The 70,071-nt window shown below is 50.3% G+C and overlaps 3 protein-coding genes across 7 annotated transcripts; all 3 read right to left on the bottom strand.

The window, feature by feature from the left end:
- Positions 1-15,971: 15,971 nt before the first annotated feature.
- LOC123348673 (BLCAP apoptosis inducing factor) lies at positions 15,972-32,264 on the bottom strand. Of its 4 annotated transcripts, XM_044986271.1 has the most exons (4): positions 32,139-32,206; positions 20,073-20,255; positions 19,376-19,447; positions 15,972-17,770 (listed from the first exon to the last, which is right to left on the bottom strand). In XM_044986271.1, the coding sequence occupies exon 4, from the start codon at positions 17,650-17,652 to the stop codon at positions 17,389-17,391; it is 264 nt and encodes an 87-aa protein (XP_044842206.1). In that variant the 5' UTR covers positions 17,653-17,770; positions 19,376-19,447; positions 20,073-20,255; positions 32,139-32,206; the 3' UTR covers positions 15,972-17,388. The 4 variants fall into 4 exon arrangements, with proteins under 4 accessions (XP_044842206.1, XP_044842207.1, XP_044842205.1 ...); XM_044986272.1 differs by lacking the exon at positions 19,376-19,447; XM_044986270.1 differs by lacking the exons at positions 19,376-19,447; positions 20,073-20,255 and having other exon boundaries at positions 32,139-32,264.
- A 9,856-nt stretch (positions 32,265-42,120) lies between these two features.
- On the bottom strand, positions 42,121-50,175 carry PIGT (phosphatidylinositol glycan anchor biosynthesis class T). Its single transcript, XM_044986610.1, has 12 exons — positions 49,919-50,175; positions 49,489-49,666; positions 48,422-48,549; positions 46,808-46,908; positions 46,453-46,539; positions 45,994-46,081; positions 45,798-45,895; positions 45,208-45,373; positions 44,595-44,795; positions 43,649-43,814; positions 43,355-43,438; positions 42,121-42,707 (listed from the first exon to the last, which is right to left on the bottom strand). The coding sequence occupies exons 1-12, from the start codon at positions 50,100-50,102 to the stop codon at positions 42,455-42,457; spliced, it is 1,734 nt and encodes a 577-aa protein (XP_044842545.1). The 5' UTR covers positions 50,103-50,175; the 3' UTR covers positions 42,121-42,454.
- Positions 50,176-51,199: 1,024 nt separating this feature from the next.
- DBNDD2 (dysbindin domain containing 2) lies at positions 51,200-67,130 on the bottom strand. Of its 2 annotated transcripts, none has more exons than XM_044986334.1 (4): positions 66,895-67,130; positions 57,383-57,535; positions 56,946-57,089; positions 51,200-55,596 (listed from the first exon to the last, which is right to left on the bottom strand). In XM_044986334.1, exons 1-4 carry the CDS (start codon positions 66,935-66,937, stop codon positions 55,394-55,396), a joined length of 543 nt encoding a protein of 180 aa, XP_044842269.1. In that variant the 5' UTR covers positions 66,938-67,130; the 3' UTR covers positions 51,200-55,393. The 2 variants fall into 2 exon arrangements, with proteins under 2 accessions (XP_044842269.1, XP_044842270.1); XM_044986335.1 differs by lacking the exon at positions 66,895-67,130 and adding an exon at positions 58,964-59,071.
- Positions 67,131-70,071: the final 2,941 nt, after the last annotated feature.

Here is a 70,071-nt window from a genome sequence, read left to right as displayed (position 1 = left end):
GCCAGTCTGAGCTTCGTGAGCTCCAGGCCCAGCCATCACTGAAACTGCACCAGTGTGACACCCTAGTGCCCACGGGCCAAGCTGCTCTTTGCACTGGTGCAGTTCTCCCCTGCTTCAAACTGGGCTAACCCTCAGGAGAGCCTCTAGCAACACTGAGCCTGCTTTGGCCACAGTGTGGAAGGGCTGGGATCTTATCACCACGCCACGAGGGGGGCTGCACCAGGCTGGCAAGCAAGCCCTAGTGCATGCCTGGCCCCTGACGGAAACAAAGAACCGTGGCTTCCCCTTTCCTCCTTATGCTGCGTCCCCTCTGCTCGGTGGCACCCAGCATGCAGTCAAGGCTCTGGATCATGCTGCTCTTGCCAGCAGCCCAGAGGCGCTCTCCCTCGCTTTAGCTGTTTCAGTGGCTGGGTTCTGTTCAGCCCAAGGTGGGAGATGGCTGAGAAAGGAAGCAGCATTTATGGCACTGGTTAAAGCCTCCAGCTGCCTCCCTTGGGGGGATGGGGGAGTGGGGACAGAGAGGGGTGCTTTTACTTTGGTGGTGGGGTTAGTCTTGCTTGGCCTACGCCCTGTGATTCTATCCCTAGCAAAATTCTCACCCTGGAAAGGCAGCCAGGGAGTCCCTGAATCCTCCATTGTAACATGTTAGTGGCTCACAGAACTATAATATGCAATGAGTGTAGAGGAAATAACAGCTAGCACTGGGGGCTGCTTGTTTATAGGCCTCGCTTCCCTGGGTAGTTCATGGAAAGGGAAGGCGGGGCAGCTGTACAGGACGTGGGGCTGGACAGTCCAGCCTTAGGGGAAGGCTGGGAGATGGGGAAGCTTTTAGAGGCTTCTGTCAATGGCATTTCTGGGCTAACTACCTGGAATCCTGCATCAATTGCAGCTGCTGGCTGGTGACTGGCCTAGTCAGTCAAAACCAGGAGCCATTTACAAGACAAGAAATCGCTTTTGCACCACGAAGAAGCAACTCTTGTGGCTGTAGCAAGAGACACAGCAGCTTGGATCCTGCCTCACGAACGGGGGTGTGTGAGGGGGGGCAGGAAATGTTACAGGAGAGCGCCCAAGAGCTGGCACCGAGCCACTAGGGCTGGGCGAGACAGGTGCTAGGGACAGTGGAGAGAGCAAGGGGTGGGGAGGCCTGTGGAAGGCGAGCTTTGTGGCAGGAAGAGAGATGCCAGCAGGGCTGGGAGCAGGGAGACAGGCCAATGGGGAGCAGAGGGGAGCTGCTGACATTTTCTGGCAGGAGCTGGGCTATGACCTTGGGAATTAGCCCCCTGCACTCCCACCCCACCACCCTGCCACCTTCCCTCCTACTGGTCTGCAGCCAGGGACAATGCTGAACACGGTAGAAGTGACACTAGCTGCCATTCCCTTCAGCCTATGCCCTGCTTCCTCCTTGGTTAGGGGTGGGAGATTGGGGGGCGAGGGGAGACCCTGGGTCAGTGCCCTCTCTGCTTGGTGCGAAGGGCTGTGACTAGAGGGTCTGCACGCTTTCATGTGAGTATCCAAATCACTGCCAGCAGGGGTATGCTGAGATGGGGTGTTCGTCATGGCTTATGGCAGCTGTGTCACTTTAATAAATAATTACATATTAATTGGGCCACAGAGAGTGTAAGAAGCCCTCTATAGCCCAGCGTTTTGGGTACTCACCTAGCCTATGGGAGCGGTTGGGTCAAGCCTCCTGCTCTTTGCGGAGATGGATTTAAGCAGTGTTCTCGTGGGACTGCCGGACGGTGAGGGTTTGCTGAGGTGTGGGGAGGGAGCACCCTGGGCTGAGGCTTTCCTGGTGAAGCTGCTTCACTTTAATTAACTCGCCAAAGTGAGATGTAAATGTAGAACGCACTCTGTCACCCTGTGGGGCGGGGGGGGCCTCCCCTGGGCGGTTAGTGGCCCTGGGTCAGAGCTTCCTGGTGCCTGATGAGACCGGCTTGGCAGAGTGGTTTCCTTCTGTCTGTCCTGTTGATGCTGGGCTACTTTCATTAACTAGTCACTGGTTAACCACCAGGGGCGGCTCCAGGCCCCAGCACGCCAAGGTGCTTGGGGCGGCAGGCTGCCGGGGGGCTTGGGGGGGAGGGCGCTCCGCCGGTCACCGGGAGGGTGGCAGGCAGGCAGCCAGCCTTGCTTCAGTGGAGCCTGCGGGAGGTCCACCACAGCCGGAGGTCCACCGGAGCCGCGGGACCAGCGACCGGCAGAGCGCCCCCCCCGTGGCGTGGCATGCCACCGTGCTTGGGGCGGCGAACTGTCTAGAGCCGCCCCTGGTAACCACCAACCCACTAAGCCGTCTGTAGTACCCTGTTGTGCGTGGGCTGGTGGCTGCAGTGGTTTGAGGCCGCCAGCTACTTGCTGAGGTGTCAGGATGTCACAAAGGAGCTGCCCTGTTGACGCTGTTCCACTTTATTAATTGGGCCAAAGCAAGTGTTGAGTGTGAGCCCCCCCTGCGTAGCATAGTGGTTAGGCTCCTCATGGGGCTGTTGGCTTGACCCCCCACCCCCACACACACACACTCAGTTGAGGGGGAGGGTTTTGAACAGGGCTCTGTCTTAAAGGTGAATCACTCTTTTGTCCCCTATGGTTAGACTACTCACCCGGGCTCTGGGAGCCTCCAGGTCCAATCACAGAGATCTCCCACCGCCCAGAGACCCTGCCCTCTCTCCCCCCACCCCCTCACACACCCCCTGCCCCACTCCCGTCACACCCCAGCCGCCTCTCCCCCCGGGCCAAGATTTGTGTACGAAAAGGGAGGTGTGTGCTTCACTGACCCCCTGTCTGTCAGGCCCCCTAGGACTGTGCTAGGAAGCTACACACGTAGTGCTGCAGTTAGACCATGGGGTTTGTTCCAGGGCTGCTGCACCAAAGAGTATCTGTGTCAACCAATGGGCCGGGGTTTCGAAAGTGGCTGGGTAATTTTATCAGCACTAACGACACATGGAGAGACGGGTACTCCAATGATTAGTGCAGGGGACTGGGCCTTAGGAGACCTGGCTCCGTCACTAATTCACTCTGTGACCCTGGGCAGGTTACTTAGCCTGTGACTCTGCATCACCACTTATTACATGTTGTAACATATCAGAGGGGGAGCCGTGTTGGATCTGTAAACGCAGCGAAGAGTCCTGTGGCACCTTATAGACTAACAGACGTATGGGAGCACGAGTTTTCGTGGGTGAATACCCACTTTGTCAGATGCAGGCATCTCACGAAAGCTCATGCTCCCATACGTCTGTTAGCCTATAAGGTGCCACAGGACTCTTTGCTACTTATAACATGGTGATACTAATTCTGACCCAGGTTTGTAAGAATTTTGAGACTCCCCCTCCCCCCCCATAGAAGTGGCACACAGACTCATTTTGCCTCTGATGCACATTGCGCACCTGGCCGAATGTACTATGGGTTTCAGGGCGGGTACTGTACTCAATGGCCCAGCATTCAATCTGTTCCAGCCCCTCGTAGATTCCCCTGTTACTGACCAGCCATTGCTCATTTCTGGGGTGGGGAAAAACGTGTAATCAGAAACCAGCTTATTCATAAAACCAGTAATCTTTTTTAAATGGTGTTATGAGAAAGGCAGTTTGGTTTCTGGTTGGCAGCCGCACGGTCAGCTCTACCCTGGGTGGCCAGCCTTTCCTCTCCGAGTCAGTACAAATGCACCAGGAGCCTTTGAGTTTTGAAAATGAATCAAAAAGTAGAAACTGGCAAAAGCCTTATTGCAAAAAGGCTCTAGCTGTTGGAGGGTGGGGGGTGGGGGTTAGTGGGAAGGCATGTGATCATCTAGACAGCAAAATCCACTTGATCAACAATCTGATATGTGGCAGGCCTGCTTAATTAGGTTAATTAAAAGGGAACTGATTGGCATCAAACGGATTGGACAGTTGATCTCAGGTACACCAGTAGGAAAAGGCCATTTAAGGGCAGACTGATGACAAGGCCCAGTGGTGAACTATGGAGGAATTGGTATGTTTGCTAAGAAGAATTTTCTAAGCATTGGCTGCCTGTCTCCTGCCAGCTGCTTCTCTGAACTGTTATGTTTGGTAAGTGAGACAGTCTTGTCTTTTTAAATGTTTAATGCTTTGTAGTATATTGCCTGTTAAAGCAATTCATAAAATGAAAGGGAATATTTCTCAGCAGCAACTGTCTTCTGTAAGCCTCTGACATACAGGCTGATTCCTTAACTGGCTTATTTGTTTCTACTCAAGCTAAAGAGGATTTCTGGCCTCAGTTTTCCCTCTTGGAATGGTTGTGCATGGGGCGGTGTGACTACAGGGAGAAAGTGGGGCACATATCCAGGCCAGCAGAAGCTAAGACATTTAGACGGTTAGATAGGAGGCTTTTTTGCTGTCTAATTCACTAGGTGTGGTCATCGGATTTTGCTTTGGAAGCTTTTAACTGTGCCTGTTAACAAGCACCACCAGAGCTGTTGCACGAGGGCAGAGGCCAATCTTGCTCTCACACTACGAGTCAGGCTTTCAACAGCCTTCGGCAGCTCTAATGGGCCTCAAGGGTGAGGTGGCGTCTCTAGACGCTGCTGTGCACTTCTGCAAATCTAGGCATAAGCAGAGCTGAGACTCCCTGCTCCATGGCTGTCAGTGTCTCTAGAAAGTATATATGCCTAAGCGCTAACAAACACCAACGCTACTGGTTAATTACATGAGGTAAGGAATTGATTCACCCCTGGGTAGGGGCTGGCAAAGCAACCACCAACCATTTCCATTTGCCCTCTGACTACATTAGGGAATCATAGACCGGTGGGGCTGGGAGGGAGCTTGAGAGGCCATCTAGTCCAGCTCCCTGCACTGAGGCAGGCCCAAGTAAACCTAGACCCCTCCTGATGGAGGCTTTTAAGTACATGTTGGACAAACCCAATGAGAGGGATTCCACAACCTCCCTGGATATAAACTAGGGTTTAGGCTCACTTCACTAGGTAAGGTGCAGGCTGCTGCTGTTTTTTTTAAACCTATGCCTTCTGCAGGTGCCATTAAAAAAAAAAAAAAAAAAAGGCCCCGATTGTTAATCTGCACTGGATAGCCAGCGCAAGTGCTTCACAGCATCCTCAACTGGGGCTAGATTCTTCAAGAAGGCTCAGCACCTGCTGGGCTGGGCTCCTCTGAAATGTTGGCCGCCTATTTTGGTGTCGAGGAGTGCTGAGTTCTCCTGCGAATCTGGCCTATGGGCTGATACAGTAGGCAGAGTGCAGTGCCGCTGGGCAGAAAATAATCCGGGAGCACGGAGAGTCTCTCCCCTATTTCTAGTGAATGAGGAAGTGTCCCAGCCTCATGGGGCATATGAACAATTGAGTGCTAGTTTATCATGAAGCACGGCTCTTCTTACCAGAGGGGAGCTGCCTATAATGTCCTTCTGGGCTTGAAGCTGCGCATAAGGCCTTGTCTCTGCTGGTGGTGTGTAGGGTGCACATAGCTACCCACCACACTAAAAAGCAGGCTGCATCCATGCTCACTGCAGGGTGCAGCTACCTGTGGCAGGGAAAGGCCCTGGCAGAGGGCAGGCAGTGGGACACTACACTGCTAGTTCTAGCAGTGTATCTATGGGTGGCCCTGCTGGGCAGGGGAGAGAGCCACGTAAGGTATATACTGCAACGTTCTGGAGCATCTTCACTTGCGTAAGCAGGGCCTCACCCTCTCTACGACTATTTAGCCCATGCTGGGGGGCACACAGTATATAGCCTCTACCTGCCACCATACGTGTAGACTCAGCCTAAGAAGTGTCACACAGGAGATGACGTAACCACGCTTCTCTGAGCCAAGATCTGCACTGAGGAACTAGGTTCCTCATTAGCCATCACCTGCCTCTCCTCGTTTGCCGAAGGAGCTGCGCTGCTGCCTTGCACCAGGAGGCTCGGTCAGCAGCAGAGTCATCCTGAAATTTCTCAAGATGTGAAAAAGGAAAAATTTTGCTGTCACAGCAACCTCCTCCCCACTCTGGCTGCAGCGCCTGATGCGATCTGCAGTAGCAGGGGAAATTACCAAACTGTAGCTGCCACTTGTACTAAATCACTTCCAGTTACCTCTCACCTCTAGTAGGTGTCAGCTAGTGATGCTTGTAGGGTGGGGAAAAGGAACAGGGCCTTGCTCATAATATTGAGGGAAAAGCTGTAGGCCAAAATTCAGTGATACCTCCACAAACGCTCCCCCAGAATTCCTGGGATTGCTTCAGTAAACACCCCCAGCTCTTAACAGGGCAGTGGCCATGCTACGGGGATGCCAGTCTGTGCATGTTTCCATAGCAGAAATTTCTCTCTGCTCCAACTGTTCACCAAGCGGCTATTCAAACACTCCCTGGGCACCGAGGGGGCACCGGTGGAGGACACCCTTGGCTCTTTGTTACGTCTTTCCCTTGCGAAGCGCTTTGAAAACCTAACTGATGAGCTGCTTGCTAGGTGTGAATGGAGGCCTGGGTTCCACTGTTGCAGCAGGAGGCGGGCACGGACTGAACAGACTCTCTCCAACTCTAGAGCAACAAGGGGGGTGTGGGAATATCGTTTATTGGCCCAACTCTTGTTGGTGAAAGAGCTTGTCTTTCTAATATCCTAGGACCAACACGGCTACTGCAACCTCTCTCCAGCTCTCACATTTCTAAAGGAAAATGAGTCGTGTTAGGGAGATGATGCCTTGGGATACATCCCAAACCTAACTCATCCCTAGGCCAGCCCCGTCCACTGGGACATGAGCAGGGTGGGCAGGAACTAGTGCTGTTGGGAAAGGGGAGTCCGCAAAAGACCACTTTGCAATCCACCCAAAAACATTACGGCCTCCTCTGCTCCTTGGAAGTGTCATCCCTCTGTTGGGTGCACCTGGCTGCTAGACCAAGGGTCCTCCCTTCTTGGATTGCCCCAGGGTACGTGCGTGACCTATCCCAGAATCCCCACTCCAGCAGCAGACCAGGAGGAGAGGAAATTAGACCAAACTGCAGCTGCACTGCAAAGGAGCCAAGCAGTTTATTTTACTTCCAATTCTGTGTGATACCTCGCTCTGCCCATCCCAGAGGCTGGTACTGATAGGGAGCCAGGAGTCCTGTTCTGCCCCCTCTCTCCCCTCCCCCTCAAAGAAAGGAGATCTGCTCCAACCCCACCCACTGGAAATGTACCAACATCAAGAATCAAAAGACCTGTTCTTCGCCTCACAATGCAGCCCATCTCCCAAGGGGACTGGTTCCCCAGTTGCAGGAGCCCAGAGGATTTGCCTATCTCTGCTACAAGGTAAAGGGAGATACTGAGAGGTTGGGGGAGGTCTCACTTAGGACTGCTGGATTTGGGAGGGGCAGAACCCATGGCTAAGCTGGCAGGACAGCATATGGAATTGCTGGACTCTGGGCAGTTTGGAGAAGAGAGGCTGTTGCATGTATGACCAAGTGGGATGGGATACTGTTGAAAGAAACCCTGTATGAAGCATAGGTGGGTGTAAATCAGGCACACAACATCCTTCTGCTAGCTGCAGCCAGTCACCCCACTTGCCTTACCCTTCCCCCAGCTAGAGAGATCCCAACAGAAATTCCTCTCTAGCTGCTAGACTAGCTTTGGCTAAACTTCACTTGGACTGGCAGATGCGCCTTGGGGGATTACATACGTTGGTTCCTAAAGGAATTAATCTCACTGTTTGTTTCATGCGCTTGCTTCTCCCCTAATCTCTTTGTAATCTAGGCATGGGATTTGTGTGTTACACAAATACAGGGAGAATGAGGGCAGAGGAAAGCCAAAACTATTGTCTCCATGCTCTACATTCTGAACTCCTATCCCAGGGCGGGGAGACAGCAGTGTTGAGAGGAGTGAAAGCGTACCAGACAGCAGAAGCCACATATACAGTTGACCATTTGCACTAACTACATTACAGGCTAACACATAAGCCAGCCACATACCTAGGAGATGCCTGACCACTTGAAACCTCCCTCTAAAATCTACCACTAGTGCTTGACGCCTGCAAGGATGGAATTAGAAGTGGGAAAGTGAAGTTCATAAAATCAGCAGCAGTTTGGTATTATTGAGGCTGATTTGTAGAAGGGCAAAAGTTCTAATTCCCTGATTCATTTTCCCCAAAGCTCTGCATAAATACCACACTTAGAGGTGACTGGCAGAGCGGAAAAGGAACCTGAGTTCTGCCCAGGTTTCTGCAGAGTGGTCCCACCTTTCCTAAGGCGGAATGTACAGCAGTGCTCTTCAAGTAATACTTGTGCAAGTCTCACCCCACTCACAAGATACTCAATGCTACTTGCTTGGCTGGGGATATCCAGGAAAGCATCACAGATTGCACTGAGGATTCTGGAATGCCTTGTGATTTTTGCAGCAGCAGCAGCAGGAAAGCATTTTTAAAAGACTGGTTAACACTATGGCTATGCTGCAAGCCTGGTTAGCAGGATCATGGAGCCTGCATTCCTGAGTTCAGTTCAGTTCCATTTACTAAGTTACTGCACCTCAGCTCTTTTTGAAGGTATCTTTCCAGTGCCCACTGTGCATCTCTTTTCTGCTTATTAGTAAAGGGCAAAGAGGGAGCCATGGGCATATCCTGACAAGGAATGAAACCTGCCTTTCTCAGGAGGCCAAAAGGTTGTCACTGTATCGTAGCTAGGGCCCTACCAAATTCACGGCCGTGAAAAATGCGTCATGGACCGTGAAAGCTAGTCTCCCCCGTGAAATCTGATCTATTGTGTACTTTTACCTTATACTACACACATTTCACGGGGGAGACCAATGTTTCTCAAGGTGGGGGTCCCAACCCAAAAGGGGGTTGCAAGGAGGTCGCAAGGTTATTGTAGGGAGTTTGCAGTATTGCCACCCTTCCTTCTGTGCTGCTTTCCAAGCTGGGTGGCCGGAGAGTGGTGGCTACCAGGTGGGCACCCAGCTCGGAAAGCAGCGCCACCATCACCAGCAGCACAGAAGTAAGGGTGGCAATGCCACAATGCCCCTACAATAACCGTGCAACCTCCTTTTGAGTCAGGACCCCTACAGTTACAGCACTGTGAAATTTCAGATTTAAATATCTGAAATCATGAAATTTATGACTTTTAAAATCCAATGACTGTGAAATTGACCATAATGGACTGTGAATTTGGTAGGGCCCTAGTCATAACTGCCTAACAAGAAAGTCTCTCTCTGGTGGTAGAGATGCCAGTTTTTCTGGGCAAAGCACAAGAATAGGAAATTCCTGTTTCCACAACCGCACCCCCCTCGTGGCACCTGGCGCTCTGGAATAACACGCTGGGGTTTGAGAGTCAGGGATCTTTTTTCCCCTTTCGGCACAAGTCCATTTACCTTTAAAATACTGAACCCCTCCCCCCATTTGGGGGCAGATGTCGGCTGAGCTTCTCTGAAACAGCTCAGCAGACTGGAACGAGACTGCCAGGGTGAGTGGTTCTCACTGAGGAGCTGAACATGCAAATGCTCTTAGCAGATGCAGTAAGCGGGGCTCAGCAACACTCCTACTTAAAAGGGACAGATTTCAAGGAGAAGATCTAATAGACCAGAATTAATCAGTTTGTCCTGTAAAACTCATGGGTTAATTTCATGCTCGTTGGAGTGGAGGAGATGGAGGCTGAAGCATCAACCCAGCCAGGAGCCATGCAAGCTCCTCTCACCTTGATCCTGACCCCCAAGACCACAAAAGTCACAGCAAGATACAAGTACAGGGGGCAATAGAGAGAGAATTTAACTGGCTGGAAGGGAAAGAAAAATACAATCCATGGCCCGAGTTTTGCTCTGTTACATCTTTGTCACTCCTTTGAATCAAAGGGAGGTCTGATGTCACACCAGGGCACAGTGTAAAGCAATTGCTTCAATCATGAAGTCATCTCTCCAGCGGCAACCTCCATTCCAGAACACTCCCCTTATTGGCCAACCTGCCATTAAAGCCCCATTTTACCTCAACTGTTAGCAACCCCCCTGAGAGCCTTGTCACATGAAAGCAGCTTGGATTTCCCTTTCTGGGGTGTGAGGTTTTGTTTGTTTTTCAATTTGAATTATTCCTCATCAGAATCAACCTTTCTACTTAGGGAGCTGATGCATTAATAAAGCCCCAAGACATTGTGCAGTTCAACAGTGCCGACTGGTGGGATACTTAGCCAGCCAAGACCTGGCAACGCCAAGAAGTTACTACTAGGAGAGCAGGGCAGTTAGGGGCTGTTTTGATCTGTCCGTTCAGCAGGCTCTCACCATAGGGACAGGATGAACAAAGCAGCACTACTGTGCTACACTTTCAAAACTAGCTTTCTGCATTGGAAGAACATAGAGAAAACAGACAAGTGAACGCAAGTGACCTAACAATGCTCTTACGGACTGCCCCTTCCAGAGTCTTCCCGTTTCTGTCCTCCCCTGGGACTTTGCCCCAAGTCAGTGTGGCTGCCTGCCATTCTCAATGTCCCGCACCCCCAGTCGCAACTGCAGGCAGAGCCAAAGGGCAGATTAGCTTGTCATTGTAATCCCCCAATCAAATTGAAAGCGACGTGGCAGGTGGAGATTGGGAAGAAGAGCGCAGGGAAACCTCACACCTTCTCTCTGAAGTTCACAGCAGTGTCTTTGGGGGTAAAGGGATGGTTTAAGATTCCCTGTTCACTGTATGCTTAGCAGGCTGCTGAAGCACTCGCTAATACATTGCAAGGCCTAAACCACTTGTGCTGCTCTAGCTCCTTCTATCCATGGAACTCCCGGCGGTGTCAAGGGGTGAATTAAGCCTCACAAGGCTCCTGTAAAGTAAATTATTCCTGTTGTACAGATAGTGGCAAATTGGGGCACAAAGAAGTTAGGTGACTTACACAAGGTCATACTGCAAGTTCGTGGGGGTATTATGAAAATTAACGAGTAATTTTTTGCTTACATGATACTTGTAGTCACATTTTTCTACACATGCCCTAAGCGCAGAGTGCACTGTATGCATCAATGCTAATGAGGTACTCAGAATCGCATTATAAAAAGAGGATATCCAGACTGGGAAAATTGAGTTCCCTATGGGAAAACCTCAGCAGGACCCATCTCTCTCCTGCTGATCAATTGGCAAGGCAGCCATCAGACCTTAGAACACAGTTAAGGATGTAAGTATGAGCAGATTTGTAACTTGTGCATAGGTCTTCATAGAATTTCTCTATGCTTGGGTAATCATAACGTTAACTGAAACGTTAATAAAACAGGCTAGACCTTGTACTTGTGAAATCTGTGTGGTCACTATCCTTGGTCTTTGTGATCATAGGGACTCTAAAACTGAAGCAAATAGCACTAAGGTGACTTTCATTCTGAGCTTGAAACTATAGCAACCACAGCCAAACCCACAGTGTTGTAATACGTTACTAAATTCACTTTAAATTAAAATCAAAGGCTACAAGGGTAATATTCCAAAATACAAATATTCAAGAAAAATTTTGGTGCCACAAAGTGGCACAGTTGTGTACTGCAATGTTAGAATGGTCCTACAACCATAAACGCACAATCCACGTCTCCAGGGCTAGCCTAGTGGTGTGTTTTTGGGGTTTGGGTTTTTATTGGGGGGGGGGGAGAGGCACTAAGGCAAGAGGAGAATGTGCATGCGTGTGTGTACATGGACAATATATATACAAATATGACACACACACACACACACACACTCTCTCTCTCTCTTACCTCGTCTATCATATCAGCTCTCCCTGGCATATGGCATTCACTGTCAGCTAAGCAGTTCTTAAGGGGATGTGGAAAATAGCTTGTCCATCTGAATAAAATGGTTTCATAGAGGCATCTTAAATTAGAGCAGGGCCACTGGATTCAGATGAGCCCTTACACAGACCTGGTCAGCTGTGCATGGAATGGAAAGACCCTATAGTTTACGGGTTTGAGCTGGTATCCTCCATAGCTCAAGCCCCACTGTTGTATACAGTGGTGTGGGCTGGTTGGTAGACCCTCCACCCTGAGCAGCTGCACTTCAGTGGTGTTCTACAGTGAGGAAAGAGGGTCTGACTGGTGGTTAGGGCGTGGGACTCAAGACACAGGTTTAATTCTCTGCTGTGCTATAGACTTCCTAGGTGACCCTGACTTAAGCCCAAATCCTCACATATTTAGGTATTTAAATATCTTTGAGGATCTGGGCTTTGGTGTCCCATCTGTAAAAAAGGGTAGTACTTCCCTGCACCCTCACAGGGACGGGATGAGGCTCAGTACACCACAGACTGTAAAGGACTGAGATACTATTGTAATGAGGACCCTGTATGTACCTGAGGGAGGAACAGCTTTGGGCTGGGGCTCACAGTAAAGTGTAAATTTAGCATCACCCCAACTCCTGCACACACATCTTTAGTGCAGTATGGTCAGAACCTCATTTTTAAATATTTGATCCAAGTCCGATCTAGTCTTGGAATGAAGAAATTCACAGCTCTCCCCATATGATTTTGAATACAATAGCAGAAGGAACTATTGTGAACCAGCTGTGCAGTGAGTTATGGCAAAACAATGGCCAAATCTTGTTCCCCGCAGATGTTGCATGGTCTAGTGCAAGAGGAGGCTCTAACTTTACGAATATTTAAGTCACAATCAGAGTGAAGCTGGCCCCAGTTAGCAAAGACCATCCAAATATTTTTTATTTTTAAAGAGGAGTTACATGGGCTAATGCAATCACAGCTCTAATTATTTCCAAAGCAAAAGCATTGGTTTTCATTCGCGTCACACCATAACTGCCTAATGGCAGGCATGTCACTAGTACTAAGCCTGTTTCCGGTCAAGGTTTACTCACATCTACCATAGTACACTGACAGGGTATAATTACTGTCCAGTTCCCAACCCCCGAGATAATGCTGCCTATCCTTTAATTTCTACCTTTTATACAAGTGGTGGACCTTGAATCATTGCTGAGTTGGACTTCAACTACCACAGGGTAAGGAGGCAAAGGAAACTGGTTTCAGTTTGAGCGGAACACAACTCCTGTGGCAACAGTGATGTGTCTCCATTTGGCCAGTTAGACATGAGCTAGCTAGCGTAAGATTATTGCAGAAGAATGCGATAGAGCAGAGGTCAGCAAACTACGACCAGCGGGCCACATCCAGCCCACGGGACCCTCCTGTCCGGCCCCTGAGCTCCTGCCCCGGGAGGCTCCCCCTTGGCCCCTCGCCTGCTCTTCCCCCTCCCGCACAGCCTCAGCTCACCCCGCCGCCAGCGCAATGCTCTGGGCAGTGGGGCTGCAAGTTCCTGGGGAAGTAGAGCTGCAGAGCTGCGGCCTGACCCGGTGCGCTGTGCTGCACGGTGGCGTGGCTGGCTCCAGCCGGGCGGTGTGACTGCCTGTCCTGTTGCTCTGGGCAGCACAGGTGCTCCAGGGAGCATGGTAAGGGGGCAGGGGGGTTGGATAGAGGGCAGGGGAGTTTGGGGTGGTGATCAGGGGTGTGTGTGGGGATAGGGGTCGGGACAGTCAGAGGGTGGGGAACGGCGGGGTTGAATGGGGGCAGGGGTTCCAGGGGGGCAGTCAGGAAGGAGAGAGGGGGTTGGATGGGGTGGCAGGGGACAGTCAGGGGACAGGGAGAAGGGGTGGTTGGATGGCAAGGGTTCCAGGGGGGCAGTCAGGAAGGAGAGGGGAGGTTGGATGGGGTAGCAGGGGGTCCAGGGGCTGTCAGGAAACTGGGGAGGGGGTTGGATGGAGCAGGAGTCGGGGGGGGAGGGGGCCAGAGTCCTGGGGCAAGGCTGTCGGGGGGCGAGAAGCAGTGGGGGCTCGGATGGGGGAAGGGGCCAAGCCCTAGGCCCCACCTGGCTGTTTCGGGAGGCACAGCCTCCCCTAACCGGCCCTCCATACAAATTTGGAAACTGGATGCAGCCCTCAGGCCAAAATGTTTGCCCACCCCTGCAACAGAGTCCTGCAACCAGAGGACAGACGCACTACGGCCCCTTGGAGTATCTCCATATGGAACAGGTGATGGTAGCAGGGTTCTTTTACCTTACCAATATGAGAGACCCCTGGCACCTTGTGTTAGTCATGATACTTTGAATTGGTAGTGCTGGAATAATCATGCTGCAGCCTTGCAGCTTAGCTTCATGCATGTGAAGTTATTATTACTATAAAGATGTCAGACTGGTGGTTCCAAGAACTGCAGTCCTCTGGTAACAGGACAGATGCAGGTGAGCAATTTTGCAAAATCTTTCTTGGTGCTTTGCACCTGCTTTGATTTTCCTAAAGGGTGATCCCTTCCAGCTGAAGCAAAAGTACTTCAGTCTCCCTGTCCCATCTGATGCTGAAACTGCTGCCAACAACCAATGTGAAGGGTGTGTGATATGGACACCTCTTCTTGTGCAACCTAGGTAAGAACCAACTGCTCATGTGGCACAGCTCACAGAACTTCTCTTGGCTCATAAGTCTACTGACCTGAATTGAAACAAACACATAGTTGAGAGCATCTCTGTTGTTCTACCTTATCCCGAGTCATTATGACTTCTGTCTCAAAGTCCATTACTCTCTGCTGTTTGACCAGCTTTAAGATCTCCCTTCCATGCTTGTGGACTCTTAAGTAGTTGGAAGACAACTCTCCTTACTCAGACAGGTGCTCACCTCTGCAGTGTTCTTGCTCTTGCTTTTATGACTTTTTTTTAATAAATTGGGCAAGTATAATTTCTATGGACTCTTTAAATTCATGAAAAAGGGGTCTCCGTGCTTTGCAAGTAATTAATTTCAGAATTTCTGAGGCCAGGTATCTTTCACTCATGTCATCCCCTTTACATTTTTGCATTGAAGAGAGACTTAAGCTTTGAAATGTCAGTTTCATTTCAGCTTTTGCTATGGGCTTGTCTACACTACCGCTTAAGTAGATGTAATTTACCTGGCTCCAGGTTTAAAAAAGCCACCCTCCCCCCCGGGTGCCATGTTACATAGACTTAAAGCGGTGTCTCCACTGCACTATGTCAGCAGGAGAGCATCATAGCTATGTTGTCCCACCAACATAGCTTCCGCCTCTCATTCAGGTGGAGTAATTATGTCAAGGGAAAGAGCATGTTTTCACCAGATGCGCTGCAGCGGCGCAGCTGCACCGATGTAGTGCCATAGTGGAGACTAGCCTATGACTCCAGACCTCTATAACTCAAAGCCCCACACTGTACCATTGGACAAGCCTGGTGGGGGAAATGGATCATATTTTAAAAGGATAGAGCCAACACACTCACTCACCACACTTTTGACCACTCTTGCTGGAAGCTGTGTTGCCTCCACAGTGCTGGACTGACCTTGAGTCTACATTGGCAAAATTGGCATTTATCAATTCACCCCAGCATAGCTCCAATGGTGGTAACAGCTATGGAAGCCATGATACAGGAAGTACTCGGGGGGGTTTCAGGCATTGCCTCTACTTGTCATCAAACCCTTCAAGTGAAGGCACCAGAGCCCTCTCTTCACTTCCTTGAAGTGGACCTTGAATCAGTGGTGCTGCATGTCAGCAATTTCAGGTCTCACTTTTGCTAGTGTGCCCATAACTGGATAAATTCATGGTGGCTAAGTCCATAAATGGCTATTAGCTAGGATGGGTAAGAATGGTGTCCCTAGCCTCTGTTCGTCAGAGGAGATGGATGGCAGGAGAGAGATCACTTGATCATTGCCTGTTAGGTTCACTCCCTCTGGAGCACCTGGCATTGGCCACTGTCAGTAGACAGATACTGGGCTAGATGGACCTTTGGTCTGACCTGGTATGGCCATTCTTATATCCTGAGTATTAGATTTCAAGCTCTAAGGGCAGGTCAAAGAAAACACACACACAGTTCAGGGCTGCAACTTGGATGAGGTCCCAAAGCCACGTGTAAGGCAGTTTAAACCTTACAACCTGAATCAACATTAAATAATCAGTGGAAAGAGTCAGTATTCGGGGAGCTGTGTGTCACAGGACAAACACTGGTGTACACTCCTGAACCACTTTTTTGGAGGTTTTGCTGCAGCTTGTTCTGGGAACAGAATGTGGAGTGGGGCAGAAAAGGTCAGAAAACATTACTCATCCAAATGCCTTAGTCCAGGGGTAGTGAATGCATCACAACTGGCACAAGTCCATAGACCAAAGTTTATAAAGCTTTATTGAACATTGTGAACAGCTGTGCAGTGAACAAATAATACAATGCTCTGGAAGTTTCACAGCTGGTTTTAGTTTTAATCTCCCTTGAGAGAGCAGCAACCATCTCTGCTGCTCTCCAGTAGGAGAAGCTTGTGTGGAGACAAATGGATGGCAGACAGGAACATAACCTTGAAAGTGGATAGACCCAGTGTATTTCAAGAACCGGTTAAGTTTCTCACAAGCAAACATTTGCCACAGCAAGGAACACCATTCCCTCTGGGAGCTGCTGCTATGCATTGGAACAGATGAGCAGGAAAGCAAGCTGTACAGCATGTGCCACTAGGGAAACCTCCCCTAGGCTCCCCAAAACCAGCCTGCCAGGAGAGAACAGAGATCCCAGGACTGCTCCCTCCCTCCATTGCACATTACCAGCAGCTGGTTTGCTTGGGACACAAGAAAATGCACAGACAGTCCCGGCCTGCAAACACTGTCAGTTAAATGGATACAACCGTTTGCTATTTTGAACCACCCCACATCATGCTTACTAAAAACTTTGAATCCTCCCTCCCTGCTCCCACCTCATCATTCCAGCTAGGAATGCTGACAGTTTTCAACTAACAGTGAAATTAAAACAACCCCAAACACCACAGCAGAGCATGCTTTGTATCCAAAGAGTCAAGACCTCTGTCAACTGGAAATCCCAGCAGAGAGGGAGGCAGGCTTTGATGCCTGTGAGAAGCGCTTCAAAAGCAGCATCATGACAACTCAAAATTTTTTCAGTTATGATCTGGGAGAATGCAAGTAGTTCAGAAAGCACTTGGGCAGTGCACATTTTTCAATTTGGCATGATGAGCAGGAGATGACGACTCAGCAATCTCTGGCTCCAGCAGCTTTCAGCTGAGTGTATCTGTTAACTGTTGCAAATCCCCTTGAACAGCAGTGCAATGAAGACTAGCTCCCCCGCAAACAGCAACATGGAGAATCTTCCAACCGCTTCAGCAGAACTGGTGGGCCCAAGGCTCCCACAGAGACAGCTGTGGCCTTATACAGACAACTGAGAGACAAACACAGATGACCAGCATGCAACAGCTGGACAGGTCCTTCTTCCACCACTTCTCAGAGGAGAGGGCCAGTGTCCATTCCCAGAATTAAGGGAAAGGAAAACATAACTCTTCTGCTTCTAAAAGCAGGTAGCAGTGCCAGAATTCACACAGTAAACAACTGACATCAAATTTCATAGGCAAAGTGGGAGGGCTGGTCAGGAATTTGCCGCTGTAGTCCACACACGTTATAGAAAACAGGCTGCTTGTACTTCAGTCACATGCCTAACAAGCCCTCCCTCCCCCCGCCCCCAACCTCACCCAACCCTCCCTCTTTAAAAGCAAACCCAGAGCTGTCAGCAAGCTGGAGGTACTTTTAGGTACCGACTATGCTGGGATCATGAGCAGACTCAGGCAGTTGGGAGCCACTGCAGTGATACAAGAAGCAGTTCCCCCAGCAGCTGTAGCAGATGAGGAACAAGGCTGCCAGGAAGACCAAGGCACAGATTGTGCATGGCTTCCGCTCCAGGAGGAAACTCAGCAGATAGAAGCCCATGAACATTGAGTGACTGAACCACAAAGCTGGGTTGAGGGGTTTAGGAATGAGGAGGACAGGCAATAACCACTGAAGGCAGTACATAGTGACTGGCAGGCAGGGACCCAGGGACAGCAGCAATTAGAAGCACTCCTAGAACTTTTTCCTGCAGCTCCTCAGGTGAGCAGGATTCCCAACACTGTTCTGTAACGTGAAGATAAAGCTTTAAAAGAAAAAGAAAAACAGTCAGGATTAGGGTAATGTGCTAGAGAGGCCAAAAACCAATTCTCCTCATACACCAAGTCACTTATTTGCTCCCAATTTACTGTACACTGACAATCACGGCATTGTTTTAACATGGTTTAGTATTAGGAGTTCCTCACACCGAGATCTGAGGCTGCACTATAGTCTCCTGGGGAAATGGTGAAAATACCACCAACTAGTACATAACACTAGATAAAACATTAAAAAAATGTACAATGGGGGGCAAGCCTGCATTGACAAGGAGATGGATTTGGTCTAACTTCCTGGTCAATGCTTCTCTTTCCCAAAGGCCAGCTGTTGTTTGTGTCATTGGCTCAAATTCTAACAAAGTAGTAAAAAACCCAGTCCCTTCGCGCAGTGTAGGAGGCTAGAGGGAAAGCAAAGGATTCCATGGGGCAAGACTAGAGTGGCTGGTTTCCCTACTAATGTGCAGGCTCAGCTCAAACTGTCCGAAGAGATTTGGAAGGTGATGTCAGGAAGTGCACTTTACAAAGATCACCGCTGAGTGGTTGCGTGGGAAGTAATGGAAGACAAGGAACAGAACCTAATTTTGCTTCCAAAGGGGAAATCACATCTGTCTAATAGGCACAGCTGGAAAAGTGGTTTAGCATAAGGCTGACAGCATGTGAGAGGGACTGTGATGATTTATGAGATCTTCACATCTGAACTGGAGGATGGGATCGTGGGAATCTCTCCTTTGCCAGGTTGCTTCGTGCTTTCCTGCCTGCACCTAAAGTGGGAGAATTCTACCGAGTCTGCTCTGCAGTGCTGCTTATCATTCCTTTCCTCAGCAGCTGCAAACCCAGAGTCAATTTCACACAGATGCAGGTATTGCAAAGAAAGCCCTTGGGGAGGAGGTACAAAGCAACAGTGAAACTCAGTTTCCCTCAGCAACTTCTTAAGATCTTAGAAGAGGGAAAGGTGGGGCGGAGGTCAGAGAAAGATGCCTTTATGGCATTTAGACACATTGTTGAAAAATTCATATCTTGAGCCCATCCATGTACCATCTCCTCTCCACACACATGGGCCGATTAAAAAGTCCCCTAGCCCCAAACATAGTATGCATCTTCTAATGCAGCATTCTGACACCAGAGATCCCAGTCATGCAATATGAAATTCAAGCCATGTGTAGCTAAACTCTGAATGATGACAGCACTACAATGAGAGAGACTGTCTCTGCCTGAAGGATTTACAATTTAAGCCAGACAGACACATTCAGATCAGACAAAATACACTGATGGATCAGATATAGGACAATCTCAAAATGACAGTGTTTATACATAAGGGATTTCCTTCCTTGGATTATCATAATAAAACCATGTGAAAGCAGCATGTTTTGAGAAGGCATCTGAATGGAGAGGGTGGCCAATCAGAATACTAAGTTGCACTGCTCCCTTTAACAGATCAGCAGCAGCCACAGGGAACAATCTAAGCAGCTCAAGCTAGAATACTTAGCTGTAGATAGCATTTGTCATCCAAGGATCTCGAAGTACTTTAGAAAGGAGGATATATTTTCAGTTTACAGATGGGGGAATGGATGGGGAAAGAGGATTCTGACACTTACCCAAGATCACACAGCAAGTCAATGGTAGGATTAGGGTACTAGTCCTGGTTTTGACTCCTTGTCAGTACCTTGCTGAAACAATACACACAAAGTGTGGTGGTGGTAAAGGGAAAAACGAAGGCACAGGCAGCAGCTCTCTCAACAAGGGCTAATGAGAACAGTTTACATTTATACAGCACCTTCCATCCCACAGTGCTTCAGAACTACATTTATACAGCTCAGCTAAAGGGGATGGCAGGCAGCCAAGGCACAAAAGGGCAAGGGAAACAAACATGTGCCCAAGGACAACAGGGCAAGCCCCTCCTCTTAGAGAAGTGCCAGGGGTTCTAGTGACCACGCACAGCAAACACATTCCTGGTTTATAACGGCTTGTCCTAAAGATCCTTCTTCCTTCAAACACTAAGCTGCATGGTTCTCTTTGTCTCAGAGGGCAGAAGGGCTGAGCCAAGCCAGGCAGGAACAGAAACTGTAGTTGCAGAGGGGCTAGTGGGACAAAGAAGCTGAGAAGATAACAACATATTCCCTTGGCTAAAACTAGAAGAGAAGGATGGGATTTCCTGGCGAGCGGAGCGGGGATGAGGAGGGAAGAAGGGGCTGCATGAAAAAGCCAAAACACAGCCACAAAGAAAATGGTTTCCTGTCAAAAGAGAGTGAAGTCATAACAAAGATTAAGAAGTTCCCAGGCATGTTTGAGTACCTGCTCCTCCAGCAAGAGCTGGGAACACATTCCGGCCTCATATGCAACATTCTCCCCATGCCACCAGCGAGAGGGTGTATTTTAATAGCGATGAAAGAGGAGGCAGCCCAGCATCTCCATCCCGGCAGACAGCACATCACCAGCGTTTTGGAGTATTTCTGGAGAAAGCACGGGGTGTTGGTCCTGGGAGGGTGTGGTGGAGAGGAGAGAAAGTACCATCCAGCAGAGAGTCGGGGAGGTGGGGGTTACTTTATCAGTAAAACTAATGAGCTTATTTTCAGGCCTCACAATTACTACGTTATTTGTTTTAGGTGTCAGTATTTATAGTGGTTACAGCCAAGAAACAGGAATCGGACTCCCAAGGTTTTATTCCTGCTTCAGTCTGTCCCCCCATGGGCCGTAGTTAGTTAATAAGATAATACTTCCCTATATCACAGAGGTGCAGAAGGGCTATTAACCTTTGTAAAGCATATTGAGATCCTCAGATGAACATCATTATAGAAGCTAAGTATTAGTTAGTTCCTCCCCAGGGTAAGTGTTCACAGAAGTGAGCTTAGCAGCACAGCTCTCATGGGAGTTGAGCAGCTAAGTCACTGCTCTTCTCCCTACTCAGACACTCACTTTTCATTCCTATCTATTCAAACATATGGTATGACAGCAGGCAGTAAAACAATTGTGGCAAGTCAGTGCTCTGCAGCTCTCCTTGAATCCTTCTACACTGCTCCATATCATATGCACAACATGAATCTTATTGTTACTTATATAGCAACTTTTGTCCTCGTGTTCCCCCCAAAGCACTTTACAAGCTTAACCATTATATAAAGCATGGGTGGGCAACATATGGCACGCATGCCAAAGGTGGCACGCGAGCTGATTTTCAGTGGCACTCACACTGCTTGGGTCCAGGGGGCTCTACATTTTAATTTAATTTTAAATGAAGCTTCTTAAACATTTTAAAGATCTTATTTACTTTACATACAATAGTTTAGTTATATATTATAGACTTATAGAATGAGACCTTCTAAAAATGTTAACATGCATTACTGGCATGCAAAACCTTAAATTAGAGTGAATAAATGAAGACTCGGCGCACCACTTCTGAAAGGTTGCCGACCCCTGATATAAAGTATACACAAAAATCACTATTTCCACCAATGGACTGCAGTGTACTGAATCACATGGTACAGCTGTTGGGCCCTTTAAGGATCAGCTGTTAATAGTAACAAGTACTCTTTTCCACCTCTTTTTCCCGCACCACCCAAGTCCAACAAGGCTATGAGAGTGTCCCATGGAGACTCCAGTCATCTTAGCCACATCACCTTTCTTTTACTAAATGGTGAAATATTTATTTTGTTTGTGGTCTTTGACACACAATTTCTCATCTAAGTTACAAGAGTATTTTTAAAGTATCCACTTCTGCCTAGACTCCTGAGCAATAGCCTGAGGCAGGGACACAGCAAGCACACCGAATCCCCACCTGATTTTCTCCTTTTCCTCAAGGAAACTACACTTATCTGCTCTAGTAGATTACCAGGTACTGACAGCAAGTTATTAAATGCGATACAGCAGCATTTCATTGTCTGTGCTTCCTCGTCTCACAATGGCATTCTGCTTCTTCCAAACCTAATGATCTCATTCACCTCTGACTTATCTTTCATTGATTCCTTGGCTAAGATGTGCACTGTCATCTTTACAGATTGCAGTCCTTATACTCACTCTCATCTGGTTTGTCAGCCACACAGTGGCTCCTCTGAATCCATTACACAGCTGTTAGCACCACTAAGTTTAACTTTAGACCCGTGAGTCAGAGAGCGTACAAAAAACTGACACTCTCACTGCACTCAATAATTCACTGTTCCTTTCTATGATCTCCAGGCAGCGCATTGGAGTCTCCTACTCTAGTGTTCCTGCAATACCCTCAGGGTCTGAGCCACCCACTACATCAGAGCTAAGCAAATACAAATGGTTTTCCACAGACAGTCGCTCATGCTCATTAGTGAATCCACGCCAGTCATGCTCACATCCTTTCCACTTGCTCCCATGAACAACATTTAAGCACCAAGAGGATAATAGGGTTATGGGAATAGCCAGCATGGATTTATTAAGAACAAATGATTCCCAAATTAACCTAATTGCCTTCTTTGACAAGGTTACTGGCCTGGTGGATTGGGAGAAGTAGTAGATGGGATATATCTTGATTTTTGTAAGGGTTTTGACAGTCATACATGACAGTCTCATAAGCAAACAGGGGAAATGTGGTCTAGATGAAATAACTATAAGTTGGATCACAACTAGCTGAAAACCCATACTCAAAGAGTACTTATCAATGGTTCTCTGTCAAATTTGGAAGATGTATCTAGTGGGGACCCAGGGGGTATGTCCCAGGTCCAGTATCACTCAGTACTTTCATTAATGACATGGATGATTGAGTGGAGAGTACACTTATCAAATTTGCAGATGACACCAAGATGGGAGGAGTTGCAAGCATTTTGAAGAATGACCTTTACAAATTGCAGGATTGGTCTGAAATCAACAAGATTAAATTCAATAATGACAAGTGCACAGTCCTACACTTAGGAAGAAAAAACATCAAATGCACAACTACAAAATGGGAACAACAGGCTAAATGTACTGCTGAAAAGGATCTGGGGGTTATAGTAGATCACAAACTGAATATGAATGAGATGGAGCTGAGGAAAAAGCTAATATTCTGGGATCCACTAACAGGAATGGTGTGTGGAAAACACAGGAGGTAACTGTTTCTCTCTTCTCAGCACTGGTGAGGCCTCAGCTGAGTTCTGTGTCCAATTATGGACACTACACTTTAGGAAGGAGGACAAACTGACTAAGTCCAGAGGAGAGCAACAAAAATGATGAAAGGTCCAGAAAACCTGACCTATCAGAAAACGTTTAAAAAACTGAGCATGGTTAGTCTTGAGAAAAGAAAGCTGAGAGAGCACCTGATAACCTTCAAATACATTAAGGGTTGTTATAAAAGGATGGTGATCAACTGTTCTCCATATCCACAGGAGATAGGACAAGTAGTAATGGGCTTAATTCACAACAAACAAGATTAAGGCCTGGTCTACACTACAAAGTTGGGTCAACATAAGCCACCTTGCATCAACCTAGCTGTGCATGTGTCTACACTTAAAATCTGTCTCCTACTGATGTAAGTGTCTTGTTACAGCAACATAGTATCACCAACTCCCTAAGGGGCGTTGAGCCATGGTCAGTGTACTGAGGTCCACTCAGTGCAAGTATAGACACTGCTTTACTTATATGGCCCCTAATAGTCCTTCAGCAGCCGTCTCACAAATGACTGACACTGACTGCTCTGGTCACAACTGTGAACTCCACTGCCTGCAAGACATGGAGACCAGAAGGCCACCCTTCCCCTTTAAAGCCCTGCAAATTTTGGAAGAGCCTTTTCTTGATTGTTCCAGTTGGTGAGCACACCTAGCAGCTCTCCATTGTTGCATAAAACTCCACAGCTGACCAGGCTGGCTACATGCTCCAGGTGCACTCCTGCTTGAAGTAGACAGCAGATATTGGATCTCCTGGGCTTGTGGGGAGAAGGAGCTTTGCAAGCACAGCTACAAACCAACTGTAGAAACTTGGACATCTATGTGCAGAGTGCTCAGGGGATGTAGGAGAAGGGGTACAACAGCGACCAGCAGCAGTGCTACGTGAAAGGGAAGGAACTACATCAGGCATATCAGAAGGCTAGTGAGGCCAACAGTCAATCTGGTGCTGAGCCGCAGACCTGCCATTTTTACAAAGAGCTACAAGCCATATTTGGCAGAATCCCACCATCACCCTGCACACCACCATGGATACTTCCAGGGAGCCCAAACCACGAGGCCCTGGTGCGAGCAGCAAGGACGATGAGGGACATGCAACATGGGGGTCCTGCTATGCCACAAGACAGGATCTGTTTAAGACTCCACCGCACTCTGCTCAGTTGAGAATGGGGAAGCCTGATGCAGGGGAAGGAACCTCCTGTGAGTGTGTAAATTACAGTGGTGGCACCCCCAATTTAACAGGACACAGCTATTGACACTTCATTAATTTACTCGTACTAGAAGAGGTAGTGGTAAAATGAAGAGGTAGCACTGTTATCTGTTTTTTATTCCCCTGTAAAGTTAGGTAAGGGGGGGGGGCTATACAGAGCATTTTGTTTATGTACAGAAATGTCCCTTGAATCTTCCTGAGAAATCTCAATGAAACTTCCTTGAAGGTACTGTGCAATCCTCTCCCAATCGTTTCTAGGATGGCAGCCTTATTTCTTCCTCTATTGTAGGACACTTCTCCCATACTAGTCAGTGCTAACTTCAGCAGGCACCAATGCAGCACACAACCTAGCAGCATACAGGCCTGGGCAGCTTTGGAACACCACCAGCAGCTGTTCTTTCTGTGCCTTTGTTACTTTCAGGAGTGAGATATCAGCTAAAATCATCATTGCCTGTGGAATATGGTGCTAGTATTCAGTACCAATACCCTATACTCATAGTTTCATACAACCAAGCATTTGCCTCCTCATTTTCCTCACCCCTGGAGGGCCATACTCACCATGTCTGGTCCTGAGAGCAGTGGCTTGCCCAAGCACTCCAAAGCAGAAGTGTCAATATACCTGTCTTGTTTAAAACTTTGCGGGAACAAGGAAAGAGAGTTCTGAATCTTAGCTTTCACTTTCCATTGCAACTATACTCTGTGTGTTTTATCTGCAGCTGCTGCCATTGTAGCCTTGAGGGGTTCCCCCTATACACCCACTGAACACCTAAGCCAGCTATGGAGGAAAAAGAAGACACGTTCAGTGAGATTCTCCAAGCCAGTGCTGCATCACACAATGAGCAGAGAGCCTGGAAGGTGAACACTGCTGATAGCCCAGAGAAAGAAAGAGTGGACAAGAGAAAGGCCCAGGGGTCCCAGCAGGAAAAGGAGAGGGAGATGCACTAGGACATAATGGGGCTTCACTGGCAGCAAACAGATGCTGCAGACTCTTGTGGACCTACAGGTTCAACAATCCTGGACTCCCACCTCCCCTCCCTTTGCAGACGATGGAGAATTTCATTACAGAGTGTGCGCACACCCACACACACCCCTACATACCATGTTTTTTCAGGGGCCATATCCCCACCCCTAACACTCTATCCAGGTGACATTAAAGGACAACCACAGCTTCACAAACACTGATCTGTGAATGCCACAGTTGCTGTACGTGGATGTAAAATGGACATGAATGTTCTTCCCCTTGTTAATAAATTAATGGAACAGAATGGTATTTGCTTTTAAATTGCACAGACTTTTCTTTGTACTGGTTCTATTACTGAATAAAATTCTTGGAATTATTGGAAAATAATTCATCTTTATTAGTTCACAAACATATGCTGCAGAGTGCCAAGCAGTTCTGAAATCACCTACTTGTTGCTGTATAGTGTAACAACTCTCAGGATCAGTGGCAAACAGTATAATATCAAATATACAGCAAGCACTGCAAAATTCATAGGTGCACTGACAGTGGTATAGTCATAGATGTACATCAAGCATCACACAATTCTTAACAGGCCCCAAATCAGCAGGGCCAGGTAGAGCACAGTACACCACAATACATTATTGTGGGTTGCTGTTTAAAAGCTCTTTCAAAGCCTCCCTCAGCTGTGTTCTGGCTGCTCAAACACTGCAGACAGCTACTCCACCTCTACCCTTTGCCCCAGCCGCAACTTTTCCCCCTTTGCTTCCCACATTATCCAGCACACTAGGCAGCTATAACTAGGCCCTACCAAATTCACGGTCCATTTTGGTTAATTTCATGGTCATTGGATTTTAAAAACGCGTACGTTTCATGATTTCAGCTATTTAAATCTGAAATTTCAAGGTGTTGTAATTGTAGGGGTCCTGACCCAAAAAGGAGTTGCAGACCCCCCTAAAATAACCTTGTGACCCTCCCCGCAACTCCCTTTTGGGTCAGAACTCCCAATTTGAAAAATGCTGGTCTCTCCCGTGAAATCTGTGTAGTATAGGGTAAAAGCACATATACTACCCAGATTTCACAGGGGGAGACTAGATTTCACGGTCTGTGACACATTCTTCACAGCTGTGAATTTGGTAGGGTCCTACCTATAACCACGGGGATATTTTTCTCACTGAAATCCAATCTTGAGGGTAAATACCAACATCCCTTCAATCTATCAAAGCACATTCAATTGTCATTCTGCACCTGCTAAGCCAGTAGTTAAATCTTTCCTTGATGCTGTCAAGGTGGCCGGTGTATGGCTTCATGAGCCAGGGGAACAAGAGGTAGGCTGAGTCCACTAGGATCACTACTGGCATTTCATCATTGCCTATGGTAATCTGCCAGTTGGGAAAAAAGTCCTTCCTTGCAGCTTTCTGAACAGTCCTGTGTTCTTAAAGATGTGACTGTCATGCACCTTCCCTGACCAGCCAACATTGATGTCGATGAAGCGTCCCTTGTGATCCACCAATGCTTGCATAACCATAGGAAGGCAGCACTGTTATGTACTCTGTGGAAAAGTGGTCTGGTGCCAAAATAGGGATGTGTGCGCCGTCTATCACTGCAATGCTGCAAATCCATCCAATGAGTTCTGCACATTGCCAAGAGTCACAGTCCTGTGTAGCAAGAGGTGATTAATGGCCCTGTACATCTGCAGGACAACGGCTCCCATAGTGGATTTTCCAACTCCAAAATGATTTCTCATTGATCGGTAGCAATCTAGCGGTGCAAGTTTCCACAATGCGATCGGCACTTGCTTCTTCTCTGTCAGTGCAGCTCTCACTTCAGTGTCCTATGCTGGAGAGCTGGGGCGAGCGTGGCATACAGATCCAGGAATGTGGTCTTGCACATCCGAAAGTTCTGCAGCCACTGCTCCTCTCCCAACGCCTGCATTATGATGCGATCCCATCAGTCAGTGCTTGTTTCTCAGACCCAGAAGTATCACTCCACCATCTTCAGCTGCTCTGTAAATGGCACCAACAACTCTGAATTGGTTCTTGCTATATCCCACAGCAGCCTATCCTCCAAGAAACTGTCATGTTCCCCGCTGATTCGATTATTCTTACAGCTCTGCAAATACCAGAGGATCACATGTCCTGTGCTTGCAACACTTACGACAGTGGAGAGTTGTGCACGCTCCGAGCTTCTGTCAGAGATGGCGGACAGTGAGGAGGGCTGCGCACATTATACAAACACCTATCAGGGTTGGTCTAGGTTTAGTTGGTCCTGCCACAGCGCAGGGGGATGCACTTGACTTCTTGAGGTGCCTTTCAACTCTACGTTTCTATGATTCAGTTATTGAAACCACCAAGGTCTAACTTAACAATTAGGAACAATTTTAAGATTCATATGCATAAATACTTGCACAGTCAGGGAACAAAAACAACATTATGAATTATTTAACCAGTCACAAGTAACCAGCACTACTCTAATTTTAAGTATTTGCAATGAAGTATTCAAAAAGCTACTAGAATAAATACATCTGAGGAGCTTGTGATCTGTTCCTGGATAGTTTACAAGGCGAAAAGGCTTAATTCATCATCACTTTAGTTGTAAGGTATTCATTAAGCTACAGTCCCTATATATTAGTCCATGGATACCCATTTTATATCCCCTCTCTTCTGCAGAGAGAGTGTGCCACTCCCAATTACCTTAGGGCTCTACTTACCCCTAACTAGTGAAAGTCAGCTCTGATTATCCCCACTAAACACCCAGAGAAGTGCTCAGTGGTAATCTTATTCAGCCCTCATTAGGGTTGCTGTTAAGCAGGTGTTGGTCCAGAGGGAAGGCAAAACTTAGGTGATTTATGAATCGTTCCGTCCCAGCATGCTAGTCAAGCTGCCACCCAGTTTGGCAGCTAAAAGGCTTTACAGCAAGAGCTCACTCACGTACCACCAAGAAGATGGTCAACTATTCAGCTTTTCAGAAACACAAACGTCTCCCTGGAATTTAGAGGCACTAGGTGTCTACCGCAAATTCTGTCAGTGTCTACACTACAGCCTTATTCCGGCTGATGGAAGTGCCCTAAAGAACAGGAGTATTTGTGGCACCTTAGAGACTAACAAATTTATTTGAGCATAAGCTTTTGTGGGCTACAGCCCATTTCATCAGATGCATGGAATGGAACGTATAGTAAGAAGATATATACACATACAGAGAACATGAAAAGGTGGAAGTTGCCATACTAACTCTAAGAGGCTAATTAATTAAGATGAGCTATTATCAGCAGGAGAAAAAAAACTTTGTTCGTCTCTAAGGTGCCACAAGTACTCCTGTTCTTTTTGCAGATACAGACTAACACAGCTGCTGCTCTGAAACCATTCAGACAGTTGACAAGAAGGTGTGAGGATACTTAACATGGGGAAATAGATTCACTTTGTGTAATGAACCAGCCACTCACTGTCTCTAGTCAAGTCCAAGTTAATGGTATCTAGTTTGCAAATTAATTCTAGTTCAGCAATTTCTTGTTGGGAGTCTGTTTTTTAAGCTTTTTTGTTGCAAAATTGCCACCTTTAAGTCTGTTACTGAGTGACCAGAGAGGTTGAAGTGTTCTCCTACTGGTTTTTGAATGTTATGATTCCTGATGTCAGATTTGTGTCCATTTTTTTTTCCTGTGTAGAGACTGTCCAGTTTGGCCAATGTACATGGCAGAGGGGCATTGCTGGCACATGATGGCATATATCACATTGGTAGTCACTTGAATGCTGGGATAGCTGCCCATAATCCACTGCTTCCAATGCCGCTGCAAGTGCTGCAAATGTGGCAACGCCAGTGTACAAACAGCTGTCAGTGTGGACAAATCGCAGTGCTTTCCCTACTGCGCTCTTCGAAGGCAGGTTTAACTCACAGCGCTCTACATCTGCAAGTGTGGCAATGCCCTAAGATGTCATGGAATAAGAGGGAAGGTTCTTTCATGGATCACTAGCTGGTTGAAAAAAAGGATAGTACTAAGTTGTCAGTTTTCACAAGTGGAGAAGGGTAAATAGCAGGATCCCCCAAAGATCTGTACTGGGACCTGCGTTGTTCAACATATTCATAAATAATCTGGAACAGCGGACAAACAGTGAGGTGGCGATATATGCAAATGATACAAAAGTCTCAAGACAGTTAAGTCCAAAGCTGACTGCAAAGAGTTACAAAGAGATCTTACAAAACTGGGTGACAAAATGGCAGATGAAATTCAGTGTTAATAAATACAAAGAAATGCACATTGGATAAAATAATCCCAACTATACATAAAAAATAATGGGATCTAAATTAGCTGTTACCACTCAAGAAAGATCTTAGAGTCATCATGCATAGTTCTCTGAAAATGCCCACTCAGTGCACAGTGGCAGTCAAACAAGCTAACAGAATGTTAGGAACCATTAGGAAAGGGATAGATAATAAGACAGAAAATATAATGTTGTCACTATGAAAACTCATGGTATGCCCAGTTTTGAATACTGCCTGCAGTTCTAATCCTCCCATTTCAAAAAAGATATATTAGAAGTGGGAAAGGTGCAGAGAAAGGCAACAAAAATGATCAAGGGGTATGGAACAGCTTTTATAAGAGGAGAGATTAAAAAGACTGGGACTATAAATCTTAGAAAAAAGATGACAGGGGGCGGGGGATATGATAGAAGTCTATAAAATCATGAATGGTGTGAAGAAAGTGAATAGGGAAGTATTATTTACCCCTTCACATAACGTAAGACCTAGGGATCACCTGACAAAACACATAGGCAGCAGGTTTAAAACAAACATGAAGAAGTACTTTTTCACACAATGTCAACATGTGGAGCTCATTGCCATGGGGTGTTGTGAAGCCCAAAAGCATAACTGGGTTCAAAAAAGAATTAGAGAAGTTCATGCCGAATAGGTCCATCAATGGCAATTAGCCAAGATGGTCAGGGACACAACCCCATGCTCCAGGGGTCCCTAAACCCCCAAGTGCCAGAAGCTGAGACTGGATGACAAAGGATGGATCACTTGAAATTGCCCTGTTCTGTTCATTCCCTCTGAAGCATCTGACACTAGCCACCATCAAAACACTGGACTAGATGGATCATTGGTCTGACCCAGTATGGCCATTCTTATGTTCTTAAGATTGGCACTTCATGCTATCTGCCTGACTCTGAAAGGAGAGAGAGAGAAGACTGAGATATGTAGAAGAGAATGACAGCAAAGAGCAGCAAATTTTTTTCATGGTAAATTACAGATAATCATTGCACTACTTAAAAAAAAAAAAGTATTTTGAGAGCCACTGAACTACCTTGCAAATAATTAACCCACCATTGATCTTCAGGTGACAATACTGTCTCCCTATCACAATCTTAAGAAGAAAGATCAAACCAAAGTAGTCATCAAAACAGCTACAGTTAATCATTTGTCATGTCATCCATCTATGCTTGCATCTAAGCAGCAGGATTAACACAACATCTACTAAAGTGAATTATATGCCTGTTACTATTTAAACACATTTTTCTACATATCTGTTCAGTGCAGAGGGCCATACCAGCACTGCCTTACCACCCTAAACTGCAGCCAACTTACAAGCATGGTCCAGCACCAGCAAAGGAAATGGATGCAATACATAAACAGGAAACAGAGCTAATGCTGATTGTGACTGTCAAATTTAGCCCAGATTAGTTTTTATGAGGAGAGTTGTGCACTTTTTTTTTTAAAGTTAAAAATCATAGAAAGCCAAGAACTGGAAGAAGGGAGATCTACAGACACAAGGGACATGAAGGGGATCAGAAAAGAACTAGATCGGGGCAGGCAAACTCTTTGGCCTGAGGGCCACATCCTGTTGCCAAAATTGTAAGGAGGGCCAGTTGCGGGAGGCTGTGCCTCCCCAAATAGACAGGCATGGCCCGTGCCCAGCTCCCACCCCCTATCTGACTCCCTCATCCCCTGACAGCCCCCGGATCTCCCGCCACCCCATCCAACCCCCCTCTCCTTCCTGACTGCCTCCCCAGGACCCCTGCCCCATCCATTCTCTCTGTCCTGGATGGCCCCCGGAACCCCTGCCTCTGACTGCTCCCCGCACCTCCATGCAACCCCCTCTCTTCTTCATGACTGCCCACCCCGCAGGAACCCCTGCCCCCATTCAACCCCCCTGTTCCCCGCCCTCTGACCGCCCCGACCCCTAACCACCACCCCGGACTCCCCTGCCCTCTATCCAGCCCCTTACCGCGCTGCCTGGAGCACCGGTGGCTGGCAGCGCTACAGCCGCACCACCCAGAGCAGCAGGACAGAGAGCCGCGCCGCCCGGCTGGAGCCAGCCACGCCACCGTGCGGCACAGCGCACCGGGTCAGGCCGCGGCTCTGCAGCTTCGCTGCCCCAGGAGCTCGCAGCCCCACCGCCCAGAGCATTGCGCCGGCGGCGGGGCGAGATGAGGCTGCGGGAGAGGGGCCGGGGGCGAGCCTCCCGGGCCAGGCGCTCAGGAGAGGTGGGCCGCAGCTTGCCCACCTCTGAACTAGAGGACAGATGATCCAAAGGCGGGGAAGTGTTTCTATCCAGAGAAACCAGACAAACGGATCAGCAAAGAAATGGCAACCGAGGCCTCACCCCGAGCCCCTCGCTCTGCCCTTACTTTTCTAAGGATAATCTGCCGGGGCCCGCTGTCGGGTTCTCCACGCACACCGACCCCTCGCCAAGCTGTGGGCCCCAACCGGCGCTTTACGTGTTAGTTCTGGGGAAAGCCTCTGACGGGGCCCCCCACTTGGATCTTCGCAGAAAACAGGAACCTGCCCCCGCCCCCCGTGGAGAGCCCACGGCCAGGGAGGCACCGCCGAGCCCGGGCTCCGGAACCCACCACAGCCCTCGAGCCCAGGGGGACCCGAGCGCGAGCCACGCTGCCCGTACGGCGGGGCGGGTAACGGGGGCCGCGCCTCGGGACCCCTGCCCGGCGGGCCCGCCGGCCCCACCGCGCTCAGGGAGCCCCGGAGGCCAGGCACAGGCCCCCCCGCAGCCAGGAGCGGGGACCCTGCCTCCCCCGGGCCGGGGAGGCCGCTCTCGCGCTCGGAGAGGCCCCCCTGGGGCCTTAGACCTCAGAAGCTCCCGTTACCTGCGCTCTCCGCCGCCCGGACCGTCCCGCTGTCGCTGCGCTCCACTGCGCCTGCGCCCGTCACTCCCGCAGGTCCCCAGCTAGCGGCTCTCTGCCTGAGTCGCGAAGGCTCTCCTCTTGGGCTGCCTTTCCCACTGCCTGTCTCTGTCCCGCACCGTGTCACCCCGGTAGCCCGGCCCCCCCAATAGTTAGCACCCTCCCTTACTCCTCCTCAGCGCTCCCCGGGGAAACCTGGCCCCAGGTAGATGGTCTGGGCGTATTTTGATCAGGCACCGCCACGGACAGCCCCGGCTGAGCGCCGCCTGGAGATTCCAGTCTCGTGGATACGCAGCGTGCGGTGGCGCGTGGGGCGCTGCAGAGATCGCTGGAGCCTGGTCCTGGGTGTGGTGCTGGGGGAGCTGCAGCTGGCTGGCCTCCTCCAAGGGTGGGGAGATTGCTGTGGACATTCAAGTGGCCATGTTAATTGAATAGCTCTCTGTAGTACTGCAGCATAACTCTCCTCAAGCGCCATTGCAATGGTGCATTTTTTAAAAAATAATAAACACATTTTTCTAGGGATATTAAAGCTGGAGGCCACCGGCTGCCCTCATACAAGCCCTGCGATGGAGCATGCAATTGTGTGTGCGGTGTTGGTGACTAATACTGGGTCAGCCCCACTGGATCATCATCCCCTGCCCCCAGGCATCTCCAGGCTTTGGAAAACCTCTCATATACAATCCTGCCCCATCCCTCTACCATACACACAATTCATCATACCACTCGTGCAATGCAATATAGCGAGGAAAAATCCACACAGTTTATAGCCAGAAAAATTAGCTTTGACTATCATTGCATAGCTTGCATAAGAGATATGGGGACAGATTCTCAGTTGACGCAAATTGGCATAACTTAATTTACTTTAATGAAGGCACACCAATTTACATCAACCAGATAGTGTTGCCAATTTCAAATATTCAAAAATCATGAATCAGGCCCCCCAATTAATTAAACTGGCTTAGAAGTCATTATAACTATCTTGTACCTTTATCTTCATAGCAGATAAAATGAAAACACTAGATCCAAACACCCTTGCACTTCAGTTTTAATGGCTTTGGCCCATCTCCAGAGCTAGGTAGCAACTGGAGCCATGTGGCTGGTTTGTCATTTGTCTCTGGTGGAGAAGCATCATATAATGTGGATAGCAGGGAGAGGTAGAGAACACATTGCTAATGTTTCCAAAATAATAGGCTTCCTGTGCCTTCCTACTGTACTGGACATGTCGTTTGTTCATGTAGATCTCATTCTGTGTAGCAGCCTCCATTGTAACATGACTGCAATGTATCACTCGTGTCTGATCACACTGGCAAAAACCAGTGTTGCCCCTTTTGCCCTGAATAACTAGGCAACAACCGGGGTGGGGGGGTTGTAGGTTTTTCTAATTAGGAGGAGAAATCGGTGACAGTGATGTATTTTCTTGGATGCAGTTTTGTCTATTCACAAAGAATGTACTAAGTCCTGTGTCTCTGAATGCAGAAGGAATCAAATAGAAGGAAACAGCTTATTTTGTTCACAGCACCCAGGGTACTCTTTTCAGCCTGCATCCCTGACCCAAAAACCTCTCTTCAGGTTTCTTTCAGGGTCAGCCATTGTGCTTTCAATTGCTCTTTCAGGCTCTCTGCAGCCGTGTTCCTATCCCCTACATTGCACCTTGTGTCTTCATTGACACCTGTGCAAAGTGGGGGTCAAACAGTATCAAATCAGCATGGTAGCACTTTCTGCTATGCACAGGTGTTGCATAACAACAAGAACTTCACACCTTAGACCTTAAAGTCAGCCCTAATACCACACGGAGTTCCTCTTCGACTTTGGGCAATCACTTGATCTTCCTGTTTATCAGTTCTCTATAAAATGGTGGTAATAATACTTCCTTTCCCCCACCCTTTTGTGTGTCTCAGATATTTAGAGTGTATGCGCTTTGGGGCAGGGACTATGTGTATGTGCAGTGCCTAGCACATTGGGTCCCGATCTCAATTGGGGCCTGTAGTGTAATGAAAACTGTGTTACAATTACAGGCTCTCACTTTAAGTTTTAAGGGGGTTTCTGGCCCTGCTTGCAGGCAGGGGGGCTCTGTTGTGAAGTGTGTGATCTGGAGCAAGGTGGGGTGAGTGGTGCCTCTCTGCCTTAGGGAGCAGCCTGTTTTCTCTCTGTGTTTTGTTGTTGTGGGGATGAGTTCTGGAGTCTGTTCTATTACGTTGCAACCTTCCAGGAAAGGAGCGGGGGAGTGGTTCCTAACACTTTGTGTGCATGCTGTGAATATAACAGGGCTGTTAAGAGCTTCTGTAATACAAGTCGTAATCCTAATATGATCTGACTGTAGTGCAATTTCCTGATTCCAACTCATAACTATGCTGTCTTAGTGACATTGCAAACAAACCTCCATGTTAGAGTGCTGATGTCTCTGTCAGATAACCATGTGCTGCTGATGAGGTCAGAGCTGTAGTATAGATAGGGCCCAAGTACCCCACGTAGTGAGACTCGGGGGTGAAAGGACACAGAGGACTTTGGAGCACGAAGCTCTGTTTCACTGGTAGATTGCCAATGTTCTAATGTGGTTCTCCGCTCCAAAAAGAAGCACTTGATCCAGCCTCCCCCGTCAATGTCTCTACACCTGCTGTTCAGTGTCAGTACAAAGCAAGGATGTCTGTGTTTACATACCTGAGACCTCTGCCAATCCATACGGCAGGTAGTTATCAATGTCAGTTTAATTACAGCTGTGCTACTGTAGTGCCATGCACAATGACACATTCTATTATTGTCTCGTATGCGGGTCTCTTATCCCAGTAGGAGCCATGCTGTTGTCAGCGCTAACATCACAGGCCCCACCATGAATCCTCCTTAGCTCTGTTGATGGGACTACTGGCAAAGTAGGTAGTGCCCTGCTGGTTCTGTGCAAGGCTGGGGAACTCCACAAACCTGAACTGGCTCCATCACTCCCAGCTACTGCTTCCAGAAATGAGACAGTCAGGAGAAACATGTGTTTGAAACAGTGCTGAAAAAAGGTAGGGATCAGGAATCCTCATGGCCCCCTACAAACTATTCATGCCCACCCGCAGCCTGGGGTAAGGGGCATGCTCACCAGCCCCCTGATGTGTAACCCAGGGCCTAACATACATGCTCACTAATGGGTTACAAACAATACCCTAAACTCGTGCCATGGCTCTGCTTCCACGCTGCAAAGCAATGTGACAGATAGTGAATGTGTGTGTTCACCTGTAACATCTGCCCACTTGTGCTTGCATGGATGATACGTAGGTGAGTGGGTGTGAAACCCCTGCCCTCCACCAGCCTGAATTCATTAACAACTTCACTGAGGTGGCACAAAGATGGTTGCAGCAGCGCAATAGGGCCGCCTCCTCTCTATCCCCTTCTGAACCATGGGACTTCAGCGCCCCACGCTCAAACAGTAGAAAATCAGGAAAAGTTCAGGTAAGAGCTCCCCAGAAGGGATGGTAGTGTGACAGGAAAAAGCAAGCCACGGGCTCACCAAATGCAGGAAGTGCTCCGTTAAGCTGCTGCTTTACACATAACACAACCTTAACTCTGCCCCCTAGGGATGTCAGCACCTTGTAGTCTCACTCTTGTGGGAGTGGGGTAAGACAACAACAATGGACTTGTTTAGGACACACTTTGGGATGCCACCAACATGACTTTCATGGGAAGCAATAATATGGACACCACCTAGAAAATGAGGGCAACCTAGAGAACCGTAACACAGAACCCTAGAGAAAGAACCCAAATTCATCAACATGACACTCAGAAGCCTGAACAGACCAGCACAAGTCTGAAATAAATGGCAGAAACTGGTGGATACCTAGGCACCTGAGGGTACAGGAAGACAAAGAAGATACTAATAGCAAATCAAAATAAAAATGAAGCAGTTTGAGCAATCCAAAATGAAATGGGGTTTGGGGGCAATTTTCAGGGAATTATAGAATGAAACCTGAACATTCTGAATCAGAATGAAAACAAATTTTAAAATTTCAAAATCCTTCACACAATAGTATTTCCATTCGCTGCACAGCTCTAGTTGTTAGCCATTTGAATGGCGACTGTCTGGCTGAAACAAAGAGGGGAGGCAGCTCCATGTGCCCTACATGATGTCTGCTAAGCAGCTGCAATTACTCCTGAACCCTTGGGTGCTGTACGCTGTACAAAGCCAAATAAGGAGACAGTCCCTGGCTCCAGGAGTTGACAATCCTTGTGTCAAACTGCTGCACAGAGAGTCCTGTAGGACTGCATTAATAGGGGCCCTGATCTGGAATTATGATGGGAATAAAGAAAGTGACAATATTGTTAGGGGCAGGTAAGGTAGCACGATTGTCATAAAGGACAGAATTAAGGCTGTGTGGTTGTGTTAGAATTTTAAAATCTTTCAGTTTTTCAGTTCTAATCTGGAGGGTCATGTCCCTTTACCTATCTTTTGCATTATTCTGCATCTCTGCAGGTTGGATTTAATCAACAAACTGGTCTTTGCAAATATCTGCTTCTAATAATTTCCTTGTGCCCCATTTAGCCCCTTCATCACTTTTATTGTAGATAGCTGCTAGACACTGTCATAGGTGCTGGAACTAGGGGGTGGGGGGTGCTGCAGCACCCCCTTGCTTGAAGTGGTTTCCATCCTATACAGGGTTTACAGTTTGGTTCAGCGCCTCTGAACACCCTGCTCAAATATTGTTCCATCGCCCCTGTTCACTGTCATCTGCGCATGCCATAAAAGGGGTACCCAAGGACATAGTCCTGGAAACACAACAAAATCTTACTCTCAGCTTCCTAGTTTAGTGCTTTGGGGACACCTTGTGGCTGTAAGGAGCCACTGCAGAAATTGATGTAGTTAAAACTTGGGGGGAGGGGGGGGGAGAGGAGAGAAAAGTAGAATGAAACTACGGTTGTGGGTAACTAATGATTTTTCTGCATTGAGTGGGATGATGATCCTAGACTACTGATGACACCAGCGTTTAAATGTGAAACATCTCAGCTGGGTCTTGTAAAATTCTCCTTACTCAGTAGCCTAGGGCAAGCGGGGTTTTCTTTGATGGGAAGAAAAATAGCAACAAGGTGCACTGCTGCATTTTAGTCTGGACTTGGTAGGTTTTCATGTTTATTTTGCAAGGTGCCTTAAATAAATGAGGCGGAGAAGCAGAAGCTGGGTGAATCTGCAATCTCATGAGATTCATCATAGGGGGAGTATTCCAGTGCTGAAACAGTGACACTTTCACACTATCTGGTCCTGCTGCTGGGGTTTCATTTGGATGGAAGCAGTGAAGAAATCTTGGTAATGTTCTCTCACCCATTTGCGCTGTGGTTCTGTAGAAATGGGGGAAGCCCCTGAGGCAGGAGGCTGAATTTAGGGGAAATGCACACAAGATGTTATTTAGAGTAGATGTACACAACCCAGAGAGATGCTGCCCGCAGTGTAGTGAGTTGCATTGAAGAGGCTCTGCCTGGCCTCAAACCAGCCACTATATAGCAGACAGGTTTCAAAACAAATGTACTGTTTGCTACTAATTACTCTCCCTAGGGTTAGATATTACTTTTTAAAAACAAGGAGAAAAAGAGAGGCTGAGGGGATGCTGGATATCTGGAACAAAAGGTGAGCCACATGGCTTGTGTATCTTTAATTGCACAAGAGTTTGTTCAGTACTGCCACTGCCAGAAAAAACTGTGCCTCTCCAATCTGCTATAATTATTTTAAGCATAATCACAAAATCGTAGATATAGGAGAACAGGTTAGAATAGTTTATTTGGGCATTCAAGGAGCCTTTGACAGTCCCTCACAAAAACCTATTAAGGAAATTAAGTAGTCATGGGATGACAGGCAAAGTATGGTCATAGATTAAAAACTAAGTAATAGAGAACAGAGTAGGGATAAATGGCCAGTTTTCAACATAGCAGAGGGTCAATAGCAGAGTGCCCAAGGATCTGCATTAGGACCATTATTATGATCTGGAAAAGAGAGTGAGCAAGGAGGTAGGAAGAAGTCCAGATGGCACAATTATTTGATGAGAACAATGTGAAGAATGCAGCATGACAGCAGATTAAAATTAATTGCTAACAAATGCAAAATGATGCACACGACAAGAAATAATCTGAGCCACTCATACACTTTGCTGGGATCTAAAATTAAGGGTCACTCAGAAAACAGAGTTGGATTTCATTCAGTGAAGACCTCTGCTCAATGAGCAACTAAAAAAAAAAGCAAACTGTTAAGGGATAAAAGGATGGGATAGAGAATCATACCACAATTAGGTTAGTAGTGGTTCACCCTCAGCTGGGATACTGGGTTCAGTTCTGGTCACCCTATTTCTAGAAATCAGAAGTAATAGAAATAAAGGGAATTCTGAGACAGGTACTGTAGACGAGCGGACTCACCCCTGTGGCGCCTCCTGGGAATTAGCTCGTTCCAGCTCTGGAGCGCCCCCTGCAGGCCAGTGATCCACCTGTTCTCTGGCCCCCATGTCTCTCCCTGGACCCAGTGCCCTTTTACATGGGGTGCTGCCCCCTGGCAGTAACCCCCTCAGTCTTAGGGTCTTCCCTCCCAGGGGAACCCCCACCCACTATCCCCACCTTGCCTCAGTATATGGCTACTGCCAGTCATTGTCTAGCCCCACACCCTGGGGCAGACTGAAGTATCAGCCTACTCATCACTGCAAGGTTGGGTTTGGACCTGCTGCCTTGGCCTACCCCTGAGCTGCCCTCTGCAACCCCCAGTACCTGTTAGCCCAATGCTAGGCCACAGCCTGGGGCTTTCCAGGCTAGAGCTCCCCAGCTTCTCTGCCTTTCCCCAGCCCTGCTTCACTTAGGTACCCTGTGTCCAGCTCCCTGCAGACAGGCCCATCTCACTCTACAGCCAGAGAGAAAGTCCTGAGCCCCTGGCTCCCAGCCTCTTTATATAGACCAGCTGCTCAGTTTGGGGTGTGGCCCCAGCTGCAGCCACTTCCCACAATCAGTGCAGCAAAAAAGCTGCTTTTTCCAGCCACAGCCCCTTCCCAGGGCTGTTTTTAACCCCTTCAGGGCAGGAGCAGGGGTCCACCCTGCTACAGGTACAAAAAATGTCTAGAGGCCTGCAGAGACTTCATGGAGAGACAGAAGAGGCTGGGATTGTTTAGTTTGGAAAGGGAACATGGCAGAGGACAATACAAGTGACAAGTACAGAGAAGGTCAGGAGGTGCTCCTATTTATGTTCCCATTTTGCAAGAGGACAGTTAAAGAAATAAGGCAACCTATTTAAAACCAATATAAGGACACATCTCCCCTCACCCTCTCCCACCCACCCCTCATTTAATCCGTGGAACTCATTGCCACAAGATCTCAAGGATACAAAAAAGGGTCAGACCCATGGATAACGAGAGTATCCTCACTTACACTAGAGAGGGCAACAAAGATAAGGGATCTGAATCCTCATGCCTCCAATTGCTCAGAGTTGGGAAGAAATTATTGCCCACAATAGAGTTTCTTTCTCTAGAGCAGCTAGTTCTGGCCACTGGGAAACAGCATATTGGAGGAGATGGTGCTCCAGGCTGACACTGTGCAGCTGTTCTTTTGTTCCTTTAAGGGATAAGAAGTTGGCAAGGACATAGTATCTTTTAACAGATAAAAACACATCTTCCTGGCAATGACTGAGATATAGGGAGTAGCTCCCGAGGAACTGGGCAAGGCTCATGGGAGCTCTGCTAAGGACACCGATCCCAGATCTGGGCTGGGGAGATGCAGATCCTCTCTAGGTGCATTTATAGTGTGATGCTGTGACTTGCCCATTACTCAGAGCTACCTAGATGAGGCCAGCCTAGCATCCTGCGGTGTAGCAAAGACATCATGTAGACGGCTCTTGCTCCAGATGACTGCTCAGTATTCTGAAATCCTGATCGTTTTCCCTCACTGCACCAGTGGAGCCATGTCGCTAAACCAGATTTATAATGAAAAAGGAAACATATGGATGTGGGGCCCTGGCAGGTCAACTTCGTGTCACTGTGGGCAGGAAGAAATCATCAGCCTGCAAGTTTGGTTCTTTTCAATGTACGATGATGCCACCCATCCACCACTCCCAGCTCCTATTTGCTCTGCCACTTAGGGGCTGTGCATTTTCCATGGCCCTGGCTCCAACTAGAGCAGGGTTCCTCTCCTCAGTGTCTGTTTAGCATCACTACAGCAGCTGCAGGAGAGAATATTCCCAGGAAGAAGAGGCTGTAAACAGCTTCCGGCTAAACCTTGAAGCAAAGCCAAGGCTCCAGCCCCACCACTGCTATTCCTGTTGTGGCATGGGGAGAAGGTGCCACAAACCCCAGACCAGAGCAGAAGAGTGTAGGACTTGTGGCCACGTTGGGCTGGGAGGGGTTGTGGCTGTTGCTTCTCTATTTAATGCCCTTCTTTGTTCTGTCTTCAGAATTTTGCCAGCTCAGCCCCAAAGTTGGCCCCTGTAGGGCAGCGTTGCCAAGGGATTTCTATAATTCTACATCCAAGTCCTCTGACAATTATACTACAGAGGCTACAAAGGTAACAGTAATAGCTTCATCCTGCTAGAGGAAAGTCTCCAGCCCAGTGCAGGCTGCTGAATGTGACCCAACCCCTCTTCCCCCCGAAAAAAAACCAACCCCACATGGCCAATCAGAACCTACTCAGAGCTAAATGAATCATTCATAACTTAGGCCTCTTTCTATGAATAAATTTTGGTCTGTAGCTGATTCTCTGAGTATCACTGTGGAAATTCAAGATCTTTTGATCAGCTACATGTCAAGCGATACATTTCTGTTCCAACTGGACGAGAGCGACTCTTGGAATCAGGATCCAGGGTAATCACAATTACACTTATATTTTCTTTCCACAAATATTCTCCAAGATTCCATTAAAATTCAGTTTTAGCAACAGCCAGAGCAGTTATCACACTCCTGGCAAGCGAACACCAAATAATTGAGTCCAGCCTCCAAGAAAACATATGGAAAACTTCAAAGTAGTATTTGGAAAAGTTTTTTCAGTTCTCTGCCTTGAATAATGAACACCAAAAACTGGAAGATGCACACATCTGCATTCACATGTTCACAGGAGCTGTCTGTGCACAAATCAGATCATTGTACCTTTGCACCCATTTGCTCCTCATGCCCTCCCTAGAGAGAGAACCCTGGGAGAGCTGCCTTCTGCCAAATCTTTCAGCCCCTGGGGAACAGAGACCACCACCTCACTGCAGTTCCTCATGCTAAGTGAAATATAATTAAATCTACTTCAGAACATAAACTGATCTAGGCAGAGGTCAGGCGAGACTTTAATATCTATGTGCAGCATTGCCCCATCGGCAAGGGCCACCACGGGGAATTGTTAGCTTCTCCTGAAGTCTCACCAACAGGCACTGACCACTGCTGCATGCACGACATACCCATGGCCTGGTTCAAAATGGCAGGCGGTGAGATACTGGAGTAGATAGGATCAGTGCTCTGCTCAATTCTGTGCAATCCTTCAGTTTTGTCTCCACCCTCCATGTTCACTCTCCAGCTGAACTTTGAGAGTTCCTTGCTTACTCCAACCCGTGCAACTCTTATGCTGACCTACACCTGCAATGTCACTACCAAGAAGGGTGGACAACTGTTCATTTATGGTGGTTGCCAGAGCAACAAAAGCAGATCTGCCACTGAAGTGGAACATTTCCAGGCAAGGGGGTAAGAGGCATGGGGCAGGGGTCGCTTGCTAAAGGAGTGGGGGGATTGGCTTATGTGGCCTGCATCTTGCAGGAGGTCAGACTAGATGATCATATTGGTCCCTTCTGATCTTGAATTCTATGATTCTATGATTCTAGGGTACTTACCCAAGATGCCCAGCTCCAAGCTGGCCCAGGAAAGGAGCCAGGAGTGAGAACAACTGTCCCTACAGGGCAGGGCTGACATGGGAGGATAAACCAGAGGACAGAAGAAGTTGGACCCCCCCACCTTTCAGCTACAAAAAAAGAACAGTACAGGCCTACAAAACAGCTCCAATTTATTTCTGGTACCTTTTTACATTACAGAACATAAATTACCCCTCCCCAGAACAAGACTTTCACACATCTTTCCTGATCACTTGGCTCTGCACTTCCCTGTGATCATGGAGCTTTGGGACTACAATTCCCAGCAGCCTCTTAACTGGTGGAAGTTATCCCTGCCATCTTGGCTTCAAGGGCTCCAAGAGACAGAGGTACATGAGGCGGCAGGAGATAAGGCAGCAATGTTTTCCTGTCCTCTCACAATCTCCCTGCAAGTCCTGGCTGTAGCCCTCCCACTGAAGCCCACATTACATGCCCACTGCATTGGATTCTCTCAGAGGGGTGGAACCCCTCTGACTTTGCGGATGATGTTGGCCAGTCGCTTGGCCAGGCCTCCCCTGCTTGGCTCTTCCACATGGAAGGTTCTGGTCAATAGGTTGTAGAAGGAGCCATAGCACACGGCCACCACAGTGCAGGTCAGGCAGATGACGTTATATGGCATGCTGAAGTCAGGCGTTGGCAAGTTCACCAGCAGCGGCTCCGTGTAGAGACGCACAAAGTAGCTGGAGCCATCGGAAGAAGGAAATCTGGAGATGGAAGCAGGAGGGGGAACATCACCCCATGCAAAACATTCCAGTAGGATCCTTCCTAGTGCGATGGTGAGCAATGTTGCCCACCTGCTCTGACAGTCACCCCAAAGGTGCACTTGTTACACCCCGCTCAGAACCTGGGCCCTTCTCTCCAGCCAGCATTAGAGACACCTGCCTGGTCACCTCCGAAGACCCATCATGAACCTGAGCCCCCTTGGGAGAGGCCGACAGCACCCGAGGGAAAAGCACACACAGGAGGAATAGTTCATTTGGGCACTATCCCAGACCAAGTGCAGGGCCTACTGGGGAAGCCACTCTGCAAACTCTGCAGGCTCACATTGAACCTGTGGCTGCCCTGCATGAGACCAAACACACACAGATGGTTGTATGTGGCCTTCTCATTCCTCCCACTCCAGGAACTGACCATTCCCCTCACACGGGCTCCTAAGGGGTGGAGTTTGTGTCTCAGATTCTGAACATGTACTGAGAAGACTACTGAGTAACTCTACAGGGAACTGAGTGCTGACACATGTACATTAGCACCTACCAGGTGTGAGATCCATGTGCAGCAAGTGCCTAGGAATTCCAGCCCAACACAAGCAAACCCTCCCTTTCCCCCATGGCCAGAGACAAGGTGGACTCACAGCGAGGTGAAGAGAGGACTCTGCTCTGCATCCTCTGCCTTCATTGCTATGACACTTGGCACCAGGGCACTCAGGACAGATGGACTAAGGAGACAAAAGCAGCAACAGAGAGTCTGAAAGATGCAGTCTTCAGTCATGCTAGAAAACAAATGGCAAACAACACACACACCAGGAGCCAAGCGTTATGTGCGGCATTGGGCCCAGAACCCATGACAGGTCTAGAAAGGGAAAGCCCCACAGAAGCCTGGCCCACCTTAGGTAAGTTACCCCAAAGCAGGGGCACATGGGCTTTACCTCACATAAAAGCCGTGATTGGGGTCAGGGGTATACTCTGTCCACTTCAGTAAGGCTCTCTCGAACTGGATGGTGATCTTGGTGACAGAGTTTGCTGGGAGCTGGATCAGCATTTCCAGCAGATGGGGCCGCCTTCGGTCCTGAGCCGGCTGGTAGTGGATATAACCTACCACCAAAGACAGTCACATGTCACCCTGCTGGGAACTTTCCCCACTAACACAGACTGCACTGAGCGATACTGTTGCCTCCACTCTCCCCTACAGGAGAGGGCACAGGATTACACCCACCTCATACAACCTCTCTCTATGGCTTTTGCTCTCCCCATTTAGAGCATGAGCTACTCAGGGCAGGGACTGTGCTTTGCTCTGTTCTGAACAGTCAGGGCTTGGCATGTAATTCACAGGAACAACATTAAAAAGCAAAAGATGCTGAAGTTGACTAACCCAAAACAACACACAAAGATAAACACAATTCTCATGTCAGAGAGGCTCTGTGACGAATACCCAGGATGCCTCGCCCCATCTATCAGACACCACTGTAAGGGAAGAAGTTCTCACCCACCCCTGCTACACATCCCCATGGAGGATAATGGAACGCCCACAGACAGACTGTTCTGTGTGTGTCCATTATCAACCCAACCCCCTTACTCTTAAAGTGTAATGCTCATGAGAGCATGGCTGTAACTGAACTGATAGATACAGGTTTCCTGAACACACCGCTCTGCTCAGACACCCCAATGCTGGCTTGCTGTTCTTCCAGCCCCGGAACTCTCCTGAGCAGATGCTGCTGTTAGTGCTAAACTTGAGGGTCTTTCTGAAGTTAGCTTTCCAAAATAGCACAGTGTACAAGGAGCTCACACTGAACCCCTGGTGACTGGGCAGGGACTGATCAGTCGCTGGAATGAGACCCTGGGGCCAGGGGAGTCTGCACAGCGTGTATTCCTTACTTGGTTTGTTTTCCTTTCCCTTGGTGGTGATGACCAAAGTGTGAACATAGAGTCTCAGGTACCAGGGCACGGTCTCCAGTAGTATCACAGGGAAAGCCCGGTATGGGTGGGTGTTATAAATCAGGGTGCTGATTTCTCCTGTCTGCAGGCCATATCCACTCACATAGCGCTGAGCATGAAGCACAGGTGTTGACAGATCCACTGCAACAAGGAAATCAAATAGGAGCTAGTAACACCAAAGCCCAGCTGTAACTCTGAACACAAGAATACTGTTATCCACCCAGCAAGGAGCTGAGAGGCCGGGAGCACTTCCCTTTCACATGGCTCCTACTGCCTCCCATCTCACATGAAGCAGAAGAGGGGGCAGGAGGCAGTTTCTGCCTCACACCCCAGCACAGAGTGGGATGGAGGAAGGGCCTCCTGAACGTTGCTGCTATATGTCTCTCCCCAGCAAGAAGCATGCAGTCCTCTCCTCTTTCTCAGGGCCCACAAAGTGACTAACAGCAGCAGGAGTCTGAGTATCCCATCCCAGGTTGGCATATTAAGAACTGGTTGGGTGAGGGGAGCTGGAGTCATGCACTGTGCAGGTAAAGTGAAGCCATTAGTCACTCACAGCTGTCCTGGGGCCGTTTCCATTTCAGCTGCACGTTGAGGCTGCGAGACACATTAAAGAGCGAGGGGCTCAGTAAGTCGTAGACTGCATAGGTTCTCCTGTCTCCTTGGACAGATGCTTCATGCATAGACAGTGGAAGTGGGGTCACCTCCAGCAGTTCGTTCTCCTGAGAATGTAAGCAGAGCACACAGGAGGAAAGGCAACTCCTGCATTAACCAGTAGACAGAAAGGCGATCCTTAGCATTCCCCAGCATGGAAATGACTGGCCTGTACTCTGTCTAGGAATGCTCCCCCTGGCACAGGGCCAGCTCAGGACCTTCCATAACACTACTGTAGCATCTCCATTTCTGAACAGTACTATAATAATTTTACTCTTCAACAAATAGACACATCCGCCCAACTCACAACAGGAATCCTTTCATCAAGAATCCCATCCCCACAGGGAGCTCTGGGTGACGGCACGCCAGGGCAGTTCCATCTCCGCACTCTGGTGCAATGGGAGACAGCAGACAATGCTGCGGGAATCCAAATTCCTTCTAACAGGATGCTATGTCACGGTACTAGGCAGGACAATGAATAGGAAGCGTTACCTGGGTCTTACTGGAAATATCAACATAGATTTTGCTCTCAGACGCAAGAGGACAAGCTTCAGTGACAGTGCGTGAGAACATCTTGAAAAGGGACCAGTCTGGAGAAGACAGACACAAAGAGAGGTCAGCCAGGATGTGAGCAAATGAGGCTCAGTGCACCCACGGAACACAACATACTGCAGGTTATTCCAGTTACCTCTCTTCCCTTGACCAATGGAGAAGGTGTCAAAGACCACGGTGAGGGTCTGTCTAAGCTCCCAGGAGACACTCTGACACGAAGCATCCTGGAGGACAAGACAAACCAGAGACTGTGTTCAACACAAACCCATCTTCCAGAAGGGCAAGACTCATCACAAGAGGGAGATGGGGCTATAACAGGGTCACTGCAGGGCCCAGATGGGACTCATAAGAGTGGAGAAGGACAACATATCAGATAAATGTGGGTAGATTAGGTCCTAACCAGCCTATTTCACAAGGGCCAGGGCAGAGCTGTTCCCTACAGTCTCCAGGGCTTTGTCTGGTATAGTTTACCAACCCAAATGATTAGGAAATGCTTCCTAGTGTTCCGTCTACATGTTCATTCCTAAAGCATCAAGGGTCTTGTCCAGAAATGCCATGCTACTCCCAGCTTTTGGACAATAGTGATGGTGCTCACCCTGCAGATGGGGCGGATGTGCACTGCCTGGGAGTGGTAACTGGTGTGGAACAAACGTTCAGCCTTCAGTAACACAGCAAGACCAGCCTGCAGACAGTGAAGGAGAAAACATTATTGAATCACCAGCTACATATGTAACCACCACCAAACTGTCAAGCGCCTCAAACTTTCAAAGAGCCCAGCAGAGGCTTCACTTCTCACCAAGTATCCCAACTCCACCTGCTCCTGCTGAGATGGGAGCAGGACTCCAATGGGAGTTATAGCGATGCGGTAATATCTGCTCTTTGGGAACCCAGCTCCAAAGACTCTGGCTATGACCTGATCAGGCAGTGGAAAGCCTGGGATTTGTCCTCACCTTTGAACCACATGGCAGCAGCTTTTTCCAAGGCGTGAGGTTCTCAGTACAGACGACCTCCCGGGGCAAGACGGCATATCTCAGGAGATGGTGATCTGTAACTGGGATGGGGGAGTGGAGGGTTAGTAGCCTGGTGTTAGTCTGGCCACATGAACCAAAGCAACACTCCTCAAAGCTTATCAGTCTCTGAAGGGGTCTAGAATCCCATGAGCTCTGTGGAAAAGGGAGGAGACCACTGCGGGGCCACTTCATCAAACAATGGATCTGAGGGGACAGCTGTGTGTATCTCCAACATATAGCAAAAAAACCTCTGATCTAGTTTCTGGATGAATAGCCTGCAAGCTTCCAGTCCTCATTACTTTCTACAGTTCTTTGCACAGAGGATAACTTGAGGTATGGAAGTTATTCTATTCAGGTTCTTATCAGAGGGCCTTTAGGTCACTGGTTCAAATTGAGCCGAGTTTGGTGGGGACTAGAAGCTGCTTCCAGCTGCCTGTATGAGGTTAGTTTGACATTTCAGTTCAGTTCTTAGTCTGCAGGTATCTGCATCGCAATAATCACCACAACTCAGTGATGAGCTGCCAAAATCTTAACAACCGGTTCCCTATAAAAAGTTCTGATTTAAGAGAGGGGGGGAGCAGGGGAGGGGCCGGGCCGGGGGAGACATACCCGTGGGGCCGGGGGCCCCTGCAGGGCCTGGGGTAAATTGCCCCACTTGCCCCCCGGCAACGCTAGAGCTTGCAGCCCCCTCCCCCCTTCCCTTGCTGGCAGCTCAAAGCAGCAGGACGACTCAGGAGCTCAGCTGAGCTGCCCAGCTGCTGGCCATGCTGCAGCTCTGCGGGGTGGGGGAAAGGGAGGAGGGCCCAGGGGAGACATCCTCGTGGGGCCAGGGCCCAGGCCAATTGCCCCACTTGCCCCCTCCCCTCCGGCCAGCCCTGGAGCTTGCAGCAGGACCCCCTCACAGGCCGCTCAAAAAGCGGCAGCAGGACGACTCCCGAGCTCAGCTGAGCTGCCCAGCTGGTGCCGGCGGCTGGCCACGCTGTAGCTGGGGGGGGAAGCAGGGGAAGGGCCGGGGGAGCCTCAGCCTCCCCAGCTGGGACTCCTGGGAGCAACAGGATGGTCCGGCCCGTGGACCAGAGTTCTTTGCCCACCTCCTGGCCCTTTAACAACCGGTTCTCCATGGAGGTCTAATTTTAGCAACCGGTTCTTGGGAACCGGCTCCAGCTCACCACTGCCACAACTGGCACTAACTGACCCCCTTGTCAGCAGTCTTAGAAAAGGGGAAGAGGACCGAATGAGCCAGAGTACCCTTTCCCCTAAAAGTGGTCCGTTCAGGTGAGGAATGAGACCCTGGTGGGGGTGAATCTAGCATGGCTGCTGCCCATGTTGTGTATGTCCTGTGGACACAGGTGGTTTCAGTTTCTAGAGCTGTCTGATACCTCTCCACTTCCAAATTTACTTAGAAGACCTATACTTAGGATGTTAGCATAACCAAGAGTTCTCCCAGGACCTGCATCCAAACCCTGCCCTCAGTACCACAGCAACATTGATCAACAATCAATAAGCATTCCCCCACAGAGCAAAGCCAGCCCTTTCACACAGGTCCTGTCTCACCATTGGCCAAACCCAGAGGTTTGAATGATGCAGTTGGAGTGACGGTGTTGGTGGAATCAATGAAGTTCAGAGAGGCACAGAATATCCCTGAGAGGATGTTACTAAGTTCTTTCCAGGCTTTATCAACACTGAATGAGAAATAAGAGGCAACAAGTTACACAACTGTCTCTCTCCCCCAAATCTATATGGGTCTATTTGAAATTGAAAGTTTGTATAGTGTATTTGATAAATTAATAGATCATTGCAAAGAGAGCACTGTTAATAAATGTGTAAATATCACTACTGGAGCCTTAACCAGACAATAAAACAAGGACTTTGGAGACAGCCAGAAAGAAATGAGGTTATTGAGCAGTGACACTGGAAGGAGGTCCATGAAAGTAAGCTAGAGATGATATTTCACAGCACACAAAGACTACAAAGGTATCATGGTTGGGGTGGGAAGAGGAGAAATGGAATCTTGTCAACATACAGCCCACAAAATAATTACACTTGCTCCAACAGTGAATACAAATATTCTTTACAGAACATCACAGATGTGCACAGTACATTGCAAACACAGGGCCAGATCCTGGCACCCTCAGAATAGCAACTTATTCCGCACTTTCTTCCAGACATCTGGAATGTTACAAATTCTCCCTTGTGAGTGCAATTCTCTAATCCAAGGGAGACCACACTGCAGCCCAATCTACAGTGCAGCTAACAGCTAGACTACAGGTGACAGCAAATGATGGAGAACTATATGTTGGGACCTTTGGGCCAAATTCAACAATGAGATAAATAGATGCAATGCAGTTTATTTATAGGTGTTTCTATGCCCTCATTGCCATAATAGCCAAGAATGCCCATTTATGCCAGTGGATTAATCACCCCACAATATTTAGACGCTACCAATCAGTATTAAAAATGTGAGTAACTTCAATATAGTCCATTGGGAATCAGTCAGGTGTGGCCCTTGGGCTGATGGGAAGAGGCCAATGCCACACCATTGGGTGGGTGAAGCTTAGGCATTGCCCCCAGCTGTAACTTTCTTTCAGAATGGTTACTGTGGTGCCACCCGAGACACTTACTCAGTGACAGAGTCCTGGAACCAGACCCAGAGCTCGGCCCCGGCTGGGGCTTGCAAGTAGGGTTGTCCCCAGGTCCGTGTTCGCCAGAAGCCCTGCGTGAGGGACAGGTGCAGCTCTCGAACCAAGAACTTGGAGATGAGCTGACCCAGAGCCTTGGGGAAGAGCCTGTAGTGAGAGACTGCCGGGAGCAGAGTGAGCGGCGCACGAGCACGGGGATCCAGGGGGTCGTGTGCCCAGCCATCCCGAACCACCCAGCGCCCCGGCGGCCCTGAACCGAGCCTCCGCCCACCGTTCATCCCGCCTCACGGCTGCCTGGTGCAGCACAGCCCCGGCCCCGGCCCCGAGGCAGGACGGTAACGGACCGGCTCCCCCCAGCCCAGAACCCCGCCCCGGGGCTCACTCGCTCGCCCCATCCAGAGCCGCCCCTCACCTCCCTCCCGGTGCAGCTCCGAGTCCCAGCGGGCGCGGAACTGGAAGGTGGCGGCGAGGTCCCCGGAAGGCAGCGGGCTGAGCAGCAGCTCCTCCCGCAGGCTGTCGCGGGGCGGGCCCGTCGAGCCGCCCGCAGACCCCAGCAGCAGCAAGAGCCCCAGCACCGCAGCTACAGCCCCCGCCATCCTCCGCACTTCCGCTTCCGGCCCGCTCACCCAATGGGGAGGCACTTCCGGCACCGACCCTAGAGAGTCCGCCGGGCAGAGTGGGGGCGGGGGGAGAGGGCTGCTCAGGGACTTCACGCAGAAACGGGGCGGGGCCTTAGTTCGCCCCGCACCAGCAGCGTCCCCGTTGCCGTGGTGACCCCGAGTTCCCCACCGCGCGTGGCGGCGTCTGGCGCGGCCGCGGGGGGCACAAGCGCGACACACGTGCCTGTCCCGGGGCGCGCGCAGCCGCACCCCCCTGGGCTTGGCCTCTCGCGCCGGGAGTTGGACCCACGTGGCTCGTCCCTTTCACAGCCCCCCCCTACACGGGGGGGGGGGTCGCTGCGGGCAGCTCCGGAACTACACGCCGCTCTCCGCAGCGGGGAGTCCCCGCTCTGGCCTGATCAGCCCTTGGGGCCGGGGAGCCCGGTTAGTGCTGCCTGCAATGGGACGCGGGCCCCCACCGAGAACTGACAGGAGCGGGACCCACCCACTGGCCTCACGCAGGCCTTTTGGGTCACTCTCCAGCCTGCTCTGGGAGTGGACTGGATCTGATGCAGTGCCTTAGGTGCAACATGCTCCTTATCCTATTCCCTGCCCTGAGCTAGCTAGGACCCCTAATCTAGAGTCACGCTGGAACTTGTACCCTAGAGGTGAAGGCCTCTGAACCTCATTGCCTGACTGCAAAGACAAATTCTCCGGCCTGTCCCAGTTCTGCGGAGTTGTCACCTTTCTTAGCTATGGATTTTTTTTGGGGGGGGGGGGGGGGGGGAAATAGAAGTCAAGATCTGTTTTTCAAGGTGATAGAACATGGATTATCCTGGGGAAATGAGTATTTTCTTTGAACAGAGGAATTATATCAGATCCAACTGGGGTCCATCTAAACCAGTGGCTTGTCTCTGATGGTGGCCTGTAGTAGATACTTGAGCAGATGCTAAAAACACACAATAGACAGTTATGTAATACTTTGCCCAAAGAGGAAGTTGCTTCCTAATACTGAAAGCTAATAATGGCGTATGCTGTGAAGCAGGAAGGTTTATATTCTATAGACATGTTTACCTTAATATATATCTCGATATACATCCACCCAAGCACCTCTAAAAGCTGTGTCGGTAACTGAGTGTAGATGCCAGAGTCCATTAGTAGGAGCAGGATGTACTGATCTCTACACTTTGCCTTGCTTTTTTTTATAAAATGTTGCTACATGAACCTAATTGCATGGAAATTCCAGTTCTAGAAGTGTGTTTGGGTTTTTAGGCTGTCACTTGCTGTCTAACATTCTACTGCTTGCTGCTGTGGCCAATATATCTGTGGTTTAGCACTGGGATTACTTGTCTAATGAATATCCTCCGAGCACCATGTTCCTGGGTTTTGAGGTCTGTTGAAAATCTGGATTCTGGAGCTGTCAGTATGGATGACAGCAGGCCTGACCACTTCCCTCAGCACTGAACAGATGGAGCGATAAAACAGATTCTGACCCTGGCAAACTTTCCCTTGTTTGAAGGGCTTGGTTAACAAGCTTGTTGACAGTTATTTAATTTCTTGAGGACCTGGGATGTTGAGTTTGTCGCACTGTACAAGCCCCGGCACTTGTTTTTGCTCTCTGTGGCAGCGTGAAACAACATCTCACCAGGCCTACTCTGCAAGAACATGTTCTTATTTTCCACAGGGGCTGTGTAAGGCAATCATGTTTAATTCCTGCACTCATTTTTAATGTCTAATTACATTCCCCACTAGAGGGCAGACACGACACACATTTGAACCTGAAATTTTATTGAACCATTAACCCCATGACTACATTGCAATCTCCTCAGAGTTAATGGATTATACAACACAGGGCAGGTTTAGCATCTCACTAAGAATAGTCTGACCTGCCTACCGGAGCACGGTGCAGCCTTTCAGCAAAGCTTTAACATATGCCAAAGAGCAGGATCTTACATTATAGGGTAGACACAGTGCAAAGAGCTAGCCGTGCAAGAGACCCCCCGGTCCTGCCCTGGTTATCCTTAACTATATATAAAAGCTACTCACATCAGTTTGTATCTCAGTCTCTCAGCCAGACAAGCAGCCAAGACAAAGTGCTGTGGTTAGATGTGTATGTAAAAAATCATTTGTAAAATACCACAGTCCAAACTTGTATCATTTCTGCCATCTCCAATGTCTGGGGCATATGCTGAATTCCAGAGTTCCCAAATGAACAAAGATAATGAATAAGGCTGCAAGTCTGTCACGGTGGTCACGGATTCCATGACTTTCTGTGACCTCCGTGACTTCTGCATTGGCTGGTGTTGGCTCAGGGGCTTCCCGAGCCGGGCAGCCCGTGGGCCAGCAGCAGCAGTTTGGGTGTGTGGGAGGGGGCTCAGGGCTAGGGGCAGGCATTGAGAGGAGCAGGGGGCACTTACCTTGGGGTGGGGGTGCTCCCCGGCTCCCTCTGGCATGGCCCTGCAGCTTCTAAGTGATGGAAGAGCCAGGGGGCTCCATACGCTGCCCGCAGGCCCTGCCCTTGCAGCTCCCATTGGCGGGGAACCGCAGCCAATGAGAACTGCGCAGCCGGCGCTTGTGGCAGGAGAAGCCTGCGGAGCTCCCTGGCCCCTCCGCCGCCTAGGAGCTGCAGAGACATGCAGAGTCGGGTAGGGAGCCTGCCATCCCCACTAACCCCTGACCCCAGTACCAGCAGGGATCCCGGGCTGTGCATTGCTGCCCCCCGCCCCCCAGCACGAGTGGGGGTTCCGGGCCACCTCCCCCAGCACCCATCGTGCCCCACCCAGGTTTTAGTTAGGGGTATACAGTAAAAGTCATGGACAGGTCACAGGCCGTGAATTTTTGTTTACTGCCCATGATTGTCCATGACTTTTACTAAAAATACTCATGACTAAAACGTAGCCTTAATAATTACTATGATTCACACAAAATGTTCAGAGACAAGTCTCCAATGTTGGAAGTGCTCCCTCCCTAAGTATTGATGGGTGTGCAGGAGAAGTTCAGCGAGCTCATTTAGGGCTTGATCCTGCAACCTGCAGAACACACTAGCTCTTATGTAGTGAAACACTTATGCTTAAGGTTAAACACATGCTTGTGAGTAAGCCCATTAACTTTAATTGGCTAGCCACCTGCTTAAATGTTTATGCTTCTCTACATCAGGGCCAGAGTGCTCCACACCTTGTAGGAGCACGTGCTTGCTCAGCAGCCCATATGGAATCTAGACACATGAGCTCCATGCCAGGACTTTATAAGAGAATGTGAGGGACTCCAGGCCTAGGAGATTGGATGGGAGCTGCAGATGCTGCACAACAGAAGATCTGGCTCCAGAATGTTTTGAACCACACCCAACATCTGGAGAACACCTGCCACCATTCTGACTTGCAACGGCACAAACAAGCACTCAATGCAGCCCCAAGCAATACCCCCAAACTCACAATGTATGTCTAGCCCTATCCCCAAACCATTGAGACCTGGAAGAGCACTCCTGTAATGAACATGCCAAGCTTCTCAGCACGGGGGTGGAGATGTGCAGTACTGGAATGCTTCAGCTATGCATGAGCCAGGATGGCCAGAGGCACTGGACACACATTCTCTGGGCTTAGAAAACTCCCTGCACCACTCTGTCCATAGACTGCTGCAAACCGGCTCTGAAATAAGGATCCTGAGGGCAGTCCTTGCTCAGCAGTGGTCATTCACTTCTTGGATTTTTCCATGGGTTTAGCTGATTGCTAGGACTATATTTGTGCTGCCCCGGTCTCTCGGGAGTTGCCAATCTGCTGAGTCACTTCCTCTTTTCAGACCTTTCTTTTCCTTTTAACCTCCTTCTCTGGAAAGTGCTTTATGAGGCAGTATAGTGGACAGAATGTGACTCATCTGCACCTGGCTTTTCGTTTGATGGCACTTGGGATGCTAAATGCTGCAGCCAGGGTACAACTGTGTCTACTAGTATGTGTCTAGCTACTATGCAGCTCTGAATGCTCCCTGGGAAATGGCCTGGATCTAGAGCAATACCCAGCCTCTGTTATTTATATACCAGACTCCTCTCCTTGAGGATGCTCCATTTTCGTCATGGCAGTGACTTTGTTTTTCCTGTTAGTCTCCTTGTGGCCAAAGCTTTCCTGTATTAGAGCAGCTGGTGACAGTAGCACGCCTCCCTAAAATGGTGATGCAGCCGGATCTGTGTGTGGCTATCCTCATTCCCAAGAGTAGGAAGAGGGCAAGACAAATAGCCAGCAAGGAGGAGTCAAAGTGACAATCTGTCCTTGTATCGCAGCTAGCCAGAGCTCCAACAGCCATGCTGGGTATTCTGCTGTGCTGAGGGGGCTACTCTGCTGATGATTGGTGCTAGAAGGGTCACACAATTCATGGGGAATTGCATGAACACACTCGTGGGGTCATGTTACAGATCACAGTGCTCCCACGCCCACCAGCCCTGCGGGTTTAGTGTGGGAATCAGTACAGTCTCACTGCGGTCTCAGGCTGTCTCCTCTGTAAGCACAAGTGCAATCAAAGTCCTTTGAAAATGCAAAGCACCATAGAAGTGCTCAGTATTATTGGGATGGGTTGGTGATTTGCCCCATTAACCCCCATAGTTCTCCTCAGCGGTGGGTAATGAGGACTATGCCACTTGTATTTATGTTGGGCAGAGGAATGGCCACTGGATTGGGCTGGCGCCGCTTGTTCTCCGGCAACTGGGAAACTTTGGCTCATCTGCTACTGAGGTCTTGTCCTTGGTAGTATGGCTGTAAATGCTTTATCCCTTGCCTTAAACCTGTCTCCCCTCCCTGAGGCTCTCCTCTTCCTCCTTCTGCAGCCATTTCCTAGGTCAGACCCTCATCCCCACCAACCACCAGGCATTCATGGTTCTCCAATAACACACACCATCCCTACGGCTTATTTGACAGGAGTGTAATTTCTTTGTAGGCTCTTGTTACACATTTGCCTAGAAGGGGGAGGGGTCCCACTGGGACTGTGGGGGATGTGATCCTGCGGGGAGGCCTTGCCAGAAATGGGCACAGCACAGCTGAGGCCATGGCTCGTGTAGCAGTTCGGATGGGTGAAGCGGGAGAGTTAGTAGCAAAGCCTGAAGAGTTAATTTCTGAAGCACTACACTACCCCTCTGTTTCAGCACCACTCTCCTGACTGACTGAAGAACGTGCTGGGGGAAGCCGTCTCTCTGCTCCTTGGGATGGGGAGACGGCTCGGGTTGTCAAACAACCAGCAGCCTTCCTTCCTCTCATGCTGGCAGGTCCATGCGGAGGGTGGATGAGGAGAGAGCAGGGAGCCTGCTGCTAGCTTCTGGCCGCCTGCACTTCAGGGCTGTCCTCCTGGGGCTCGTCCTCATCCGACTGCACCACGGGGGTTTCGGTCCCCTCCTCACTGGTGTCCAGGCTGTTCAGGTCTGTGGAGACGGAGGATGTGGACGAGATCCGAGATTTGATCTCGGCTGCATTGGGCACTTGCAGGGTGATTTCCTCCTGGTAGTGGCTGGGCTCTGCCCAAGGAGAGAGGCAAGATTAGCAGAAGAAACCAACGTGCTAGCATCTTTGCAGGCCTTGTGCCCAGCCCCCTTCACCTCCACCATAGCCCTCCGCAGGCAGGCTGTGCCTTCATCCCTTTCCCAGCCCACTGCAGGGGCTACATATGTGCAGAGCGCCATTTCAGCAGGGGCAGCAACTCTGGTACACAATGTTTCTAGGCCCTTTAGGAGGAAAGGAGATGAGGCAGTGGGCTGGAACTATCCCTGTCAGGAGAGATGGGGAGTAGGAGGGATTTGGGTGGGAGTCACTGGGCTCAAAATTCTTATTGTCCATGAGCAGAGAGACATGAGCTGGCCGTACGCAGGACTGAGCTGCTGAGCTACTGATCCCTTAGCCCGACTTTGATCCCCAGCACGAGCCGGGCTGCTGCTGGAGCCGGGTCTCCTTCCCCAGTCCCAGACTTTGGCAGCAGGGCATGTGCCTCACATTCCTTCCCCATTTTTGGCAGTGGAGCCTTTTCCGTCTCGCTTGTAAAATTCCAGCTTGGGGCCTTCATGTGTGAGGCCGTTTAACTGGAACAGAGGAGAATCTGCCGCTAAATGGCTTGACTCATTCTCAGAGTGACTCATTCTCAGAGTCGCTGCAAGGAGTGCGGTATGGGGTGATCAGCCTCCTGATGCCTCCTCCTCTCCCACTAGGGTCCCCCTCCCCAGGCAATGAGCTCAACACAGGGTAACCTGCCTGGCTCTCCACTCCCCATGCGAGGAGCCCAGCCTGAGGCCACTGAGGTGCCGACACCGCCCCCAACAGGGAGCTCAGTGCAAGACAGTCAGGGTCTTGGCACCCCCACACTTTGTGCAAAGAGCTCAGCATGGGCAATCAGGACCCAGGGGCGAGTGAGTGTGGTGAGGAGTGCGGCAGGGTGTGACGGGACAGTGGCTGCTCTAGAGCAGTTTTGGGGGACAAGAATTCAGTCCTACAAACCTTAAAGAGCTCAGAGTGCACATCAGCCCTGGAAAACTTGGATCCATAATTCTCTGCTCCCAGCAATGGTGGCTGTAGTGTAGGCAGGGGACAGGTGTTTGTACAACAGTATCCTTCCCTATGATTAGATGTTGTGATGCTGAAAATGCCTGTGCCCTTTCTGCACAGCAGCCTCCATTGCTCATATCACCGATGGAACTGTACTAGCGGAGCCGTGCTGGTGTGAACTTTTCCAACCCCACAGGCCAAAGCCCCAAGTTTGTTGCTCTTCGGGATTGAAGAGAGTCACAGCAAGGCTTGGACTGGATCGAAGAACTGACCAGCTGGCATGAAGGTTGGGGGGACAGCGGGGAGCTAACAGGGAGGGTTGCGTACATACCTGGCAGGAGACCAGCAACATTGTTATCCTCTGTCCCACAGCTGAGAAACACGTCCATGGTGTCCTGGTCAGAAAGGTCCATCATCTCCATCTGCTCCAGCATATCCACATTCACCTCCATGGAGGAAATGCTGCCCAGCGGAGCTGCAGAGACACGGGCCACAAAACTAGGGAGGGCCCATCACTAGTGCCAGTCAGATGAGAAACTCTTAGCCCTGGACCAGCAGCACTGAGAGTCTATGAGTCTATGAGAAGACGATGCCATGGGAGGCCAGCTTGTGGGACTAGCCTGCTGGCTTGTTTATTGTGTGAGCTCTTCAGGGCTCTTATCTTTATGGCCTGTTCAGGGCTCTATAAATAACAGGTCACCCCCTCTGCACGGCCTTCCATCCCATTCTGTGTGTAACAGATGCCTCCCCCTACCCCACGGAACTTACGTCTCCTGTGCTCTATCTGCAGGTGGGACATAGGGAAGAAGAAATCCACATCATGCTGGAAAACCTCCTCAAAGAACTTCTGCCTGTCACGTAACTTGAGCTGCTGCTGCATCTGCTCTGGCTCCAGTCCCCGCTGCCCATGCTCCATGTCAGCTGTAGAGGAACAAGGTGGAAGATCAGGCACAGGCTAGATGCAGTCAGATGGGGCATGGGAGATCAGCCAAGGCCAAGAAGGGCTGCATAAGTCCACCCTATTCCGTCTATCAGTGTCCTGCAGGATAGGTATTGCTCTCCTGCTCTACTTTACCCATGGGGGTGCATTGTGATTTGGTAGCAATAGAAGAGGTATTACAGGCCATGGAGCTTGCTCCAGCAGTGCACTCTGAGCTGGGGACCACTGCTACTGACTCTCCTCCTGTGATATAGCCCAGTCTGGTGTCCACAGCTGCAATGGCCATCTCATACTTTGGGCTTCCCCACCTTTCTTCCAGGGTTCTCAAAGCACTCTACAAACTTTAACTCTCACCCCCTCCGTGAGAGGGGATTAGTGTTCTGTTATCCCCATTTTCCAGAGAGGGAACCTGAGGCACAGAAAGCAGAAGTGACTTGCCCAGGGTCACCCAGTATCAGAGCCAGGAATAGAACCAGGTCCTCCTGACTCACAGGCCTCTGCTCTAACCACTAATCAGCGGTTCTCAAACTGTGGGTCGGGACCCAAAGTGGGTCGCAACCCCATTTTAATGGGGTTGCCAGGGCCAGCATTAGACTTGCTGAGACCCAGGGCTTGGGCTCCGGCCCCCTGTCTGTCCCCCGCAGAGCACTGGGGCTCAGGCTCCAACCCCCTCTCTTCCCCCACCCGGGGCAGCAGGGCTCAGGCTCCGGCCCTCCACCCCCGGCGTCATGTAGTAATTTTGTTGTCAGAAAGGTACAATGAAGTTTGAAAACCCCTGCACTAGATGACACTCCTGCCTTGCTTGGCAGAGAGGAAACATGGCAGCACAGATGGTGACCATTCAGGACTGTGTAACCAGAGTGATCGGGTGTACGTGATATGGGGTAGTCTCAGCTCCAACCTGTCACACTCTGGTTTTCCTGCTGCCTTAACCGGAGAGTTGCCTTTGAATATTAACACAGCAGAAACTCTCCCAGGACTGAGAAATGTGACAGTAATAAAATGGCATTAACATCCCCACTCCCGCCTACAAACACTCCCCTCCATACGCCAGTCTATAATCCCAGTCTCCCCGCCACACACAAACAGGCTCCTCCATTCGCCCCACCCCCCTTCACACACAACCAGCCTGGATCTTTGCATTTGCATTCCTTTCATCCCACCCATGGTTTAACTCTGCTCCCAAGAGCAACGAGGAGTCACTGAGCGAAGAGGGCTGAGCCCTCCGCAGGGAACAAGGTTGTGGAGAGCCAGTTCCTCCTAAGCACAGCAGGGCCCGTCTCTGTCCCTCCTGCTTTAGGAAACCAGAGGAGCAAAGAACCTGCAGCCCTTCTAGCTTGGCCAATTGGTTTCCTGGGCCCAGATCCGCTCAGGTGTTTGAGTGCAATGGAATTTAGGAGCCTAAATACCTTTGAGGAATTGGGCCTTGCTGGTTTATTCCAGCAGCTGCCTGGATGCTTCCAGACTGGAGTCTCATTCTAGGATCCGTCTCTGCTACTCTTGGCCAGGCAAGGAAAATGTGACAACCCAGCCGGGCAGGGCAGAAACCAAGGAAACCAAACAAACATCCTAGCCTGTCCCCATCCCAGCACTGACCAAACCCACCTCCTGCTGCTGGATCCCAGCAAAGGGCAGCAATTGCCTGGGATCCCCACCCTGGCTGGCAGGGGCTGTGTCTGTATCAGGACCAGAATGTTATAACATAAGACCCCAGAGGAAACCAACTTCTTCTTCCATCCCCTGCCAACACCTGCCCCAGGGAAACCCCTCAGGGCTAAACTCCCTGCCCAGACACCTGCCCCAGGGACACCCAGCAGGGCTAAATCCCCCCCACCCCCAATACCTGCCATAGGGAAATCTCTTAAGGCTAAACTTCTTCCCCATCAGACATCTGCCCCAGGGAAACCCCTCAGGACTAATCTCCGCCTTCCCCTCCCCCACCTGCTGCAGGGAAACCCTTCAAAACGAAACACCCTACTCCAGACATCTGCCCCAGGGAAACCCCTCAGGACTAAACTCCCTGCCCAGACACCTGCCCCAGGGAAACCCCTCAGGGCTAAACTCCCTGCCCAGACACCTGCCCCAGGGAAACCCCTCAGGGCTAAACTCCTGCATCTGAAATATACTGAACAGGAACCAGCTGCCAACGCTGTGTGACTTATAGCTCCTGGTGACCTGCACATTTCCCTGGGATTCTGTATTCATTTCTGGTTCTGCTTGTCCCATTACTGCTGGGTCCATTTCCAGGCTCCAACTCGCCTGGCATAAGTTCTGGTTCCAAGATGCCCAGCCCAGGTCTAGGCCTCTCCACTTACTGCAGCCAGAGAGCTCAGTGCCAGCCCCTGCTGCTGTCTGTCTCCTTGTCCATTGCCAAGGGCTGGGCTGGCGAGGTGCCCATGCAGCCAGGATCTCACACGCTTTGCCAAGAGACTAAACCCCGTGTTGAAAGCACCTTAACAACATGTCGAGATTAAGCCCATTTTACTTTCCTTGCTGGTCTCACCATCGGCTGCTGCACTGGCCAGGAGCTCATTCTCCTCCTTATCCTGGTGCAGGGCCACACAGAATCCAAGCCCCCCGATCCCTTCACTCCCACACATACTCGCTAATCCATCAGCAACACCAGAGCTGTGTCAGAGAAAGTCTGGGAGGCAGAGAAGGGCTGAGGGAACAGCTATGGCACAGAGGCAGGGAGGAGACTGGGGTGGTCTAATTACAAAGCTCTGGGCTGCACAAAGAACAGGTTAACCCTGGAGGATTGTGTCTCCCTCAATTAGCACTGAGGTAACTCTAGGCCCCTTTGGCAGCCCCTGCAGGGTAGCTAATGATTTAGTCATGGAGGCCACAGCAGTCATGGATTCCGTGACTTTCCCGCACCTCCATGACGTGTAGGGCTTCAGGAGGCGGAGGCAGGATTGTGCGCCCCTGCCCTGAAACTGGGGCTGGCTGGAACCAGGACCCTGCAGCCCCAGCCCCACAGCTTCCACCAGGAGCTTCAGCCGGGGTGCACTCCCTAGCCCCACGGTGTCCCAGGCTTGGCGGAGGCTGCATCCAGGGCCGTGCGCCCAAACCCTGGGGCGTTCCAGGCTTGGCAGGTGCTGCATCCGGGGCTGTGTGCTCCTGCCCGGCAGCTGCACTGGGGGCAGTGCATCCCACTCGCAGCTTCCATGGCTGTGTGCCACCCCCAGCTGCGGCTGAGGCTTGGTGGGAGCTGCAGCCACAGCCACACACCCCTGTCCCGGTCCGGAGCTGTGGCCCGCTGGCGGAGGGCTCGGCCTGACCGTCCCCTCTGCCGTGGGACTCCACTCTTCCCCGCTATGTAGCTCTGCGCCTGGGTTATTTTTAGTAATGTCACGGACAGGTCACTGGCTCTGTGAATTTTTGTTTATTGCCCGTGACCTGTCCATGACTTTTACTAAAAATAACCATGATAAAATGACATGATAAAATGATACTAATGACACAGCCCAGCTGCATGGAGCCTGCCCTATTGTGCTTTCCCACCAGGGCAGAGTCACCAGCTTCCCACTGCTCCAGGAAAGCTGCAGCTGTAGCATTGTTGGAATCCATGGCTAACAGGCTGGACCATCCAGTGGCTTGTCACAATTTTCCCAGGGAAAGTGGCCAGCAAATTCAAGTACCAACAAAGTAGTGCAGAGAAGCCAAGCTTCAGGTACTGGGAGCGTTAAGCTGCTCTAGTGAAACCCCTGAGAGCTGGGGACACTTTGGAGAAGGTGATCCTGAAGTTCTTGCACCTCACACTCCTTCCCAAGGTCCCGCATTCCTCATATCCTTGGCATCAACAGCGTCCACAACCACAGGCTGGCTTCTACAACCACAGCGTGACTCTTACTATGTGTTTGTACAGCACCTAGCACAGCAGGGCCTATCCTCAGTCAGGGTCCCTAGATACTATTGCAATATCAATATGAACCTAACAGATTAATAATACTGCTGTTTGGGGGCCCAATAGCCTATATGTTACAACTTCACTTTCCAGTAGAGCAACAAGCACCATGTGATCTACTCGATGTACCTATTCCATTGGAACAGGGGACACAGTGGAAACAGGGACACACTGACCCCAGTCACTCTAGTGTTGGAGGAAAGCACAGTGCCCTGGGTTCCCTTTGATTTGAGCCCTGTCTGTGGAGGTGAGCTCCCAACCTCTACCCGGAGGAGGCACTGTCTGTATGCAGGAGGGAAAGGGGGAACGCACGGCTATTCCAGTCTCAGGCCCTCCCTGCAAGAACATTTGCAGGATAAAGGGTAAGGCCATCCTAAGAGTTTGCAATTTTCTACACTGTTAATGCACACATTGTACATCTCTCTCTCAAGACATGACAATTACAGCCATGGGCTGTTCCATGCACCCAGGAGGAGATGCAGGGAGGTGGCATGGGTTGGTACACTAACAGTTGCTGCTGGTGTATCAAGAGTTGTGCTAGCGCCTCAATGGGGAAGATGTGCCTGGATTTATTAGCAAACTTGTCTGTACATTCCTTGGCGAGCTTTTATTAGCCAGCTGAGTAGCCGGCACTGAAATACCATTATGTAACTAAGGCAGGCATCAAGCAAGATGTGCAGCGGGGTGACTGACTGGTGACTGCAGTGAGAAACTGAGATGGAGCCTTTTTCCCCACTTCCTCATCTCAGCTCCCTCTCTCCCCTCCCCCTCGCTCTGTTCCTGTGTCTCAGGCACTCTAGGAGGCCAAGAGCTCTGCTCATGTATTTGCAGCTAAATACCCGCCATGGAGGAAATAAAAGAGAGTAACATTCCCTGTCTCTGCCCTTCGCCATGTGACTGATGGTCACATTCTCCTCGCTGTCAGTCCCTGTGATTGTCTCATCAGGATGGCATGTTCCCAGCAAGTGACACACACTCACACAATGCAGCCCCTGTGCGCTGCAGGGAATTCATTCTGAGGTTTAAATACCTGCTGGTGGTCTTTTTTACAAGGCACTCAACCAATGGGCTGAAGCTTATGCACATTCGCCGCTGGGACACAGCACTGCCTTCCCTGGATCGCTGACCCCCCAACACGTCAGCCTGTCACTTCCCAAGAGCGTGAAATGGCACCAGGCTCCCTGCTGCCTTCAAATCCTTCCGGCTCTTGCTGCTCATTAGGCACCAAAGCCTATAGAAGAACTGGACCTGAATGCAAGTGTGGGGACTGAAGGGAGAGGAGCCAGCCTACCACAGGCCCGTGAGAAGGAAACAGATATGGGGATTTCCTTCTACTGCCATTGCTCAGCTTCTTCAGTCCCAGCCTCTCCCAGCAGCAGAAAGCAATGTAAGGAGCCGGGGAGGTGTTCTGGCTCCGGAGACTCCAGTGCCACCCTGCCTTAGCAAGAGGTACTGAAAGAAACAGGGCAGATACGCTGGCTGGGTTGCACAGCTGGGATTCTCTGTCTCTCAGCATGAGACCCTGTAGGGTGACTGCAGAAAGGCCAGACATGGAAGGTGCTCATAGCTCCTCTATTCCCCATCTTCCTGCAGGAAGCATAATAGTGAGTGGTGCAGGAGTACCAGCCACAAGGCGCTCCTAGCCATTCCACACCAGCAGGGACCGGTGCCAAGCATTGGCTTTGGGTAGCTCCCAACAACTGAGGGTGACATGAGCCCTAGGGGTGATATGGCTGAATGGATTCTTTGGGACACAGTGAGATCTTTTCACTGATCTCTTGGGCTGAGCGCTGAGCACACGGCAGCTTGTCTGGCCATGTTTCCGCTGGGAGTGGACACGTTTGTCATTTCCTCTTGTCCTGCCAGATCCTAGTACAAATCCCACTCTGTGCACCAGGCAGTTTGAATGGCTGCGGGGTGGGGGGGGCTTGTTAAAGGAGGCACAATACAAGAGGAGATGGGGAGAGGGTTTTCTTTAATTGATGTCTCTTTAAATCCCTTGAAAACTCCCCAAGAGATTAAAGAAACAGAGTAAGCCATGAATGGGGCAAGGTCAGGGGGAAAGGGGAGGTCAACAGAGTATAAATGAGGGAAGAGGGTACATTCTGTAGGGTGTGGATCAGTTCTCTAGGGAGCAACTCCAAGGAACACAGTTTCACCCCTGATCTAGCCATGCCATGACTGGGCAGTCCCTCAAAAGCATCCCCCCAGGCCCTGTGAACCAGAACAGGGACGCACTGACCCCGTTCACACTAGTGGTGGAGGAAATCACAGTACCCTGGGCTCCCTTTGATTTGAGCCCTGCCAGAAGGAGGCATTACAGGGAACAGGTCGAGGCAGTGACTGTGGGGGAAGCTCGCAGCTACTCCAGTCTCAGCCCTCTGAGCAAGAACATTGCAGGATAAAGGGTAAAGCCACCCTAAAATTTGCAATTTCCTTCAGTCTCCGGGAGAGGCAGCTGGAACACAACCGTTGGAATAACCTAGAAGAGGCCTGGACGATGAGCTAACCATAAACTGGATGTCTGGAACCTGCCGAATGCTCCTGTACAAACTCTCTGCGCAGCCTCCCTCTCAGATTCCGCATCTGGCCTTGTATCGCAGCAAAAGGAAAAACTTAAACCCAAGCCTGCCGGGTGAGAGGGAGTGCACAGGAGGGGTAGAGGGAGGGAAGTGGTTTTAGCAAAGACAGAGCAGGAAAAAACAGGAGGGCGGAGAGCGAGTGTGTCAGTGGGGTGAGGAGGTGGCACCTTGTGATCCTGGTTTCTGACATGGATTCTTCATGAACGGTATTCGGTATTTTTCCAGCCAATCCTCAACTCCTCTGTGACTCCACACTAAAAATATCCCCACAGCCCAGAGCTCTCTCCCCAGCAGAGGCCGCGTCACAAGACCCTGCTATTTACAGGGCCTGATTCACTTGACATAGAACCCTGAGCAGGATAAGCCAGGAGAGCATTCGGGAGGATGAGAGGAGGTGGGGAGGCTCATAAGCCACACAGGGGATATTTACATAGCCCCTGGCAGCAAACCTCCCAGCCCAGGTCGACAGACTCAGGCTACAGGAACTTGCGCTAGTGCTCTCATAATAGCAGTGTAGACAGCACTGTGACGTTGCAGCACGGTCTGGAGCTTGGGCTCTGAAGCCTAGGGAGGGGGGTGGTCTTCACAGTCCGAGCTCCAGCACAAGCCACACTTCAAAGCACTGCCCACACCGCTATTTTTAGAGCGCTCGGGTGAGTCCTGCTAGCCTGCGTCTGTCGACCCAGGCTGGGAGGCTCGCTGCTGCAGGCTGCATGGACCGGCAGCCTCCACACCATGTTCTGCCCCACTCACTGGAGCTTTTCCAAGTCCTGCTGAGAGGCTCATTAAAGGAGCTGGGATACCACCTCGTCTCTCCTCCCCAGCTTTGCCTGGAGCTGGCCTGGCTGTGCAGAATCCTTCACTGACTCACTATCTGCTCGGCTCCATGGAGCTTCTCCATACAGAACACTTGCTGCTTCAGGGGTTTGCTCCTGTCCTTAGGTTCCACAGGTGATGGAGAGCTTTGCCGTTCCAGATCAGACAACGTCCCAGCCAGCCCTGGGCCCGGCTTCTGGCAAAGGCCAGTGCCAGATGCTTCACAGGAAAGCAGCCTGCACCCCCACCAAAAGGAATGCCCTCAGCGGAGGACACAGGGCTATCCATGCCAGGATAGGACAAGCCAGTCCTACTACCCAGCAGCTTGAGAGGTGACTGCCTGGATCTCAGCATGTAGAACTACTAATGATATTACAATAGGATGTGAAAGGATGGAGGCGCCAATCACCATGGGGCGTAGAAGAGAGACTTCAGGGGAGGCTGGTGCATGGTGACTGCGAGATGGAGGCAGGGGGGTTGGTGGCTGTGCAGAGGTGAGCGGCCAGGAAATAGGGATTGTAGAACTGAGGGCTTTGGTGAGGGAGCTGCTGCCTGGTGGGGTGGAGAGGTGCACTGCCTGTGTGGGGGGAGGTGGAGAGGAGCTGGTGGGTGGGTTGTGTGGGGTGTAGGGAGAGATGTGGGAAGGCGCTGGCGGAAGGGAGCTATGGGGTGTATGGAGGGATGTGGGAGGGCACTGGTGTATGAGTTGTATGGCTGAATTGTCTGGGGAAGGACAGAGAAGGGCTATGCCTGTGGGAGGAGAGGGCTGCCATGTCCATGAGCCCATTGGTGGGGGGTGCTCTGCCTGGTGCCTGTTCACAGCACAGTTTGCGGCTGCTGCCTGTGGAGTCTATGCTGCTCCAGCCGGGGCCTGGCAGCAGCTTCCGAGGATGAGCCAGAGCTAAACAATTCACTAAAAAAGGAAAGGGTTCAGGGAGTCGTGTGCCGGGGGCAAGGCATGGGGGAGCAGAGCGCCACTGGGTTAGCACTTCCACGCGGACAAAACCGCAACTCCCTCCATCAGTCAGTACCTTTGTGTACATGTACACACAGTCACACACACACACACACACACACAGAGGGGACTGACACAGACAGAACACAGGGAGGCGTCTAGACTAAACTGTGGCTGAGCAGTAATTGCTCATGTTTGACTGTAAATTTACAGAGCAAACATTTGGCTGAGAGATGCACACAGTGCAAGGCAGATCCAGGTGTGGCTGAGTAGGTGTGCAATGTAAGTGTGTGAGAGAAGGAGCGAGTGGGTGTGTAGGTGAAAGTTGTGTGAAACAGACGGGAAGTGTGTGTGAGTCATGGGTGACGGCCAGTGCCTGTGCCCATGATATATGACACTTTGGGGATGGGGGTGAATCAGCCGGTTTCTGTACAATAGTCAGGATTGTTCTGGGCTGTTGACCACTGCAAGATAATTGTGAATCCCTAAACGCAGTGTTTTAAGTGGCTTGGGAAAATAAGGGGGGTTGGGGGGAGTAATGACACTCCCAGCTGCAATAAATGGTAGGGCAGCGCTTTCACCCTTAGTGAGCCGACTCAGCTTTAGTTCTTTTTTGCCAGGACTGTGACCCCTGGCGACCCTGCCCACTCTAAGTCCCCCTGAGCTGGGCCCGCGAAAGAGCTGCATGTCAGCAGCGTGCCCCCCACAGCTGCTGTCTGTGTGCCTGGGTGAGAGCGGGCACTGGCCTCCGGCTGGCGGTGGTGGCTGTGCCGGGGATACAGGGGGTTGCTCCAAGCCCCGCTCAGTGCAGCGGGCATCAGGAGCGCGCCCTCAGCCTCACGTGGGTCTCAACCCTGGGGCGCTGTCCGGGCCAGGGAGGGTCCCTGCTGTGGGGCGCATTGGAGCAGAGATTTCACCGGGGGGGGGGGTCTCCTGCTCGGTCCTGCACAGGTCCCTCCATGCCCACTCCCGGAGTCAGCGGCGGGGTGATCCCACCCACCGAGCCGGGGGGACCCTCGCTGGGAAGCCACCGGGGACAAATACCCAGCCCCGCACCAGCCTTCCCGAGACGGGACTTACAGGGCAGCCTCCTGCTCTGGCTGTGAGCTCCGGGTCCGGACATGGCCAGCGGCGGGCGGGCAGGCGGGCGCTGTCTGCGGCAGGCAGCCCAGGGCGCGCTCAGGGCTGGGCGGGTGCAGGGGGCGCTGCAGCCCGGGGCACGCTTCTCCCGCCAGGCGGGGCAGGCAGCGCTCCAGCGGGGCTGGCCCGGCCGAGCGTGCAACTGGGGCTGCCTCCCGGGCCGGGCTGGCTGGGGCTCGGCAGACTGTACCAACTGCGTGATCCGGAGGGGGCGGGGATTGCAGCTCGCACGGGCTCCCGGCTCCCGCCGGCTGTACCAAGGCCAAGGGCTGGAGCCTGGGAGCTGGGGGGCTGCCTGCGAGGGAGCGGGGGCAGCGGGGCGGGAAAGGGAGCAGGAGAGGCTGAGGTTCCCGTTAGGGCGGCTGGGAAGCAGGTGCAGGCGGGACCCAAGAGAGCAGCCTGCCCCCGGCTGGAACGGGTGTGTCTAGGGCGAGCTTCTCAGCACTGACCCTGCAACCCCAGGCTCAGCCCCTTCCAGGCACTGCAGCGCTGGCCCTGTTTGCACAGGACGGGGTCTGGCCAGGAGCACAGTGTCACCCTGAGCTGAGTGGCTCTGGTGGGCTCTGGGGAACCCTGCAGTAAGGGGGCACCGTGAACCAGGGCACCGGGAGCTGGGGAGGAGAGGTGACCCGCCTGGGAGACCCAGGGGAAGCAAGTCAGGTCCCTTTTCTCACCCCTCCTTGGGCTGCAGCATGGAGCTGGGGCTGCAGCTCAGCACTGCAGCCTGAGGCCTGCCAGCAAAGGGAGCCAAAGAAGTGACACCAGCTGAGAAAAGCCAGCATCCCTGCTGTACCGTGCAGCACTTACGGCAGAAGCAGGGTGAGGGTGGGATATCAGCTTCCCTCCATCACAGTGCAACAGGCTGCAATTGCTGTGGAGAGAGCTCACATATACAGAACGCAGGAACTGGTGCATCTGGAAAACCGCCTCCCCCTGCCTAATGTTAATAATTAATGTCTGATGCTTCTCTATATTCACTGCACATATGATCATTGAGCAGGCAATGGGCTGCAGACTCCATTCTTATCATAACTGATTCCCTGTTTCTCCAGTACACAGATTCCCTTAGAGGCCTCTGTCAGCCTCATATCCAGCGTGTTTTCATCATTAGCTCTTTGGCTATCATTGAAACATGCTGGGCTTGATTCTGCTCCTAGTGGAGTCAATGGCAGAGCTCTCAGGAGCAGGCCCGCTATTTCCTTCCTCTGTCTCCACAGAATGACTCAGTCCCTCCCTAGTGCCAGTCCCTGCTCTGGGCAGACAGGATCTGATCACAGCCAGAATTCACAACTCCTCAGAACACAATTTACTCCCCATCCTCTGCATGAAACAGCCAGAAAGGGAGTTTCCCGCAACCACTGTCAGTCCCACCCAGCCCACTGCCTCAGAGGGTTTGCATCACCACATTACCAGACAAGTGAAGAGGTTGGACTTGTTTGCGTCGGTTGTTCCTGACTTGGACACGGTTGCTTTGCTGCCCTGCTGACTTTGGCCCCTGGACCAGGTGGTTGTAACTGAAGTCCCTTGCCACCACTGGTAGTTAACCTGCTATGCTAGGAGGCTGGTTTGAGGGAGGGAGATGATTCACAGCTCATGCATGGAGGTTTATTTGTGCAGATCTGATGTCCCTGGTTCCATCTGATGTAAGTTAAATTAATTCTGAGGTTTCAGTTTAGCCCATGTGATTATTTATCCACATCCAAAACCCACCCCAGAGTTCCACATGACTGTTTCTGTCCATAGCCTGGGATCAGGATTAAAGAGCATTGGTAGGAGCCCAGGATTGGAAGAGCAGAGGGACTGCAGGTCAATATTATGAGGTCCCAGCAGAGTGTTTGTGGGGGGCTCAAGATTAGAACAACAGGGCCACTGCAGATCTGGATTGAGGTACATTGGTAATGTACAGAAACCTCTTGCACTGCACCTATCAGTATTATGAGTGGCTTTACCCAGTAGTATTACTTCCTCAAATTCCTGTCCCACACCTTCCTTTCTGACCTCCCTGATATACACTCTCAGCTATGGGAGCTAGAGGCCAGGGCATCAGCCCATATCTCTGCTATAGTATGTCTCTTTTTCTAAATTGGCACCAGTCTCTAACGTGAGATTTAAGGCCAGATTCCGCCACCCTTATTCACAGTGAGTATTCCCTTAGTCTGAGTAGTCCCTTTGATTTTAAATAGAGCTAATAGAAGACTAAGATACTACTCAGTGGGAATAAGAGAGGCATAATCTGGCAAATAATAAATAACACAGCAAACATGCACCCCTCTGCTGTTTCCCTCTTTACTGTTTCCATGGCAAAGAGTATCTTAATTCTTAGAATTAAGCAACATCGCCCTCTGCATGTAGAATACATTGAAGCATCCTGGCATTTTATAATAGGGCCCCACTGCCTGTTGAGTATCAGTTTTACTCAAATTAACTTAGTGTAAAACAGCCCTGCAAGTTCCAACCTGGTCCTCCCTGCTCTTGGCCATGAATGCCATGCCTGGCCTGGGGAGAAAGGAGAGAGGCAGAGATGGAATCGCGCTACACAGCAATCCGTCAGGAATGGACACTGCTGGCAAATGGACACAAGGGGTCAACAGCATGTAGTCCTGTCCAGGTTGAAACTTATTTCTCTCTGACAGGTACCTGAAGGGCCTGGCTCTTTTCTTTACACTGACATCACTTGTGGGGCCAATCAAGTCTCCTTGAATTGAACTGTCTCTCTCCAGGTCATCGTAGTAACTAGTGGCCAGAATTACTGAGATGACATCATAGTCACAGGTCAGCTGCAAGACCCCATTGCAAACCTCGGGCGGGGAATGGCTCTTTCATCACCATGGCACAAAGTTCAGTTCCTGCCAGAGCTCCTGAGGCAAACTGGTAATCTGAGCATTCTGTCAGAATAAAATGCAACGTGACTTGTTCCTTCTGCATTTCCTGCTCAGGTTTCTTTCTTCTATTATAGGTTTGCAGAAAACAGGAGATTACTCAGGTCCCTGGCCACTGGGACGGGGTAGAAGGATTACAAAATAAGTCAGCTGCCAAGTGAAAGGTGAACAAGCCCCAGCCAGGCACTGAATCATAAAGCAGTGAAAATAGATATTATTCTTTACAAGCACCATGTGT

Source organism: Mauremys mutica, chromosome 13 (assembly GCF_020497125.1).
Source record: "Mauremys mutica isolate MM-2020 ecotype Southern chromosome 13, ASM2049712v1, whole genome shotgun sequence".
NCBI classification, from domain to species: Eukaryota; Metazoa; Chordata; order Testudines; family Geoemydidae; genus Mauremys; species Mauremys mutica.
Note: the sequence above shows the minus strand (reverse complement) of the source record. Positions and strands in the feature narration are given on the sequence as shown.

What these genes read in the sequence shown, in the direction of transcription:
- DBNDD2 (XM_044986334.1), bottom strand. Translation starts at nt 66,937, where the DNA reads ATGTCCGGACCCGGAGCTCACAGCCAGAGCAGGAGGCTGCCCT. An exon ending in GCAGATAGAGCACAGGAGAC is followed by an intron (nt 57,090 to 57,382) that starts GTAAGTTCCGTG and finishes GTGTCTCTGCAG; the next exon opens with CTCCGCTGGGCAGCATTTCC. An exon ending in TGTTGCTGGTCTCCTGCCAG is followed by an intron (nt 55,597 to 56,945) that starts GTATGTACGCAA and finishes CTCCTTGGGCAG; the next exon opens with AGCCCAGCCACTACCAGGAG.
- PIGT (XM_044986610.1), bottom strand. Translation starts at nt 50,102, where the DNA reads ATGGCGGGGGCTGTAGCTGCGGTGCTGGGGCTCTTGCTGCTGCTGGGG. An exon ending in CATTGGTCAAGGGAAGAGAG is followed by an intron (nt 45,896 to 45,993) that starts GTAACTGGAATA and finishes TGTCTTCTCCAG; the next exon opens with ACTGGTCCCTTTTCAAGATG. An exon ending in GAAACGGCCCCAGGACAGCT is followed by an intron (nt 44,796 to 45,207) that starts GTGAGTGACTAA and finishes TCCTTGTTGCAG; the next exon opens with TGGATCTGTCAACACCTGTG.
- LOC123348673 (XM_044986270.1), bottom strand. Translation starts at nt 17,652, where the DNA reads ATGTACTGCCTTCAGTGGTTATTGCCTGTCCTCCTCATTCCTAAACCC.